The 72,089-nt window shown below is 44.2% G+C and overlaps 1 protein-coding gene across 1 annotated transcript; it reads left to right on the forward strand.

Moving 5' to 3' along the window:
- The first annotated feature begins 14,152 nt into the window (after positions 1-14,152).
- On the forward strand, positions 14,153-43,015 carry MEX3C (mex-3 RNA binding family member C). Its single transcript, XM_029579972.1, has 2 exons — positions 14,153-15,245; positions 40,153-43,015. Exons 1-2 carry the CDS (start codon positions 14,738-14,740, stop codon positions 41,358-41,360), a joined length of 1,716 nt encoding a protein of 571 aa, XP_029435832.1. The 5' UTR covers positions 14,153-14,737; the 3' UTR covers positions 41,361-43,015.
- The last annotated feature ends 29,074 nt before the right edge of the window (positions 43,016-72,089 follow it).

The following is a 72,089-nucleotide window of genomic DNA, read 5'->3' on the forward strand; positions in this document are numbered from 1 at the left end:
TAATTACAATGTATACATTTCATTTAACAAAGATTCCCTAGTAAACATATCCCTAGATTTTATAAATTATGTCCCGACAGAAAGCTCCTGTTTCACCCGTTGGTTTCTTCAGGGGATTTATTTTCAACGATTTTCATGTAACATCTTCTTAATTCCAAAACTCCCACTTCAAATTCATTTCCAATTCACAATGTATTAGGAAACCTTAAGTTAAAACACAAATCTCACATATATTAACATATACTCCACACATTAAATCTCTTAATCAAATTTAAATAACTTACACCAAATCTCTCCCTAGTCATTGTTATCCCACTCACCTATGTGCCAATCCTTACTCAATTTACTCCGTTTTCATCATTGCTTAAATGACTGTATATTTTCATTGATACCAACTCTCTTCCTGTGTATAAATCCAAATGCAAAGCAAAATTTATATGCTGCATGAACAATAACCATTATTCGACAAAGCTTTGTCGAAATGAGAAATAACTTTGGATTCAAAGAATGTGTGAATATGAACAGCTTGTGAGAAATATAAGCAGCATGTAGGATTGAATGACAAAGTTTGTCAGGTTGGTAAAGTTGATGGAACAATATAAAATAATGGTTATTGTTCATGCAGCATATAAATTTTGCTTTGCATTTGGATTTATACACAGGAAGAGAGTTGGTATCAATGAAAATATACAGTCATTTAAGCAATGATGAAAACGGAGTAAATTGAGTAAGGATTGGCGCATAGGTGAGTGGGATAACAATGACTAGGGAGAGATTTGGTGTAAGTTATTTAAATTTGATTAAGAGATTTAATGTGTGGAGTATATGTTAATATATGTGAGATTTGTGTTTTAACTTAAGGTTTCCTAATACATTGTGAATTGGAAATGAATTTGAAGTGGGAGTTTTGGAATTAAGAAGATGTTACATGAAAATCGTTGAAAATAAATCCCCTGAAGAAACCAACGGGTGAAACAGGAGCTTTCTGTCGGGACATAATTTATAAAATCTAGGGATATGTTTACTAGGGAATCTTTGTTAAATGAAATGTATACATTGTAATTAGGGATTGTTGCAATATTTGTGTAATTTGGGAGTTAAAATGTAACTGTTGTATTTTAACATTGTATGTTTAGATGAGTGAATGAGAGTGGTATGAATGGTTTTTGATGTAATAGGTATGCTTTATGTATTTTAAAAATGTTTAGAAATAAAAATTGAGTTATTTAATTATATACACGGGTATATGATTTTGTGTATCACTAGTGATAATACCTGTGGTAGACCCATAATTATCTTAATTTATATCGGACATTCTAAATGAAACATTATTTTCCTACAGAAGAGGTAAAAACATCAGGGACCAAGTAGTGCACGCAACAAACAAAGGGGGTCATTTATCAAAATGCGATAAGGCATTTTCGCATGCGAAAGCACGATGCAAATTCAGAAAATAGGAGGAGTTAGGGGCGGAGAGTGGGCTGGGTTAGCCTGTCTGCGAACAGCTAGTTTCATTGCCTTTTGCGCTGTCTCCCATAAGGCCTATTTGAGGTGAATTGAAGGAGAGAGAGAGAGAGAGAGAGAGAGAGAGAGAGAAAAAGAATAATGCTATCCCCATAGGTAGGTATTTGTATCCCTATGGTAGGCCCACCTAGTAACTCGAGGTGGGGTTTAGGTATGAGTGTCGGGGGTTAGGGGCCACTGACATTCTTTGTGACACATACGAACAGAACAGTGGTCTCTTGTGAAGACTTGATGACCTTCGGAGTGAGGAAACTCACTCCAAGATGAGATTTGGGCAATGTTCTCTCCACCTAGCTTGATGGAACATTGCCCAAATCTCATCTTGGAGTGAGTTTCCTCACTCCGAAGGTCATCAAGTCTTCACAAGAGACCACTGTTCTGTTCGTCTGTGTCACATAGAATGTCAAAGTGGCCCCTAACCCCCTACACTCTTACCTAAACCCCACCTTGAGTTACTAGGTGGGCCTACCATAGGGATACAAATACCTACCTATGGGGATAGCATTATGGCCAGTCTCTCTCTCTCAAATGGTCCACCCAGTGGTCATATGCAGGAAATACAACAGGTCTGACACCTATCGCAAATTCAGATAATGTTATCGCAATGTGCAGTAACTTAGCTCTTCGCATAGCTAATTAGCACAAATTGCGATAAACTGATTTTTTGTATAAACCACGCCCCTTTTGCTATCGCATGCGGTACTTACCGCATTTTGATAAATCCAGGCCAAAATGAGCTCTGAGCTTACAATGGGTTATCATGATTATCTGGTTATCATGTTTATCTGTCTCAGAACTTGGGGGAGGTAAACTTAGAGAAGCAGGAGAACCATTGCAGCCAGTGCCCAGTGTGGAGCTGATTTCTCATTGTGGCTAAGTATTCTTGCGTATTGTAGAAGGCTTCTGTGAATAATTCCTGTCTGTGTTTTCATTTCTTTATAATAAGATATTATTCTAGTAAATTAATTTGCTGTTTGGTTGCTCTGCTATAGAGTTAAGATGTAAAACAAAAACAAAGAACACTCCAGCTTTTAATCTGATAAAATCTATTTCTCATTTGGAGTTAGCTGGCACAAATAATCTGTTTAAATATTAATATTGGGGCATAAAGACTGTTTTAAAAAATTTACAAAAAAGGACAAACTTCTAGAAGTGACCTGTTCCAACTGGATTGGGTGTGGCTGTCTCAGAACTTGGGTGAGGTAAACTTAGAGAAGCAGGAGAACCATTGTGGCCAGTGCACAGTGTAGAGCCAGGGAGCACTAAATATTCTTGTGTCCAGCTAAGTAAAGGTTTAACTTACTTAAACTTACTAAGCCAATCAGGAGGAGGGTCATTAAAATCCATTGCAGATAGAGTCCTGAGAACATCCGTGACCAAGGGTTAACTGTTTAACTCCCTCCCACAGGTTTGCTTTTCTGACATAGTCTACCTAAATACATAATTGAGAACAGGATAAACTAGTAAATTGATATTCCTTAGGTGTTAACCATCAAATTACCAAAATGAGGACTATCCAATGCAACTATTGTGGAGCCTTTATTCAGAGGGAGATCTGGAAACTTAGGGCTTGCCCCATTTGTTCACAGCTCGCTTCCTTGAAAAAGGAGCTGGCTGAAGTTAAAGCTCAATTAGCTTAAATGAAGAAAGGCTCATCCTCTTTACAATATTCGGAAAGTAATTCCCCATTACCACAGAAAAACCAAAAGTCAAGGATAAAGAGATTTACAGTGGGCTCAAGCAGGACCTGTGACCCACTAGTGGGTTGCACAGATGTGCAACCCACTAGTCTAACCCCCCATTCACACAGGGCATTAAAGAACTCAATAAACAACAAGATCAGAGGGCTCTGGTAGAATTGAACCTCTGATGCAGAGACACACATTGTATCAAGTGCAACAAGTACAAAAAGCCTTCTCTGTATTAAATACTGAAGAAGCTCTAGAGAAAAAGTTTGAAGTGTTATCTGAAAAGAGAAGAAACCCAATGCATACAGGAATTCCAGATCAGTAACCAAAGGAAAAAGCTAATTGTGCTTGATGAATCTGTCACCAAAGGCACTAATCTTTCCTCTTGCACAAATGCAAAGGGAAAGGTGGATAACAAAACGCAAGTAAAGTCACAAAAGGAGTCCAGGAACAGCAGTAACCGGAACGTGGAAAGCTATGAGCACAAATGCTCGTAGTTTGGGCAATAAAATCCAAGATCTGCAAGCCCTAATGGTGGAGGCGGACTTGGACATTGTTGCTGTCACGGAGACATGGTTCACGGAATCTCACGATTGGGATACGGCAATACCAGGCTATAACTTGTTAAGGAAGGACAGAGTGGATAGAAAAGGGGGAGGCGTGGCTCTTTACATCAGAAACAATATCCAAGCATCTGAGTTGCAAGGAAGATGGGGCAATGAAGAAGCACTGGGGTAGATTTTTAAAAATTGTGTGATCGCGTACTTTTGTTTGCGCAGCAGGCGCAAACAAAAGTACGCTGGATTTTAGAAGATACGCGCGTAGCCGCGCGTATCTTCTAAAATCCTGGATCAGTGCGCGCAAGGCTGCCGATTTTGGGCAGCCGGCGCGCGCCGAGCCGCGCAGCCTGCCTCCGTTCCCTCCCCTCCCTTCCGCTACCTAACCCACCCCCCCCCGGTCCTATCTAAACTCCCCCCCCTACCTTTATCCATGGATTTACGCCTCCCAGAAGGAGACGTAAATCCACGTGCGCCAGCGGGCTGCTGGCGCGCCGAGACCGGACCCAGGGGCGGTTCCGGAGGGCGCGGCCACGCCCCCGGAACGCCCCGGCCCAAAACAACGCCCCCGGGCCCACCCCCGACACACCCCCTTCCGAAAAACCCAGGACCTACGCGCGTCCTGGGGTTCTGCGCGCGCCGGCGGCCTATGGAAAATAGGCGCGCAAGGCACTGCTCGCGTAAATCCAGGCGGATTTATGCGAGCAGGGATTTGAAAATCCGCCCGACTATGGGCCAACCTAAAAAAAGATGGGACATCCATTTTTATTGGAGTGGTTTAGAGGCCTCCAAACCAAAAGGAAGAGCTGGACAGAGATCTGGCTGAAGACATCCAAAAGATGGGAAAGAAGGGAGAAGTGGTGATTGTTGGAGACTTTAATTTGCCAGATGTAGACTGGAGAATCCCATCTGCAGAATCTAACAATAGTAGAGAAATAGTGGATGCTCTGCAAGGAGCTTTGTTCAAACAAATGGTAATGGAACCCACAAGAGAGGGAGCTATACTCGATTTAGTGCTCACTAATGCAGATAATGTCTCTGATGTGCAGGTGGGCACCCATCTCAGCACCAGTGACCAAACAGTATGGATTAATATCACAAAAAGGATATGAAAAAGAAACACACGAACCCGAGTTTTGCAGTTCAAAAACACGGACTTTGATAAAATGGGGAAGTACCTGGAGGAAGAAGTGGTAGGCTGGGAGAACGAGGGAGATGTGGAACAACAGAGGACCAAACTAAAAGAAGCAATTACCAAGGCAACTAATCTATATGTTAGAAAAGTAAAGAAAAGCAAAAGAAAAATGAAACCTATCTGGTTCTCCAAAGAGGTGGCTGACAAAATAAAGGCTAAAAGAACAGCATTCAAGAAATATAAAGGATCCCAAAAGGAGGAGCACAAAGAAGAATATCTGGTAGCACTGAGGGAGACAAAGAAAGTAATCAAGACGGCAAAAAGTCAAGCAGAAGAAAGGATTGCCAAAGAGATTAAGAGAGGTGACAAAACATTTTTCAGATACATCAGTGAAAAGAGAAAAGTTCAGAGTAGTATAGTGAAATTGAAAGGTGGAAAGGATCAATGTGCGGAGAGAGTCGAAGAAATGGCAGAAATATTAAACAAATACTTCAGTTCTGTGTTCACTAAAGAAGATCCTGGAGAAGGACCATTGCTAGTTAACAAACAAGAGGGGAATGGAGTAGATGTAACTCCATTTACAGTAGAGAATGTATGGGAAGAGTTGAGGAAACTGAAAGTGGACAAAGCCATGGGGCCTGATGAGGTTCATCCCAGGATACTGAGGGAGCTCAGAGATGTGCTGGCGGGTCCGCTGTGTGATCTGCTCAAAAGATCCCTAGAAACGGGAGTGGTGCCGAGTGACTGGAGAAGAGCAGTGGTGATCCCGCTTCACAAGAGCGGAAAAAGAGAAGAGGCTGGTAATTACAGACCGGTTAGCCTCACCTTGGTGGTGGGAAAAGTAATGGAGTCACTGTTAAAAGAAGGAATAGTGAGCTATCTACAGTCGGAAGAATTGCTGGACGAGAGGCAGCATGGATTCACCAGGGGAAGATCCTGTCAGACAAATCTGATAGAATTTTTTGACTGGGTAACTGTGACGCTTTCTCCAGTCCATACATCGTCTGCTTGCATCTGTTCCCAAGTCCAAACCTTGACCGAGCTTCCCTGGTCCCTTGGAAACTCAAATAGCAGTTTAAACGTACTTATCTTAAAAGTCCCCAGGTGGGATTTGAACCCTCACCACCTGGATGGAAGGCACATGCCTTCCCCACTGAGCCAGCAACTCACTTTCCACCCACTGGCTTCAGAAGTCCCTCTCAAAGTCCATAGTTCAAAAGTCCAGCCCCAATGGGCCTAACTGCCACCTCCCTCCGTACCTCTGGGACCTCAACCGTTCCCCAGAGGTGCAGCCACCCACTGGCAGTTCTCCAGGCAAAGTATCCTTGTCGTTCGTCCAACAACAGAAGTCCCCGCGCTCACCTTCCTTGTGATAGTTTCTGCAGTCCTTCACACGGTCAGGGAATGTCCAGCATCACAGTCTCCCAGAGCAGACAGGTAATCCAATCCTTCCTCCTCGGTCCCCAGCAGGAGACTGACACTGCTCTACTAGGGAGTCCTTTTTATCCTGTGGAAACTCCTCCTCCTCTGCCAGCTGATTGGCTCCAGGGAAGTCCCACCCTTAACCTCCCACACCTGTGGTTCTTCTGTCCTTGTAACATCCGGGGGAAGGAACCAAGGGACCTCTCTTGCCTGGTGTTGCTGTGTTTTCCTCCCCCCCCCCCCCTTTCCTTGAATCTTTGGTTCCTAGCTTTATTCCTCCTATCTAGTCTAGCATAGTGACCCCGTCACAGTAACCAAGGAATTTGATCAAGGAAGAGCGCTCGATGTCATCTACTTGGACTTCAGCAAAGCTTTTGATACGGTTCCGCACAAGAGATTGGTGAATAAAATAAGAAGCTTAGGAGTGAGCGCCAAGGTGGTGACCTGGATTGCAAACTGGTTGACGGACAGAAGACAATGTGTGATGGTAAATGGAACTTACTCTGAAGAGAGAGCGGTGTTGAGCGGAGTGCCGCAAGGGTCGGTGTTGGGACCGGTCCTGTTCAATATCTTTGTGAGCGACATTGCGGACGGGATAGAAGGTAAGGTTTGTCTTTTTGCGGATGACACTAAGATCTGCAACAAATTGAAGAATCTAAATATGTACACCCTGGAGGAAAGGAGGAGTAGGGGTTATATGATACAGACTTTCAGATACTTGAAAGGTTTTAATGATCCAAAGACAATGTCAAACCTTTTCCATTGCAAAAAAATCAGAAGAACCAGGGGTCACGATTTAAAACTCCAGGGAGGAAGACTCAGAACCAATGTCAGGAAGTATTTCTTCACGGAGAGGGTGGTGGATGCCTGGAACGCCCTTCCAGAGAAAGTGGTGAAGACCAAAACTGTGAAGGATTTCAAAGGGGCGTGGGATAAATACTGTGGATCCATAAAGTCTAGAGGATGTGAATGAAGAGAAGAGGCATGGGGGTGGCTTGAAGGAATGATGGCTACTACCTGGAGATGAATATCCTTATTCAATAATGCGACTCCAACATTGATCTATGTTTCAACGGCAAGAGGAAATGTGGAAAAAAGAATTTGCAACCACATAAAAGCAGGGGAGTAGCTGGCTTGTTACGGCGGTTACTACCCCAAACCAAAAAATACCTGATACTTCACTTTCAATGCAAATCCAGCATAACTCTCTGCTTCAACGGCAGGGGAGGAAGTTTAACACTTCACACATATCCAGCATAGCTCTCTGCTTCAACGGCAGGGGAGGAAATTTTGACAATTCACGCATATCCAGCATAGCCCTCTGCTTCAACGGCAGGGGAGCAAGTCTGATATTTCACTTCAATGCAAAGCCAGCATAGCTCTCTGCTTCAACGGCAGGGAGGAAGTTTGACACTTCACGCATATCCAACATAGTCCTCTGCTTCAACGGCAGGGGAGCAAGACTGATACTTCACTTTCAATACATAGCCAGCATGGCTCTCTGCTTCAACGACAGGGCAGAATGAAGAAAGGTTGATCTATATTCAGGCAACAATCAACAAGGACTGAATTACACAGTCTGAATAAACAGATAAGCATGGGTGTAGCTTGCTTATAGCGGTGGTTAATACCCCTAACTAAATTAAGCTATTTCATTTAGATGCAGTTCCAACACTGCTCTCTACATTAATGGTGGGGGTGGAAGGGAAATAGAATAAAAAAAGGTTACTAAGAGCCAAGAGAAACAGATAAGTATGTGAGAGAAAAAAAAAAAGTGTGAAAGCTTGCTGGGCAGACTGGATGGGCCGTTTGGTCTTCTTCTGCCGTCATTTCTATGTTTCTATATGATACGTGTGATGAATGTGACATGCGTGCACTTTCTGGCAACACCCAAGCACTGGAGTGCAATATAAGAAAAGAAGAATCACTGATTGTACATCAACAAATGTTGTTTATTTAATACAGTGTCCCTGTCCCTCCTTATACATAGGACGTACCAGCAGACAAGTTAAGGTCCGCTTAAGAGAACATAGAAGTAGGATCAATACACTTCATTTGGAAGCCTCGATGGTCAAACATTGTGTCGAACATTCTCACACATTTGAGCAATTGAAATGGACAATCCTAGACCAAATAGTTTGTTCAGATCGTGGAGGTGATTTATATTCACAGCTAAATTATTGCGAACAAAAATGGATATTCAAATTGTCATCGTATAGCCCTCTAGGTATGAATGACTCTGTCGATTGGTTAACGTTTATCTGACACAATCATTTTCAAGTTTTCCATTGGTGGATGAGTTCGTTGTTGTGAGATCTGTGATTGGCTGATGTTAACATCCCATGACAGGGTTTGAAAATGACCCGGGAAAAACAAGATGGAGGATTGCATCTGGGAAACACTGAAGCGGGTTTTTATCGAGCAGGACTTTTTGAGAAACTTTTGGAGCGTATGTATGGTGTTTTTTTCAGATTTATTGTCTTGTTACATGCAGAATATAGTAATTGGTCTGTTTTCATCATAGAAAAACCAAAGATATAGTGACTGCCCCTGATGAAGCAGCTGAAGAAACACGAGCCGTGTCAGGCAGCTCCTCTGGCGTTTATTCGCTCAGCCTTCAGCATGAAACGATAAGTGTCATTTTGCTAGTTATAGCGCTAAATCGCTCAGCAAATAAATATGAACAGTGCTTGTTAATCCAAGAAAAGAAAAAAAAATTTAACAAAACAGTGAGAAACAGAGAGCAGTGATTATAAAATGAAAGTGTGGTAACTTAGGGCCTCATTTTCTAAAGTATCGCAGGCCTGCAATACTTTAGGTAATGAGGAGCAGGGGGCCGAAACGGGGGGGCGGTCCTGCGCTAGCCAACAGCGATCGTACCACCACGGTGTGATCGCTGCCGGTTTCGCACCCAATAGCGCCACCATAGAAGGTGTAGCTATTGGGCGCAAAATAGGACGCGAAAAGACCCTTACCTTTTCGTCGTCCGCGGCATCTTCGTGGAGTTGGCCCCGGTGACGCCCCGACTCCTCCTCTTCCGGGGCCAACTCTGCCCCCATCTTGGTATCGCGTGCGATCCGTCTGGAAAATGACCCCCTTAATGTGCCAGTGAAATTGCGGGGTCCATTAAGTAGGAACCATTTTTCAAAAATAAGTGAGTGTGTATAACATTATAACTCTCTTTTATTATTTATGAGGTCTCTACTCAGTAAAGAAAAAATATATTTTAGTTACAGTTTTCATATATATGGTGTTGTTTTTGATACAATATTAAGTGACCTCATTTTGAGCATTGTGTGCAGTTCTGATTACTATATCTCAAAAAAGATATACTACAATTAGAAATCTGTTATCTGCTGCCTGCCCCGATCTCTGGCTCATCTGTTCTGCTGCCTGATGCCTGCCCCAACCTTTGGCCTGTTACCCATTCTGCTGTCTGCCATGACCTTTGCTCAGATTGGATTCTCGCTCAGGATAGCCGAAAGGACACACTTAAGTCCTGTAGGCCACCAGAATCCAAGGGCTCAACCTGTGGGAGGTGGCTGGTATAGGTGAAGCTCCAGCTGGCTTTTATGCCAGCTGCTGGCGTGGATCTAGCAAGCTTGCTCACTAGGAGGTGCCAACTTCACCGGATCCACTTTCTTGAAAGAGTTACACAAAATTATAGTTACACAATGCAAGGTTCCACATTAGGAGTCACCTCATTCGGGGAACCAAGATGGCTGCCGACTTGTCAAGACGCGTAAGCTGCAGCTCCCGGTTCTCGGAAGAAAATTTCGAGCTTATTTTCTTGAAAATATTACCTTGAAAGAACAAAATACCTCACACGAAGAGGATAGCTCGAGTAAGAGACTTTACCTCGACTCCGGAGCAAGATTCCCGACAACCGCGGATTGAAGCTGCTTTCGCGAGGATGCCGACGAACCACCCGGTAGAAGTCGCTAGGGTCAGCAAGGAGCAGCTGCTGAGCCCCCTGACGTTAGAGACCTCGCTAAGCCCGGGTGCACCAACTATTCCTGATCCACCGACGGGGCGGTCTGGCTATGTGAATAGCTCGCCAGACGAGAGTGGGAACTAGAGAAGAGAGGAGGAACTCTCTTCGGTGAACCCCGGGGAACCGGGTTCCAGGACCCATGTTCAAACTGCGCAACATCGCACGGAACATCGCAAGAGTGGAGAAGGCCTTATAGAGGAAGGAATGGCGAAGGAGAACAATATAACCCTATTTAGTCCTAGTCCAACCCTTGCTCTTTCTCTGGAAGAGATTAGAAATATATTATTGGCGATGCAGAAGTCCATAAACTCATTATCGGTAACTGTTCAAGAAGCGATAAAAAAAAACTCAGGTAGCGGAAGAAAAAATGATCAATATGGAGAAACAACTTGGAGTAATGGAAGTTGAGTAAAAGAAATTGTGAATGTGCAAATAAATTTAATAAAGTCAGAAAAAATGTTTGAAAATAAAATGAAAATTTTTGAAAACCAGGCTAAAAGGGCAAATTTGAGAATTTTAAATTTCCCTAAAACCAAATTAATGGCACTAATGGATTTATTTGAGTTATCTCTTAAATATATTAAAATTCAAATCTGAAGAAATTCCTGCGATATCAACGATGTATTATCTACCTCAGAGGCCATTGCAAGGAGATATGCCTAGAGTGGAAAATCATCAAGAAGAAAATTTGAACTTATCTGACTTTCTCGAAAAATCTTTTTTGAGATGGATATAAGTTTAAGAGCAACTTCATTACCAGAAGTTAAAGTTTTATGGTCATCCAATTCAAATCTTTCCGGATATGGCACGAATAACACAATCTAAGAGAAAAACATTTCTTGCTCTGAGGGGGGAGGGGACAAATAGGGGAGCTAAGTTTATTTTGCGATTTCCCTATCGTTGCATTTTGCTTTGTGGTGACACTAAATATGTATTTAACGATCCAATGCAACTTTGTGCTTACTTAGATTCTTCTTCGTGATCCAAAATAACCTCTTTAAGGAATGCTGTAATGTAGAATAGTCGAGTCACTGGTTACAAGTCTCACATGTTTGATTTAAACGAATTTCTTAAAATGTATCTGCTATATTTTCTCCTCTTGGTTTCTCATATTACCTTTGAAATAGTCAATGTGTGCATGACCAGATACCATCAATAGGAATATATCTTGGGAATTTTCTTTGTTTTAATTTTGTTATTTGGTTTTTCTGCAATCACATTGTATACATTCCTGTTAAAATGTTAAAAATGCAATAAAATATACATTAAAAAAAAAAAGAGTCACCTCATTCAGGAAAAGGGATCTAGGAATGATCATTACAATACATTGGAATCTTCTGCTCAGTGTGCAGCTGCTGCCAGCAAGTAGTATTCTAGTATCATAATGTCTCTGTATTGTTCCATGCTGTGACCTCATCTTGAGCATTGTGTGCAGTTCTGATTACTACATCTCAAAAAAGATATACTAGAATTATAAAAGATACAGAGAAGGGCAACCAGTATGATTAAGAGAATGGAACGATTCCCCTATAAGGAAAGGTCTTCAGTTTGGAGAAGAGACGGCTGAGGGGAGATATGACAGAGAGCTATAAAATAATGAGCGAGTGGAACGAGTAAACATTAATCGGTTGTTTACTCTTTCAGAGTACAAAGACTAGGGAACACAATAAAATTACTAGATACATTTAAAATTAATAAGAGAAAATTTTTTATTACTCAATGCATAATTAAGCTCTAGGATTCGTTGCCAGAGGATGCAGTAAAAGCTATTAGTATAGCTGCATTTAAAAAATGTTTGGACAAGTTCCTGGAGGAAAATTTTGTAAACCATTACTAAGGTAGCGTTACAGAAATTCACTTCTTACCCCTTGAATAAGTAACATGGAATCTACATATCCCATGGGATCCTGCCAGATACTTGAGACCTGGACTGGCCACTGTTGGTGACAGGATACAGGGCTTGATGGACCTTTGGTCTGACCCAGTATGGCAAATCTTGTTATTAGGGAAAAAGCACAGGATTGCTTCTGTGGCCTAGTCCAAAAGTAAAGCAAGTTTATAGTAACATATACATAGTAACATATGGGCTAATACAGTAAAAGTCGCAGGAGAGCCGGCGAGTTCCCGCTCTCCCGACGCACGCACAGGCCAGTGTCCTGGGCGCTCGATTCAGTATCGGCCCGTATGCAAATCAGAGCCCGCGGTAAAAGAAGGCGCTAGGGACACCGTGTCCCTAGCACCTCCTTTTTGACAGAAGTGGTGGTTGTCAGCGGGTTTGACAGCCGACGCTCAATTTTACCAGCGTCGGTTCTCGAACCCGCTGACAGCCACGGATTCGGAAAACAGACGCCAGCAAAACTGAGCGCCCGGTTTTCAACCCGCGAGCCGCGGGCTGCTTTTAAATTTTTTTATTTTTTACTTTTTTTAACTTTTGGGACCTCCGACTTAATATTGCCATAATATTTAAGTCGGAGGGTGCACAGAAAAGCAGTTTTTACTGCTTTTCTGTGCACTTCCCCGGCGCCGGCAGAAATTAACGCCTACCTTTGGGTAGGCGCTAATTTCTTAAAGTAAAATGTGCGGCTTGGCTGCACGTTTTACTTACTGTATCGCTCGGGAATGACTAATAGGGCCATCAACATGCATTTGCATGTTGTGGGCGCTATTAGTCTCGGGGGGGGGGGGGGGGGGGGTTGGACGTGTGTTTTCGACGCGCTATTACCCCTTACTGAATAAGGGGTAAAGCTAGCGCATCAAAAACGTGCATCCAAATGCCGGTTAACAGTGCGCTCAACCGGTGCGCACTGTACTGCATCGGCCTGTTAGGTAGTAACTGCCACTCTGTGCCAGTTTTTGTTAAAGGTGGTAACTACCATAAGAAACAGCTGGGCAGACTGGATGGACAATTTGGAATGTTTCTGCCTTCATTACTATATTATTATGTATGTTATATTACTACACTTAACAGAAAGTATGGAGATTTCTACCTTTAACCAATTAGCTTTCATGCTTTTGAGGCAACTTCAACATCGCTCTTTGCTTCGACGGGAGGGAAAAAGAGCAACTGGATTCAGACGACAGCCAACACTGGCCCTGACTTTTATGGTCCAGGGGGAAAAAACCACAGAACTGTTTTTATAGCCAAGTCCAAAACCAAAACACATTCAAGCAGCATTGTCTGATTTATCAAGAAGGCTGCTCACCTACTAAAACTGTTGCTAGCAATAATTTTGTAATGGATTTGACAGATGTTTATTTTTGATTGTAAATATTATTACCCTTACCATAAGACTCAGTGATAACCAACACGGAGCAGCAATTACTACCATTAGAAACCTGCTGGGCAGATTGGATAGACAATTTGGTCTTTTTCTGCCGTCATTACTATGTTATGTTACATTTTAATTCGATCTAGAGTCGGATTTAAGATTTAGACACCCCCTAAACAGATTACATGATCGAAAGCAAACAGACGTAAGCTGCTATTCGTCCGAGATATTCGTTGTCTTTAAAATTTGGCGCCCTAGGCAGTAGCCTATATTCTCTACACCTAAATCCGGGTTTGATTCACCCCCCCTACTTAAGAACATGCCACCAAAAGATGAAGACGTAACACAACAGCACAGCAAAATATCACAGCGCTGGAAACGCATTGTTTCTACACACCAATACAAAGCCAAACTAGAAAAGAAAAAATAGGGGAATGGGGGGCATGCGCACGCGCCCAGCGGCGTGAGATTTCCCCACGCTCGATTCTGACGTCACACAACTCTAGAAGCCTTACCTTTCCCCGCCCCTTTGTCCGCCTTAAAATAGACCTAATCCGGTTTCTCCCCACGACAATCCCAATTGGGCAGACAGAAAGCCGGGGAAGTGGGGCCGTGCTTGGCCAATTCTCGACCGATTCGCTAGTTGGACCAGGCCGATCGTAGGCAGCCAATAGGCGACAGACTCACGGACCCTGAAGGTGGACCCGTCGAATCCAAGGACCAATGAGAGTGTGCGAAAGCCTTGCATTGGGGCGTCGCCGCCTGCGGCTTGTAAAGGAAACAAAAGAAACTAAAAAAAAAAAAATAATTAATTAAAAAAAAAAAAGCTACCGCACGTTGGTTTAAAAAAAAAAAAAAAATCTGGCGCTGGCGCTTATTTTTTTTCTCCTCCGGTCCCCACTTTCTCCTTTCCTTCTTTTATCCGTGTGTATGAGCAGAATGTTTTAATTTAGCTATATTTTTGTAAAGATAAAAGTTTTATTTTTTTAACTTCAGATACGTATATTTTTAAAGCAATATGTTAAAGTATTACCACAGAAGATCGTCTGAGTAGAAAAGGGGGACGGAAAACAAAAGAAGCCTCAGCAGCAGGCCGCAGAGCGCCGGAGCCGAGCAGCAAGAGGCTTGGGAAAGGGGGAGCCGAGCCCATGCCGAGCAGCGCATCCGCCCTGACGGACCACGAGCATTGCCGGGAGCGCATGGCCGGGCTCGTCCTGGACGAGGACGGGCTGCACGATGACGGCGAGGCACGGCTTCGGCTCCCCACCCTGCATCCCACCGCCCGGCCCGGGGACGGAGAAGAGGGGGAGGAGGAAGAAGACGGCGAGCCGGCGGCGGAGGAGGAGGAAGAACAGCGTCATAGCGTTAGGGGCTCCCCCGTGCAGCTACTGCCGCCGCTGCTTCCCGGGCTGGGCTCGGTGCAGCTGCCGCCCCCCGTCGCGGTCTTTGAGGCGCACGAGACCGGCGTGGCGCTGCTGTGCGGAGCGGAAGCGGCGGACCCGCAGGCGGTGTTCGCCATGCTCTCGCAGGCCTATTGTGGCGGGGCGGCGGCTGCAGGGGAGCAGGCCGCGCTGCTCCGCAGGAAGAGCGTCAACACCAACGAGTTCGTCCCGGTGCCTAGCTCCGAGCACGTTGCTGAGATCGTGGGGCGGCAGGGTGAGTGATCCCGGGGGGGGGGGGGAGGTGAGAGACAGAAGCTGCGTGGGGACTTCTTATGGGGAGGGGGGGGGAAGCTGACGTGGAAGCGGTGGCGGGGTGAAGGTGTATAAAGGATGAGATGGAACGTTCATAATGTATAGATTTTTAAAGAGAATACACCCGAAATCGTGTGTATGTATATAGAAGGTGGGAGCTAATGAGGGAAGGTGGAATTTGAGAATAAATTACAGTGGAAGAGACGGAGTTGGGGGTATAGCAGGGTGAGGAGAGTATGGCGGGACCATGGAGGGTCCTTTTTAAAAAAAAAAAGAACTGAAGGGACAGCTCCATCGCCTGGGTTCCGTAGGAAGCCAATTAGGTAGTCGAGGTAGATGGGCCTTCACGTCCTTATCTGGCGTCACATTTTATGTTTCTGTGGACGTATTGGAAGCTGGGATTATATTTCTTGCTCTGTACTGTGAAATTTCTACATGTTTTCAAACCTACATATGAGATTTTTCTGCTAATTTTTGTGCTTTGTTCCCTTAAGAATGTAACATACAGTACTTGACACAGGAGTTTGTTTATAAGGCAAAGCTGCCCAAGTTGGCCTGGTAGCTTTCAGTATGTCCATAATTAATATGCATGAGGTACATTTACACATTGGAGACTCAGTATATGTATAATTTAACTCATGAATATTTGTTTTGGATATCTTGAAAACTTGGCTTGCTGTGGGGTTCCCAGGACAGGTTTAGGAAACCTTGTTGAAAAGTACTTTATTTTGTTCCCCTTCCTGTCACTTTCCCAATTCTGCCCTCCCCCCCCCCCCCCCCCTTCTCCCTTAGACGCCTAACCAGCTGTCAACCACTATTTCTCTACTTTCAAAAGAACATAAAACAAAATTTAACATAGTAAACAATTTGATCAGATTGTCTTGCGAAAATGTGTGGTGGTAAAGTTAACCAGAATGGGAGAAAATTCTAAAAATTTGGAATTTTTTCTCATTTTACCTTTCTCAATTTTCCTGTGTCATGTCCTATTTCTTTCTTTGTTACTAAATTCTATTTCTGTTTCTTCCTTCGTTATTTCATCTTTTCTTTCTTCATGATATATATTTGTGTTTATCTCACACATTGTTTGTTTTAGCCTGCCTATTCTTCCCCAGCCTCCTTCTTTCTCAGAAAGAGAACACATCTCAACATGGATGAATGAGTCAGTGTAACAGGGGGAACTTTAAACTTGGGGGTGGGAGTTGTTGAAGGCTTGGGGGGGGGGGGTCAGTTAAAGATACACTGTTACAGGTACGTACATCACAGTATGCACCTGTGACAATCTGGTGTTATTAGGAGTGCTGAAACTTGAAAAGTTAATTTGACTGTGTAGGTGATAAAACATTGGTGGGATGCGGTAACAGGAAAATTATCTTAACCATGCTCCTTTTCCTTATTGTGGGTATTAGGTCTGCAAAATTTATAGCAAATTGCTGAATCTAGGTCTTGTTTAGTTATTGTGGTTGCCAGAGCCCCTTCAGTGCTCCTGCCCAACACTCTTAAGTCACATGCAAGGCTGGAAAGAGTCGAAACTCAAAGGGAAAGATGAGGAGGAGCTGTGTGCACCAAAGTGGATCTGGCTTGCCATGCCATTAATTATCATGCCAGGGTTCGCGCTTTAGCTAGGAAAGAGAGACATATGTTCTCAGAAAGTACCTCCTCTGTGTTTTAAGAGCTACTACAGCTGACCTATTGCTGCAGTGTGCTGAGAGCAGAGTCCAAGTGCCTGATCTGAGCATCAGGCAGTGAAGAGTTTTTTTTTTTCTCTGGCATACTTGATCAGGTCTGTGCAGTGGCACACTGGTTGGGAAACACGGTCTTAGCTTCCTCTCTCTAGCACTCATGTTTTTTCTTCTGTGCAATCTTTGCCCTCAACTTTGCCTCCTGCAGCTGCTATTGTTCTTTCAACCTTCTCACTCAGTACTTAGTCACTTGTGCGGCCAGGAGCCTCTTCTCTAGCACGCAGAGTCATGCAAGTGCAAAATCTGTTATGGCAACTTATTACCCAGGATTTCACTGCTCTAGTTAGTTGTGTTGGTGACCCATCTTTCAGTAAGTGTCTTCATTTTCTTAATGTTCTCTTTGGTACATCTTTCATCCCACAGCTTAAACTTTCTCTTCATTAGTTCTTCTCTTCCATCTCATTTTGGATTCACCAGACACTGTTCCTATAAATTCATTTTGGCTTGATATCTGAAGTGAAAGAATCTTCCCAGGGCCAGGTTGGGGTCTGTAGTCTGAGATTAGAGATTGTGGTAGGAGAAGTTGATGTGTATAGCTTCTTTAGGGTGGGCTCGCAGGAAACAATGGCAGAGGTTATGATGGTTATAGAAAGAAGTAGAGCAGTATGTGGATATAGCAGGTGGTTGAAGTCTTGAGGCATAGGAACTTGGGGAAATGAAGCTGTGAAGAAAGATGGAGCTAAGCAAAAATAATCACACGTTTTGGAATCGGGTTGGGAGGGGCTTTCTTTCAGATGCAGAGCCAGTGGTCACCCTGTAGGGAAGAGTTTTTTTTTACCAGATGGAAGGAGTAGAGGAACAAAGGAGAGAGAATACCTTGTAGACAGAATTAGGAAATAAAATCATAGTAATGGCAGACAGGTCACCAGGATTCAACACAGATTTAATAGCACCTAACATCAGTGGAAGGGCAAGAAAAGGTTAGGTCTGCACAGTGCTTGACTAGTATCAGGTGTCCTATTGCTATAGGTAGGGTGGAGAGTGAGGGAAGTGGTGACAGATGTCTATATGTATAACGCCTGTATCTTTTGATTAAGAGACTTTTTATTTTTTTTCCAGCTGATGTGACAAAAGTGATCAAGGTTTACTCATAATATCACTTTGGGGTAATATTTGGGTGAGGTTCTACCTGTATTGTCTTGAAGTTGGATGTGTGTTGTATTAGCTTTGAGGAGGAGTAAAGTTTAAAATCAGGTGTTTGGAAAAGGGAGGAGAAATGAAATCCTGGAGTTACTGCAAGAGAAAGGAGAATCCTAGAAATGGAAGATAATGGACTTTGCAGCTCTTATCAACAATAGAGTGCCCAGTTCTGAGGCAGTACCACATTTTAAGTGTAACCCCTGGGTTGATTTTTAAGCTTCAAAACTCCTTTCCTTAATCTCCTCATTTGCTCTCCAGCTCTGCTGTACTGCAAATACTCACAAGCATGGGCATTGCTTTGACTTATTCCTTTCCTCCAATTGCTTTCTTGACTTCATCTCAGTTTTTCCTATCTCAGGCTATCATCTGATAGCTTTCACACTAAACCACTCTCCCCCACAGCCTTGTCTAGTCACCATTCACCTTTAGGAATCTCCAAGCTGTTGACCTTTGTATCCTCTCCACTACTGTTTCATCTCTCCTTTCTTCCACTGCATTGTCTGAGAAAGTTGACAAAACAGTTTCTTCTTACAGTATGCTCCCCTCTGCTTTAGACACTCACCCTTTCCCTTACCTGTAAGCTGCACCAAACTCCAGCCTTGGCTCACCCCTAGAATTCACTTCCTACATTTCTTTGCCCGCTCTGCAAAATGTCTCTGGATGAAATTCTATGCCGACTTCATTCATTTAAAATTCAATGTGACCTCCTTTCAGTCTATTGTCCTTGCCAAGTGAGATGATTGTCTGACAAAGTCCTGCATCAAACTCTCACCATCTCTTTGCCATACTCACTTCCCTCATCAAAGTTAATTCCTTCCCTTCTTCCCCCCCCCCCCCCCCCCCCCCCCCCCCACACACACACACACACACACACACACACACTCTGCCCAGGCTATGGCTGACTACGTCCATGCAAAATTCACAAAATTAGTCTTGTGTTCTCACCACTTCTTTAAGAACATAAGAAAATGCCATACTGGGTCAGACCAAGGGTCCATCAAGCCCAGCATCCTGTTTCCAACAGTGGCCAATCCAGGTCATAAGAACCTGGCAAGTACCCAAAAACTAAGTCTATTCCATGTTACTGTTGCTAATGGCAGTGGCTATTCTCTAAGTGAACTTAATAGCAGGTAATGGACTTCTCCAAGAACTTATCCAATCCTTTTTTAAACACAGCTATACTAACTGCACTGACCACATCCCCTGGTAACAAATTCCAGAGTTTAATTGTGCGTTGAGTAAAAAAGAACTTTCTCCGATTAGTTTTAAATGTGCCCCATGCTAACTTCATGGAGTGCCCCCTAGTCTTTCTACTATCCGAAAGAGTAAATAACCGATTCACATCTACCCGTTCTAGACCTCATGATTTTAAACACCTCTATCATATCCCCCCTCAGTCGTCTCTTCTCCAAGCTGAAAAGTCCTAACCTCTTTAGTCTTTCCTCGTAGGGAAGCTGTTCCATTCCCCTTATCATTTTGGTAGCCCTTCTCTGTACCTTCTCCATCGCAATTATATCTTTTTTGAGATGCGGCGACCAGAACTGTACACAGTATTCAAGGTGTGGTCTCACCATGGAGCGATACAGAGGCATTATGACATTTTCCGTTTTATTCACTATTCCCTTTCTAATAATTCCCAACATTCTGTTTGCTTTTTTGACTGCCGCAGCACACTGAACCGACGATTTCAATGTGTTATCCACTATGACACCTAGATCTTTCTTGGGTTGTAGCACCTAATATGGAACCTAACATTGTGTAATTATAGCATGGGTTATTTTTCCCTATATGCATTACCTTGCACTTATCCACATTAAATTTCATCTGCCATTTCGATGCCCAATTTTCCAGCCTCACAAGGTCTTCCTGCAATTTATCACAATCTGCTTGTGCTTTAACTACTCTGAACAATTTTGTGTCATCTGCAAATTTGATTATCTCACTCGTCGTATTTTTTTCCAGATCATTTATAAATATATTGAAAAGTAAGGGTCCCAATACAGATCCCTGAGGCACTCCACTGTCCACTCCCTTCCACTGAGAAAATTGTCCATTTAATCCTACTCTCTGTTTCCTGTCTTTTAGCCAGTTTGCAATCCACGAAAGGACATCGCCACCTATCCCATGACTTTTTACTTTTCCTAGAAGCCTCTCATGAGGAACTTTGTCAAACTCCTTCTGAAAATCCAAGTATACTATATCTACCGGTTCACCTTTATCCACATGTTTATTAACTCCTTCAAAAAAGTGAAGCAGATTTGTGAGGCAAGACTTGCCTTGGGTAAAGCCATGCTGACTTTGTTCCATTAAACCATGTCTTTCTATATGTTCTATGATTTTGATGTTTAGAACACTTTCCACTATTTTTCCTGGCACTGAAGTGAGGCTAACCGGTCTGTAATTTCCCGGATCACCCCTGGAGCCCTTTTTAAATATTGGGGTTACATTTGCTATTCTGCCCTTCCCCTGGCTTCCTCCATTCTCCTCCACAGTGGAGGAAAGTGCCCATCTTGTCTCCTCCAAATGCTCTACTTGTTCCTCTGACTCCCATTCCCACTCAGTTCCTGAGCTTTGTCTCCACTGCGGTCATACTTTTGAAGATGTAACAGATGGAATCTCACATTCCACTCTCACCATATCCTGAAACTCCGAGTGGCTGGGTGGGACCGGTTTGAGCACCCCTGCTCTAAATAAGCTTTCCCTCTCATCTTCCCAACAGTCCTATGTGTTCTTGAATTTTGTTTTACTGTTGTGGTCTTCCTTGGGAGGCTGTTCCATGTATCTACCACCCCTTTTCTGAAAAAAAAAATGTTGTTAGTAGTGGAAGGGTTTGTCAAAAAATGATGGGCAGAAAAGGCAGGCATAGACATGCATAGACTCTGTTCTCCAACCTTCCCTGCCCCGCAGGACTCCATTAACTCTTGGGATCATAGTGAATATGCACGTGCTTTTCCCAGTGGCAAAAAGGCGGTATGCTATCAAAGTGCACACAGCATGTGCACTTTTTATCCCTGGAAAGGCTGGTCTGTTCCGAAGCACATTTTACACACGTATTCATTTCATGCCTGTGAGGAAGCGCATAAAAGGCAAAACTTTATTTGTTTCTCCTTTATGGCTGGATTTACTTTGGTTATTTCCCTATTCTTGGGTAAAAAGCTTAGGGGTTGATATTCAAAAGATCTAGGTGCCTAACTCAAAAGGGTTAGGCATTTAGATCTGCTTAGATGAAAATTTCCCTCTGCTTAACGCCTAAATTTAGGTACCTAAAAAGTAGGCATGGCCAGGGCAGAAAAAGTAAATTAGGTGCTGATTTCCATCCTAGTTTTAGGTGCCTAAGTTTCCTGAATTTTCAGCCTAAAACGTAGGTGCCTGGATCAGATGTTTAACTTCTTTGAAAATCAGAGTGCACATAAATAAGGCCCTTAAAGGGGGCCTAAAGAACAATTTTTTGCATGGGCATGAAGAAGAGAGCTGAAGAACCAGCACTGAACATCAGATGGCCCGAAAGGCAGCACAGATATACATGTTGAGTGTCATAGATAGTAAGCAATACGCACAAGTGACACACTATATAGAGAGATGTCACTCCTCAGCCGACCTTCTTTGAATTTCATGTGATCATCTTGTTCTACAATGTCCTTTCCACTGAAGGCAGCAAATGGTTGCCAGTGAAGATCCTTAATCTCTTCTGTTCAGTAGGTAGCTTTCGCTCTCCTCCCTCAGTATGCTTTTAACTATCTTAAGCAGGACTGGAAAAAAACTTTTTTTTTTTTTTTTTAATTAAACCACAGCTCAAATTTTTAGGAGCCAAGGAAAAAAATGTACCCTGTATAAACTTATACATTTCCATTTTGTGCTTTTTTCATTTATTTTACTTTTTTTTTCTTTTCCTTCCCTTCAGCTGCTTTCTCCAGCTCACTTGGGTTCTGATTCCTTCTTATGGCCGGTAGCAGGAGACTGTCGTAGCCAACACCCCTTGGGGTGATTCCAGCTCCTCCATGCAGCCCAGCAGTTGCTTCATTTGGGGCAGAGTCTGAGGACCACTGGCAGCTCCTCTTGAGCCTGAGGCAATGCTAAGCATGCACCAAAGTTTAGGCAGCAGCACACAGGTGACAATACTTTTCCAGCCCTGGTCTTGCTAAAATGTACAAAATCAGGAAAGGGAAGAATGCTCAGTGCCACAAAAGGGAACATTGGGTTAGTGTTAGTGTGTCATCAAATCGCAGAATTTAATCCAAGGACAAGTCATAGCCACAGCTTCTTTTATAATAGGGTTTAAATAAGGCAGTAGGAGTTGACATCGTCATCTGTTCTAAAAAAGAACAAAACACTCTTCTACTTAGTTTTATATTAGCAGAATAGATTTTGGACATTTTAGCATAAGAAAATGCACAATAAACATAGGTAAAAGTCAGATGCAAAATTTCCATTTTCATCATAGATGAAGGCAAATCTGGTGTCCAGTTGCCCCTGTTTTTAAAATGTTACTGATTGAAGCATGGTGTTTCCATCAAGGTCACAGCCAAGCTGTGAAGTTTATATTCCATAATAATGATTTTATTTAGCAGAGTTTAAACATCTTGGGTTTTCCATTTGCAGAATTGGAGTATTTTCTTAAAATTCTTAAGCAGAAGGTTAACAAGCAGAAAAGCAAAAATGTCAGTGTAAAAATATCATTCAGTGATGATACTGGATAAAGTTGTATAGTTCCCGTGCTTGTCCACGTGGATAAGTCAAAATAAAGGTCTGTAAAGTTGTAGGTGTTGCTTTTATTGAACTAACTTAATTACATTTCTGACAGGCTGTTTTCATCAAAAATGAAAAAAGCAAAAATGAGTAGATTAGTGTAAAGGATAACATTGCCCAAACATAGGTAAATTACAGGTTGCATTACAATGGAAGTGTAAAGTGAAAGGGATATGATGTATGACACAAGACAGCTAACATCATAAAGAGGGGGAAATGATCTTATGCCTATGGGTGGAGGGACTTTTTTTGGGGGGGGGGGGGTGCAGATTAATCAGCAAACAAGGCAACCAGAACTATCCATAAATAAGAATCACAATTAAAATGTTCAAACACTTCAAAACATCCAGAAAAGTACTTAATACGGACATGGGTTTCCTCACCCATTTCCAGTCATAATCCTGCTGGGTCTATAAATCTTCTCACCAGTCTGACACATCATCCCCTCTTCTATCCTACCTTTTTACTTTACTCCATTAGGCAGCCTATTATTTGTAGGTTTGGTCAACATCACATCACGCTTTCTATTCTATTTCATCTGCTCACTTTAGCTTTGAACTGATGCAGAGAGTGTAACTCTGGATCACTTTGATTTACTTCAATATGGTAGTTAGTTGGAGACATTGTTTAAACTGCTTTTCCTAGCGTGTAGCAGATGGACTCAGGACCAATGGGTATAGTCTACTCCTGATAGCAGTTGGAGACGGATCAGATTTCAATCAGATTTCAATCTGACATATACCCCTGCAGGAAGTGCAGCTCCTCAGTATGTTCCGTCTCCATAGCAGTTAGGGACTCTATGCATGCTAGCATAGCGTTAGAGTAAAATTTACCAAAGGAATCCAAATTAAGAAGAAATTTTACCTATACAGACGAGCCCCTCTCTCCTGCGATGACACCCGTTGGGTCCCTCCCCCAGTTGAGATTCTCATGGTGATTCCCGTGATCCCTCTGAGGCGAGCCTCGGTCCGGCAGCCAACCCTCGGCGGGGACCTAGCCCCAGGCAGCGGGTACAACCTCGAGCGCGGCGGTAAAGGTATTTTCCCTCTCCCCCGCAGCCGGAGACTGCCCGGAACGAAACCGGGAAGCGCCGGGACTAGGAAAGGTAAAAATCTATTTAAAAGTCTCCGGTCTCCGAAGCTCGAGGAGACGCACAGGTCGCCAGCCGGGACCAGTGCCACCAGGTTGATCGGCCCTTCAGGTCCTTCAGGTCTAGCCCTAACAGGGCTAGACCTGAAGGACTTGGAAAGAGAAGTGATCTGAAACCATCTGTATCAGCGCTGAAGGTGTGGAAGAAAACCCAATATGTGTTGAAGCTATCCACTCCTTCGGTGCTGAAGCTTAAGGAAAGGCATAATGAATGAATCGGACCTTGCTCAGCAATGGGCTCTTGAGTGCTTGAACATCTGTTTCTCTGGGGAGTCATAAAGACATCCTGGATTGGCTTGGACTCTCAGAATATCCTACCAGACTCATATGGTCCAGCGCTTGTACTCTATCTTAGAAAAGGCAAATGTATTAGCTGCTTCGCTTCAGATGATCAAAGAGAATTCAGGTCATTTATGATTCAATGTACTGTTTGTGTAAAGCTGAATCAAAACAGTTTCTTGCATCACAGGTTCTAATCATCTAAATGCTGAAGAATGGAGATGGGCTTTATTTTCTCTCTTCATGAACTGATCTTAAATTTTTAAGATTGTTTACATATAAAAATTTCATAAAGAGTGGTTAATAATGTGCAGAATCCAAGCATTTTCTTAAGGGAGTAATTTTGTAACAGTCTACATAAAAAGTCATCAAATGCATGTTACACCAATTTTCAAAGCAAACTTAACATGTATGTGTGAAAATTGTCCCACCAAAACGAGTTCATAATCAATCTCATCCTGATTCCTCAGTTGAAATTTATAGGGACTCTGCTAGATGACTTAAGCTGCGATTTTACCTGCTAACACAATCTTGGGACTTAGTATTCACAGTGGATTAATCTGTGAAGAGACACTGGATATCAGCCTAGATTATGTGCAGGCATTAGGCCTGATGGCATAACCAGTATATATTATTAACATAGTGCATCTCCATATAAGACATGCCTAGTGGATACTAAAATCCCAGTGAAATCAAGCCACTCAGGGACTGCAAGACTTGCATTTGACTAATGGAGAAGCTCGGAGTCTCTTAATGGTTTTTCCATTGCAATCCTACCAAAAATATGCTCTTCCATTGTTAGAAACTTCCTCACTCAATGGTTCTGATCATGGATGCATCCAGCCTGGGCTGGGGAGCTCACTTACTTGGACTACACACCCAGAAATCATGATCTCTTGAAGAGAAAAGATTGCATAGCTACCTGCTGGCGCTAAAGGTAGTACGTTAACAGGTTTTTGCAAATCAGGTGGCCAGCCAAACTGTTCATTTGGAGGTAGGCTGCGCGGCTCGGCTATACAGAATCGGTAGCCTTGCGCGCGCCGATCCAGGATTTTAGCGGATACGTGCGGCTACGCGCGTATCTACTAAAATCCAGCGTACTTTTGTTTGCGCCTGATGCGCCAACAAAAGTACGCCAAATCGCGCTGTCTGAAAATCTACCCCTAAAAGTGCAATGGGAGTGGTAAGATAACAAAGACAAAACAAGAGTTCCGAAATCCAAGCAAAGACATAGTATCAAGGAGTAACTGATGATGACCAGTGTCAAAAGCAGCAGACAGGTCAAGGAAGATAGAATAAAGACCTTTGGCTTTAGCTATAAACAGGTGTTTGGAAACTTTGGCAAGGGCTGTTGCTTTTTGAATGTAGCAGGTGAAAACCAGACTGAAATGGGATCAAGAACAGCTTGAGATGTAAAAGTCAAGACAGCAGTGGTGAACAGCACGTTCAAATAGTTTGGAGGCAAAAGGGAGAAGGAATATGAGATGATAGTTGGCAGGACAGGTAGGATCCAGTAAGGGATTTTTAAGGAATGGTATGATTACAGCAGGCATAGTGGCAGTGGAGAGTGATAGATTGAGGATGTGACAGATAGAAGGGATGACTGCAGTGGAGATGGAGCTGAGGAATCAGGTGGGGACAGGGTCAGAGGAACAAGTAGTGAATTTGGAAGAAGACAGATAATGAGCAGTTTCCTCCACTGTGACTTCAAGAAAGGCGGAGAGCGTGGAGGCTAAGGGAGAGGCAGGTAAAGGTGAAATAGTTGAACTCGACTAATTTTGTGAATCTTGTCATGGAAGTAGTCAGCCATAGTCTGGGCAGAGAGAGAAGGGGAGTAGGGAGGCAAGGGAAGTTTGAGGAGGGAATTGAGTGACAGAGATGGCATGGGTTGGATGTAAGAGTTCGTCAGATGGACATAGTCTTGTTTGGCAAGTGTAATAGCATACGGGAAAGTGGTCAGCAAGAATTTGAAGTGTATGAAGTCTGCAAGGGCACAAGATTTTAGCCAGAGATGTTCTGCAGAGCGGGCGCAGGAATGTAGGTAGCAAATTGTAGGGGTGAGCCAAGGCTGAGGTTTAGTCACCTTACAGGACAGGTAAGAGGAGGGCCAAAAGTGTCTAAGGCTGAAGAGAGTATAGTGTTGTAAGCAGAAACTGCTTCATCAACAGATTCAGACAAAGTTGTAGAGGAAGGAGAAATGAAACAGCAGGGGAAAAGATGCAAATGTCAACAGCTTGGAGAATCCTAAAGGTGTAAGTGGTGACTGAATGAGTCTGTGGGAGAGGGTGGTTTAATGTGAAAGTTATCAGATGATGGTCTGAGATAGAAAGAACTGAGGTGGCAAAGTCTGAGAGACAGCAGTTGGAAGCAAAGACTAGGTTTAGGCAGTGGCCATGCTGGTGAGTAGAGGTGGAGGAGCAGATTTGGAGATCAAATGAAGTTAGAGAGTAGTTTGAGGCATAAGAGTTAGAGGGGTCAACTACATGGAGGTTAAAGGCACCAAGGATAAGGAACTAGAAATATGGGTCAACAAAGAAGGAAAGCCAGGAGTCAGTCAGTGAAAGTAGGAGGGAGATTCATCAGGGGGTTGATAGATGACAGCTACCGGGGAGAGGTAGTGGAGTGAATAGGTGGATGGAATGGGCTTCAAAGGAAGAAAGAGTGGGATTTAGATGGGAGAAGAGGTTGAAAACTGCAGGAGGGGGGGAGAGCAGTAGTCTAACACCACCACCACGGCCTACAAGGTGAGATGTGTAGGAGAAAAGAGAACCTCAATGATTCAGAGCAACAACTGAAGCAGTTAAGGCAAGGAGATGAAGAGAATGAGGTGCAAAAAAAGTAATGAATTAAAGGCAAGTTTCTTGGAGATGGAGTTTGCATTCCAAAGGGAGTGCAAGAAAGGAAGAGAAGAGGGAGGGAGACGGGGAATAGTGATAAGATTGGAGGGGTTAAGGCTTGATATGGGAAGATTGCCTTGAATGCCAGGATTTAGGTTGATATCCCCAGCTGAAAGTAAAAGGAGCAGGAGAATATGGAGACAAAAGACAGAGTTCTGCCGATAACGACAGCGATGAGATAGTGTCAAGATGAGTGGAAAAGGCAGAATGAGGGGAAGAAAAATTTGAATTTCAAGAGCAGTGGTCAGTGCAGAGGACAGAATGGCAGGTGAGAGAATGTAGGAATAGGGGAGGGTGAACTTGATGGTAGTTGTGGTTTGCAGCAGGGTATAAGATTAGCAACAGAAATAGAAAATATATTGGTGACGTGGGGAATAAGAAGAGTTCTCACAGAACAAGCAGGATGGTAGTCCTCGCATATGGGTGACATCAGAATAGAGCCCAATCACGGAACACTTTTGTCAGTTTCCAGAACTTTGATTGGCACTTACTGGGCATGCCCAGCATAGCATCAACCCTGCAGCCAGCAGGGGTCCTCCTTCAGTCTTCTTTTTCCATGCAGCAGTAGCCATGCGGGTTAAGGAGCTCTTCAGGGATTCTTGATAGGATTTTTCCTCACGGAACTTTTGTTAAAAAAAAAAAAAATTTCAAAAAATTTTACCCCACAGGGGTCCCCTTATCGATTTCTTTACTTTGCGGTCGAATGGTAAGTTTTTTGCCCGTTTGCAGTTGATTCCCGTCGAGTTTTTCCCTCACAGCCTATCGATCGCACTGCGACTAAATTTTGTTGAAGCCATGGCACCTGGTTTCTGTCCATGCCCCGACTGCACTCGAACAATGCCCATCACCGACCCTCACACTGTCTGTGTGATGTACTTGGGGGGCTGATCACGATGTCCTTACTTGCACCAAATGTGCCCAAATGACACCAAAAGGTCGCAAGGCTCGGCTCGATAAGATGGGTCTCCTCTTTCGGCCAAAAACCCTGACGCCATCGATAGCTTCGACATAGGCTCAACCAGTGCCGTCTATGTCGCGCCAGCACCGGGAATCTGCTGCTACCCGACCGGCCTCGACGATTCCACGGGTGTCGACTCCCTCTGTCGTCCCCCCCACCCCCCCTCAAGAAAAACATCGGGGTGAACATTGAGAAAAACATAGACACCGTCATCGTAAAGCTCAGGACATCGATACCGGTAAACCATTGACATCGTCTGAGCCTCCAACAAAGAAGCCCCGTACAGAAAAAGCTTCGTCCTCTTCGGTCTCTGGATCACTGAGGCATTACCCACCTGGACAGGTGCCGGGATCCGTGATTCCACCTTCACCAGTGGACCCTCCGGCTACGCCAGTGCTACCTCCTACTCCGGAACTGGGTATTCATGCCCCAGGTTTCCGTGAGGAATTGGATCTGATGATCCAAGAGGCCATCGGCAAAGCACTCCAGGGTTTCCAACTTCCATCGATGCCCGTTGATCTGTGCCTTTCCACCGGTGGATCCGAGGGACCAGACTCCTTCCTCGCCAATTCCCTTGTCATCGAAGGAAGCTGAAGAAACACAGCTCTTCATTCCACCTTCGGGAATGCCGCCCCTGACACATCCATCAATGTCACCGATCCCATCGGTGCCTCCGTCGTTGCCTCCATCGATGCCTTCGATTCCTCCTTCGGGACCATCGATACCCAGGCCAGGGCCTTCAGGAATAACTCAGTTACTTCCTTCTGGAAGAACATTTGGGAGTTGGTGATGACCCTTATAATCCTTGGACCGACAATTCGTCCCAGGATTCTGATCTACCTTCACAGCCCTCCCCTCCTGATGAAAGGAAGTGTTCTCCTCCAGAGGACCTGTCCTTTATTAATTTTGTAAAAGAGATATCTGAAAAGGTCCCATTCCAGCTTCAAACAGAAGAAGACTCTAGACACCAGATGCTAGAGCTTCTACAATTTCTCGATGCTCCAAAATAAATCATGTCCATTCCTATTCATAACATCCTTTTGGATCTTTTGAAGAGAAACTGGGAGCACCCTGGCTTGGTGGCACCTGTTAATCGAAAAGCAGATGCCACCTACTTAGTTCAGTCGGCCCCTGGCTTTCAAAGAACTCAGTTGGATCATCACTCGGTGGTTGAAATGTCCGCCCAAAAGAGGGCCAGACGCTCCAAACCTCATTCATCCATTCCCCCAGGGAAAGATCAGAAGTTCCTGGATGCATTTGGAAGACTGATATTCCATGGATCAATGCTCATCTCTCGCATTGCATCCTACGACCTTTACATGGCCCAATATAATAGGGCCTTGTTCACAAAGATTCAAGACTTTGCGGCCTTACCTCTGCAGTTCCAGGACCAGCTTCATGCCCTAGCACAAAAAGGATTAGATGCTGGCAAGCATGAAGTACGATCAGCGTATGACATCTTTGACACCGCTTCCAGGGTGTCAGCAGCTGGTACCAGTGCAAGGAAATTGGCCTGGCTGAAATCTTCAGACCTCAGACCAGAGGTACATGACAGATTGGCTGACCTGCCCTGTGTGGGGGATAATCTTTTCGGTTAAAAGATTCAAGAAGCAGTGGCACAGCTCAAGGACCACCAAGAGACTCTGCGCCAGCTCTTTACTGCTTTCTTTTTTTTATATATATATTTAATCTTTAAGTTTTATAATATTTAAAGACAGTATAAACATGTCATGGAATTTCCTGGGAAGGTCATTACAAATATTTTCTCCAATAAAGAACATCTTTAACAAAAGCAATATATGTGTGTTTAGCCTATCCCTGTAGTCACTATGCAAATAAGGGAGAACAAAAGGAAACTGGAGCAATCAAACTAAAAATATCTATTAAATCAGGAAAGAGAAAAATTGCAGTACTTATTACACATTGGCATTTCTAATGGATTCCTCCCCAATATTCCCACGTGATTTTAAGAATATCTGTAACTGATCAGGATCCATGAAGACATTATCATACATCATTCATTTTCATAATACACTTACTAGGAGATCTTATAGTTATTAAAGCTCCCAACTGGCGAGCTCTGGAACACAATGCCAAAAACTTTTTACGACACATTTGGGTGGATCTCACTATGTCGGGAAAGACCCAAATTTTTTCACCCAAATATGTTTTATTGTGATTTCTAAGAAACAATCTTATTGCACTGGCTCTCTGTAGGTGTCATAAATCTGACTGTTAAAGTCCCTCTTTTTTTCTACTTGTTCTTCTTGTGTAGTTTCGAGGAAACCAGATAGATCTCTTAATGGGGAATCAGTCTGTGGTAATTCCACTTGAGTATTCACATTCATACTGCCTCGTCTTTGATCATTGAGGAAAGATTTGCTATTCCTGCAGATGGATGTCTCCACACTTTCAGAGGTTCAGGATTCTTAAAACCGAGGAACTGTGTAAATCTCTCGAGTCACAGTAGGTCCTCAACCTGCAGTGCAGCCTTGTCTGCTTCACCAGGAAAGGAGTTGAGCAGGAGCTTTTCTAAAACCTCCCAGTCTGCTCAGGCCGCAGCCACAGGGTCAAGTTCCACTAGCTGCCAGGCATAGAAGGCAAAATGGCATCAATCGTTGAAACCATCACAGCCTGCGTTGAAGAAACACACAAGCATTCTAAGCGCAGTGCACCAGCACCATCAGCGTAGCCATCTCCACTGTCAGCGCCAACAGCATTGGTGATACACAATACGTCAACTCGTGAAACACAATTTCCTCTAATGCCAGTGGTACATGGCACATCGAGGCACTCAAAGCATGAAACACTGCATACAATGTTCTGGTGCACATTATGCACAGATGCCTAGCAAATCTGCAGCCTCCAAATATGATCCCACAATGCACAGTGCAAGAACTCATGGTGCAGCTCCAATGCCACCATGCAATATTAGCCTGCACCGGGACTCTTCAGCACACGTCTCTAAAGATCCATCCAAACATTCTACCCCATCAATACAGCCACCTCAGACTTTGATTTATCAAGCTGTTTTTTCCTCACAGCTGCCCATTCTAGATCAGTGGGAGAGAGGGTTAGGTTTCCCTTGCCACTAATCAATAACCAGATCACTTACTCTGCCTAGACTAGTGGCAAAGGGACTTCGTGTGCAGATTTACTGATTTCTGTAGTGCCACCAGTTTCTAACAGGCCGCTTATCTCATGCAGGAGCCTATCCTGGTTTCAGAAAAGGATGTTCTGCCACCTATGCTAGGCCAGGGAAATATCAGTCACTCAACCAAATTGCAGAATTTCTTTATTTCTCTGACCAAGGAGATTGAAGGAACATTCCAGCCTCTCCTCTCCACATTTGCTACAGTGATACCGTAGACCAGTGTGCTGATAGCACTCATAAGGGTATATTCATCATAAGAACCCTTACTCAGTTCTTCATTGTCTCTTGCATTGGATTCAAGCAAGTCAGAGGTGTCAGACACCCTCCTGGCTTACCACCTTCATCATTGGAATCCTGGGTAAGCAACCCTATACCTTTCGGCTCTGATAACTATTCTACTGGAATACCCTCCTATCCTCTTCCAGACCCTCCGGACCACACCTTACTTCCAGAGAAACTGACCTATTTTAAGTTTGTAGAAAAAATGGATACTGAACTGGGCATCCATGACTGCAGACAAAAGACCCCAATCTGAGCTCTTGGGGCTGCTTCAAATACTGGATCTTCAAGCTGAACCAAAAGCCCTTCCAATTCACAACATTCTCAGTGCTCTACAAATCAGAATGAGAGACTCCCATTTGTCATCCCAACCACTAGGAATTTAAACCTCAAATTCAGAGTCCAACAATCAGGCCATTAGTGTCATCCAGCTGCCTCACCAGTCTGTAGTAGTTGACTCTGCCATGAAGAAAACGAAAAATATTTGCATTCACTCAAATTCCTCTGCTGGAAAATACCACAAGCTTCTAGATAACTGACAGAAAAGGTTTTCTTGGGAGTTTTTTTTGTGCTTTTTTTTTTTTCTTTAAGTGCAGTGTTGCTGCTTGCATTACCATGTAGAACTGATGGATGGTACAGTACACACATGATTGCCTTCAGAAGTTGAAGCCTTTCCTACCTACCATAGAGCAAGGCAATTACTATCCACAACCAATTCTAGACATTGAAGAGAGCTTTTTCCATCTTAACCGATCAGTATCCGAATCCTTTGAATCAGTTTCATGTACTTCATCCACCTCTCTTGGGGTTAGATATATGGCAGACTTAGAGTGAGTGCCATCTGTAAGGACATCCGCAAAACTGGTGCACCTCCCCTGCTTAGGTAACTGTCTTTTCTGTGAAATGCTCTGTGAGACGGTCCTCAGATTAAGAACCAGAATGTAGCAGGGCAGTCCTGAACTGCCCTCTCTAGAGTGACGCCACTTCTATCCATTCATGCAACTATTCTTCCACAGAAGGTCATATTGGTCTTTCAACAATACCAACTACCACCCTTTCCAGCCCAGCAGCCACTTCTGACCAGGCTTCATCAAAGAGAACATTGGCAATAGAAACCTAACCAGGACTTAGTCTTTGATCTCCAAGAACAATCCATTTCTGACTCTCCCAGTAGGAGGAAGAAATCAACTTTTTATGGAGGAGTCGCATCAGATCAAGGGCACCTGGTCCTTCAAATTCTACAGTCTGGGTACTGGTTGCATTTCTCCCAGCCTCCATCCCTCCCACATTGTTTGGTACTCCATTAGGGTCCATCTTATTTGCCACACCTTCAACTAGAAGTGCAATCACTTCTCCAGCAATGAGCAATAGAACCAGTTCCATCATCTCAGTATGCCCTGGGATTCTATTCCCAGTAACTCCTTATCCCTCCCCCCCCCCCCCAAAAAAAAAGGGGGGGCTGCAGTCCATTCTCAATTTAAGATGCTTGAACAAACACATACATACTCCAAGAGAAATTAAAAGGATTATGCCAAGGGAGCTCATATCTTTTATACAGAAGAACGGATGGGTGTGTACCTTGGATCTGAAGGATGCCTATGCTCATATTCTCATCCACCCTTCCCATTGATGCTGTCTCCGCTTTCAGTTGGATTCTTCTCACTTCCAGTAAAAAGTACTTCTGTTTTGCCTCTCGTCAGCCCCGGGGAGTCTCTACGAAATGCCTCACAGTAATAACTGATCTCTATCACCAAGGAATACAAGTCTTCCTGTATCCGGATGATTGGTTTATCACAGCAAACTCAAGGGACAAAGTAGTTTTCTGAGCTCAACCATAGCTTTGTTACAATGCTTAGGTTTTCTGATCAAAGTCGAGAAATCAGTTGAGCCCACTCAGTCTCAAATTCATCGAAGCTTGCATAAATTCGATACAAGAGAGAACATTCCTGCCTCCCAAGCAAACACTGATGCCGCTTATTCGCAATCTGCTCTCTTACTCATCTACAAGGTGGCTCCTAGTGGTTCTTGGATATATGGCAGTGGTCTTACAAGTGGTTCTGACCTGTCTTCACATCTACTACCTCCAATGAGGTCTGCGTTCCCAATGGGATCAATTAACACAACCTCTCTCGTCTATGGTGTAGATCATAACTATGAAACAAAGAGTTTGCACTCCTCTATGAAGTAGCTCTTGCAACAGATGCTGCCACCAAACTGGGAGGAGAGTGCATACCAGAATTCTTCAGATGCAAGGCCTCTACTATTCAAGAAAACAGCTATCAGATCAGCTTTCTAAAGTTGAAAGCAATCTATCAGCCTTGGCAAAGCATCTTGATTCAACTGACAACCAGGTCGTCATATTTTAGGTCATCAAGCAAAAGAGGGGGATCATGGTACCTCTGTCAAGCCCTAAAATCTGGCATTGGACAAAGACAAATCAGGCTGCCCTTTAGGCCATGCATCTCCAACACACAAATCACTGAGCAGAATGTTTCAACCACTTAAGTGGTCTGTACAGCAGTCAGTGGCCAACAAACCTTAGCTTATGGGATCTACCAACAGTGTTGCTGTTCACCTCATAGCAAAAAACAAAACTCAATTTTGCCTAGTTGTCTCAACCTACCATGGTTAAAAGGGGAGGTGAGGGGAGCCTAAGAGGTGGTGAGAGGCTTCAAGTGAGCGTGAGTCCGGAGAGCCTTACTCTGTAACATCCTTCGAAACCCCTGGCAGAGCTCGAGAGACCTAGCCAGCCTGTGGAGAGGGAAGGAGGCGGGACCAGGCGACATGAGCGGCGTGAGGGAAGCCCGTGCCCTATAAGATCAAAGGGCAAGCGGCGCCCCGCCGTTGCGGCGCGCTGCCTAAGCCGCACGCTCCAAAGGGGCGCGCGGCTTTGACCGGCTTAGACCAGAGAAGGCCGGGAGGCAGCTCTCTACGCTCAATTGTCCCCTACACCACCCCAAGGAATTATGGAATAATTGCAGTTATTGTGTGGAATGTGCAGCTTGTTGGTGTACCAGATTGTTTAGTTTCTGATGCCGCACACGAAGCGTAAGGGCAAAGTTAGGCAAGAACCCTCAACCCTTGCCAGACCGAGCCCCAAACAAACAACGCTGACAACATTCTACCCAACTACGGAGACTTTGACCCCAGAGAATCCCGCTACAGATCCGGTAGGTGAGCAAACCTCAGTTCTGTTGGGAGAAGTGACTCTCAGTCCCGGGGCCCCAATTACACCTATATCACCTGCCAGTGCCACAAATGTCACTGCAACAGACTTGGTAGAGGAACGGTATTCGTTTCTTCAATCGAGTCCGATTGAGGGGGGCAGGGACATGAAAGTTCCGCTAGTAAGAGGGGAAAAGGAAACTCCCCCTTTGGAGCAGGAGGTATTTCATGTCTGAGGTAGATCCGTCAAGAGATCTGAAACACCTGGAGGAAGTCCCCAATCCATTTCGTGGACTGCATCCAACCAGAATTTGGCAAACCCCCAGGAATTAATATCTATACCAGTAATAGAAAAGGGTACAGTGACTATGGAAATGTTATGGCAATCGATTAATATGCTTCAAAATAATATAACGAAATTAAATGGGAATATCAAGGATATGCAAGATGTCCTGCTAAATATAAATCCATTGGTTACAAATTATGGGGTTACTTTAAAAAAAGTTGAAGATGAAATTAGTACTGTTAAGAAAGTGCAATCGTCTATTATTCAGGGCGAAATGTTAATTACAAAGAAAGTTGAAAATTTGGAAAACCAAATTAGATACTCTAACCTGAGAATGGTGAACTTCCCTAAATGTAAAATGGTCTCATTAAAAGAACAGCTGAAAAATTATTTTTCAGAGATATTACAAATATCCTCAGATAACTTTCCAGCAGTTCTAAATGTTTATTTCATAAATAAAGATAGAGTTAAAACATCCTCCCCAGATGTACAGGAAATAACATTGAATGTAACCGATCTGATTGAGACATCATATAGTTCCCAGGTAGAGGAAAGAGGGACTCTATTAGTAAAGTTTGCTTTATCATCAGATAGAGACAAAATACTTAAATTATTTGTTAAAAAGATCCTCCCTCTACCTGGGACAAAAAATATGGGTCTACCCTGATGTCTCAAAAGACACACAGCAGAGGTGCAAAAAGTTTATAACATTAGCAAATATGGCAAGAACATATAATATTCAAATAATGGTCAGATTTCCATGCAAATGTATCATGTATAAAGAGGGTAAAAAATGTTTATTACGACCCAGAACATTTGGAAAAATTTTTGGAGGAATGCAAGAAACCAAAGGAGGATAGTACTTCATAATGTTACTCCAGGTAAATTGGTAAATAAGAGAGATATACTCTGTAATCTGCAATTTATGTATTATTGATTATAGTTTATTACTCTTTTTGCTAAATTAGGCTCCTCAAATATTGTTTTGTAACAGGAAATAGGGTCAAACAAGATGTTTTCTTCTTTTTATTTTTATTTGAATATAAATTTACGTGAAGACCCTGATCCTATAAAATGTTCAATTAGAATATTGAATATATGTACGTTTTGAATTTTTGTTGCATGATTGTAAAAAATTCATAAATAAATAATAAAAAAAAAAAAGGGGGGGAGGTGAAAGAAGCTATTTTAGCCAAAAGATCTTCATTCAAAAATTGGAAGAAGGATCCAACAGAAGAAAATAGGATAAAGCATAAACATTGGCAAGTTAAATGTAAGACATTGATAAGACAGGCTAAGAGAGAATTTGAAAAGAAGTTGGCTGTAGAGGCAAAAACTCACAGTAAAAACTTTTTAAAATATATCCGAAGCAGAAAGCCTGTGAGGGAGTCAGTTGGACCGTTAGATGATCGAGGGGTTAAAGGTGCACTTAGAGAAGATAAGGCCATCGCGGAAAGATTAAATGATTTCTTTGCTTCGGTATTTACTGAAGAGGATGTTGGGAAGGTACCCGTAATGGAGAAGGTTTTCATGGGTAATGATTCAGATGGACTGAATCAAATCACGGTGAACCTAGAAGATGTGGTAGGCCTGATTGACAAACTGAAAAGTAGTAAATCACCTGGACCGGATGGTATACACCCCAGAGTTCTGAAGAAACTAAAAAATGAAATTTCAGACCTATTAGTAAAAATTTGTAACCTATCATTAAAATCATCCATTGTACCTGAAGACTGGAGGATAGCAAATGTAACCCCAATATTTAAAAAGGGCTCCAGGGGCCATCTGGGAAACTACAGACCGGTTAGCCTGACTTCAGTGCCAGGAAAAATAGTGGAAAGTGTTCTACACATCAAAATCACAGAACATATAGAAAGACATGGTTTAATGGAACAAAGTCAGCATGGCTTTACCCAGGGCAAGTCTTGCCTCACAAATCTGCTTCACTTTTTTGAAGGAGTTAATAAACATGTGGATAAAGGTGAACCGGTAGATATAGTATACTTGGATTTTCAGAAGGCGTTTGACAAAGTTCCTCATGAGAGGCTTCTAGGAAAAGTAAAAAGTCATGGGATAGGTGGCGATGTCCTTTCGTGGATTGCAAACTGGCTAAAAGACAGGAAACAGAGAGTAGGATTAAATGGGCAATTTTCTCAGTGGACGAGAGTGGACAGTAGAGTGCCTCAGGGATCTGTATTGGGACCCTTACTGTTCAATATATTTATAAATGATCTGGAAAGAAATACGAGTGAGATAATCAAATTTGCAGATGACACAAAATTGTTCAGAGTAGTTAAATCACAAGCAGATTGTGATAACTTGCAGGAAGACCTTGTGAGACTGGAAAATTGGGCATCCAAATAGCAGATGAAATTTAATGTGGATAAGTGCAAGGTGATGCATATAGGGAAAAATAACCCATGCTATAATTACACAATGTTGGGTTCCATATTAGGTGCTACAACCCAAGAAAGAGATCTAGGTGTCATAGTGGATAACACATTGAAATCGTCGGTGCAGTGTGCTGCGGCAGTCAAAAAAGCAAACAGAATGTTGGGAATTATTAGAAAAGGAATGGTGAATAAAACGGAAAATGTCATAATACCTCTGTATCGCTCCATGGTGAAGACCGCACCTTGAATACTGTGTACAATTCTGGTCGCCGCATCTCAAAAAAGATATAATTGCGATGGAGAAGGTACAGAGAAGGGCTACCAAAATGATAAGGGGAATGGAACAACTCCCCTATGAGGAAAGACTTAAGAGGTTAGGACTTTTCATCTTGGAGAAGAGACGACTGAGGGGGGATATGATAGAGGTGTTTAAAATCATGAGAGGTCTAGAACGGGTAGATGTGAATCTGTTTTTTACTCTTTCGGATAGTAGAAAGACTAGGGGGCACTCCATGAAGTTAGCATGGGGCACATTTAAAACTAATCAGAGAGTTCTTTTTTACTCAACGCACAATTAAACTCTGGAATTTGTTGCCAGAGAATGTGGTTAGTGCAGTTAGTATAGCTGTGTTTAAAAAAGGATTGGATAAGTTCTTGGAGAAGTCAGTTACCTGCTATTAATTGAATTGACTTAGAAAATAGCCACTGCTATTACTAGCAACGGTAAAATGGAATAGACTTAGTTTTTGGGCACTTGCCAGGTTCTTATGGCCTGGATTGGCCACTGTTGGAAACAGGATGCTGGGCTTGATGGACCCTTGGTCTGACCCAGTATGGCATGTTCTTATGTTCTTAATCGACTGCAAACCGGAAATCTGCGCTATCACAGAAACCTGGCTCAAGGATTCTGACATTGTCATTCTCAATCAGCTCCCCACGCACTCATACAATAATCTTCACCATGCCGAGACCCAAGAAAAGAGGCAGGGGCCTCCTCCTAGCAGTTAAAAGCATATAAAACTCATCATACCTGTGAACATTGACACACACACACCCCCCCTCCCCGATTTGTGATTGGTCTGTACATATCCCCTGGAACTACAAATCTGCCTTGTCTACTCCCCTCCTGGCCTTCTAGAATTCAACCCCTCCCCTCTCATTGAATTCATTTCTGATAACATCAACGTCTAAGCCCCAGCCATCAATTTGGGAGACTACAACCTCCATGTAGACTCCTTCCCCATTTCATCGTCCTGTGAAACCTTTCTTAACGCACTCCATGCCATAGGCTTTAAACAAATCATATCTTCCCCCATCCATAAAGCTGGGCACACCTTAGATCTTATTTTTATTAACTCCTGTATCCATATTTCTCTGCAGCCTTCGGTTCTGGCTTCCTTACCTGCTTCCCTCTCTCCTGTTTGTTCAGTAGAAGGTATTGCGGTGTTGGTCTGCTGCTGGCTCTTCATGGAGCCAGCAACCCTAACATGCTCTGCCATGTGGCTGCTGAACCTGTGGTCATTCCCCTCCACCCAAATCCTGTGCACTTTGAGCCAGACCTCACTGCCTGTGCATCGATCGCCATGATTCTTTCCTGCAGAACTTTTTTTTTTTATTATTAAATGCAGGCTAGCCCAGGCAGAACTCTAGGGCTTTCTCTGCCTGGGCTAGCCTGCATTTGGGGATATCTTGGGATGATTCCTATGGGTTCCTGGTGAGTGAACAGGTTTCCCCAAATCCAGTGAAAGGAATCCTGGCAGGTTGACCACTTGGAGGCCTCCATTTTGATTCAGGCTGGAAATTTATTCTGGGCCCGTAGCCATTTGTGAACTGGGTTGGCACTGTGAAGACTGTCACAAGGCCACCTCTTTTCCATTTTCTCCTGAGTTTATTAATGTATCAATCAGGCTTTCCAGAGCTGCTCAAGTGCTATTTTGAAGGTATGACAGTCTGCCCTTTCTTCCCAGGAATGTGATCCTTCATCAGAGAATCCAATCAACACCTCCATTAGAATACTAACTACTAGAGATGTGCATTCGTTTTTGCCGAATTGGAAAATTTCAACAAAATTGTCCAATTCGGCATGTTTTGGGGAGCCTGAAAAACGATCGGGATTTTCCCGTTTTTCGCAAAAAATCGTTTTTCAGGTTAGCGCACACTAACAAAGTAACAAAATCTAATGGCTTTTATTAGCGCATACTAACTCCCGTTAGTGCTCGCTAACCCGAAAAACTGATTTTTCGCAGAAGAAAAATCTCGAACCGCAAAAAACGACATTTCCAGCGGCAGCCGAAGAACAACACGAACAAAAAACGATTCACATTTCTAGTAACTACTAGGGAATACTTTCTCTGTCTAACCTTAGTATTTAAATAGCAATGGAGCTCTTTACATCTTGTCTTATCCAGAAATGAGTGCAGAAATCAAGTGCCTAATGGTCTGTGGCATCCATAAAAATTGATTTATCTACCAGTTTTCATTAAATGAAAAAACAAAACTCTCCAGACTTTAGAGAACTAGTCATAAAGCGGTACTGAAGAATTTTATTCTGTGTCATAGCAGTGCATTGTTGCTTGAGTCTGACTTACAAATGGTCGGTGGGGATGCAGAGAGAGGGTAGTTAATTCAATTTCACAATATTGTAAAAAGTTGACTTTTTTTTCTGCTTTCATATTTTTACATAGGTTGCAAAATCAAAGCACTAAGAGCCAAGACAAACACTTACATTAAGACACCTGTCCGTGGAGAAGAACCAGTTTTTGTCGTCACTGGACGGAAAGAGGATGTAGCCATGGCCAAACGAGAGATTCTGTCAGCTGCTGAACATTTCTCCATGATCAGAGCATCTCGCAACAAAAATGGTCCTACTCTTGGGAATACACCTTGCACACCCAACCTGCCGGGTCAGACCACTGTTCAGGTCAGGGTGCCTTACCGTGTGGTTGGACTAGTGGTTGGACCTAAGGGAGCTACCATCAAACGTATCCAGCAGCAGACACATACATACATAGTAACTCCTAGCAGAGACAAGGAACCAGTCTTTGAGGTGACAGGAATGCCTGAAAATGTAGATCGAGCTCGTGAAGAAATAGAAATGCATATCGCTATGCGCACTGGAAACTACATTGAGCTTAATGAAGAAAATGATTTCCATTACAATGGTACAGATGTAAGCTTCGAAGTTGGTAACCTTGCTTCTGTTTGGCTGAGCACTAATCCAACAGCTCCTGGTCGCACGAGAATGATTTCCAATTATCGAAATGATAGCTCTAGCTCTCTAGGAAGTGGTTCCACAGATTCTTTCTTTGGAAACAATAGATTGGCAGATTTCAGCCCAACAAGCCCATTTAGCACAGGAAACTTCTGGTTTGGAGACACAATGCAATCTTTAGGATCAGAAGATTTGGTGGTTGATCCCCCTGCCTTCGACTCCTTACCAGGACCTTCCCAAGCCATCTGGGCACCATTTGAACCAGCAAATCCACACTCTGGTTTTGGTGGCGATCCTGCAGCTAACGTGAAGTTTCAACGCAGAGGAAGTCTTTCACCAACGTTCCTTGAAAGTATGGAACATCCACTTGCCAGGAGGGTAAGAAGTGACCCACTTGGTATGAGCAATCAGGCTGGCCTTCCAATCTACATCCCTGCTTTTTCCAATGGTAGCAACAGCTACTCTTCTTCCAATGGCGGCTCCACCTCAAGTTCACCCCCAGAGTCGAGACGAAAGCATGACTGTGTCATATGTTTTGAAAATGAAGTCATTGCTGCCCTAGTTCCATGTGGCCACAACCTCTTCTGCATTGAATGTGCTAACGAGATCTGTGAAAGAGAAACACCAATGTGTCCTGTCTGCCAGACCGCTGTTACTCAGGCAATCCAAATCCATTCTTAGATCTGTGGACTCAAACTTTTAATGACATGGGTGTAATAGACCCCTCTTACTAAATTTCCTAACAAATTCTTATAACTGTTATTAGGCTTTCTTGGGATTAGGCTAAAGTTCATCCATTTATTTTCTAAAATGCTGCTACTATAACACTAAACCCTTGTTTTGGCCTCTGATCCACTTTGATTTGCTAAACACATCCAGTTTATAGTTTTGAGATTAAGGTTGAAAAAATTAATGCCTATAAACATAATTATGACTGTCATAAGAACTGCATTAGATGCTCTGTTAACGCTTTTATTGGAGACCTTGCTAGTTCTAACACAGAAAAATGTGTTGAGAAAGGGTTATGCCATTTTTGGTTTATCAAGATAACTTCCAGTGCTGCCTTGTTTCTGCTGCCAGTCCTGTAAAAGTTTATTTTCCTTTTTAACTTATAACAACTTTTGCCTAATTCTGCAGTATTTGTAGATTTCTTTCATTTAATTGTGTATGCTACCCACTGCTTTTCTTTAATGTAAGGGGGAAGAAATCTGCTAGCATGACTTCTCCTGTTTCAACAAGGGCATTGGGAAGTGTATATCTTTTGACTAATAAGGATGCTCACATTCCTTTCATTAGTCTAATGAAGCTACTCTTAAAATTTACTTTTTTTTTTTTTTTTTTTTTTTAGAACAAGTATGTATAGGACTTAATGTGAAGCAGTTTTTATGTTCAGTCCATCTTGCACATGAGAGAGAGAATTTATTTTAGCAATCATAGGGAAAGTGGGGACAGGGTAGCTGTGTGCCCTCCCAAAATTTTTCATAGCAGCTGTGACGACAGTCTGCAGTAACTTTTATTACATTTCAAAGCTTAAATGTCCGGTCACAAAGAATGATCTTTCTTCATCATGCTTCTTTTTTACTTTTGCAACCTGTGGGGATGCCTTTCTTGCTTTACTACATCTGGGCTCAGATCAAAAGTACAATAATGATTTCTTGATGGATTTTTTTCTACTAATTATTTTTTTGAAAACATTTTCCCGTGGCAAAAAAAAAACAGGTTTTTTTTGTCAGTATAACAACTTTAAATTCTATGTTTATTGAACCTAGTAAATATATAGAAATTTTATTTTTTATTTCCACTTGAAGAGTTACATTTCGTATAAAAGTTTACAAATAACGGTTTTTATTTTTTTTCAAGTATAAGAGTTGCCTTGATGGCATATTATGATGTAATGCATAACTTTAATGCTAATTGCTTGTAGAATAGTTAAATGTCAGTATTGAAACCTAATCTCTAGCTGCCGTCTTGTAGTATGAACGAATGTTCACAAAGCATGTATTTTGTATTGTATTGCATCGTACACTGCAACTAATAAGCCAAGGAATCGATTATACATTAGATGCGTGTACTATTTCTATAAACCACAAACTAAGAATGACAAACTATCAATATAGTTTAGTATTTGCTAATTTTACTACACTTTTGTTATGTATATGTAGAGAGGTCATAGGGATTATAAATTCAATTTGAGTAAAGTTTAAAAACCATATATTTTATGATAAAGGGCCTTTAACTTATGATGGCCAGAGCACTGATATATATTTGCTGTAAAGAGAATTATAAGAGTTTTATTTTTCTGATATTAAAAGTTCCTTAATAAAGACTTGTTTCCATTAACATGAATGTTTTCTGGTTGCTTTGTTTTAATGTTGGCCCTGACCCTTTGGGCCAGATGTAGTAGATTGCCCCCAACACACACAAAAATAGCAAAGTTTATTGTACATGATCTTTGGAGGGGGGGGGGGTATATATTTTTGTGTATATGTGGTGGAAGTTGAGTTGCCCTGTTAATTCTTTATTTTAGCCTATCCCCACACCTTAAGAAGTCAGATGAAAGAAAGCTGTACTATTCAGCATTTCGGAAGTACACACTGCAAGTAGTAATAGTTGTCCTGTATCAACCAAAATTACTGTTTATTATTATTGCTAATGTTCTTTCAAAGGTACATTCCATGCCTTAGAGAAGCCAATTTGGAGGCGTCACAAATTATATTGCAAACAATATCATCTGATTGCTTCATGTGACACATTAGTAAATGTGTGCTGCTTGAATCCACTGTGAGGTCATTTGTGACAGAGTAGAAAAACTGCTCCCAGGGAGCAAGATTAGAGAGACATAAGGGCAGTCACTTAAATCAGATTAAGTGATGCAGGCTGAGTTTTTTACTACTTTCTGCATGCACTTTTGAAGTACTATTGTACACAGAGGATGTACTTTTTCTTTTTAAATAGAATTGAAAATCAGTTTCTTAAATTCTAAGGGGCCAGTATAATAAGCAGCACTAAAGCTGCTGCGAGTTTCTGTCCGTGTTTTTCTCCATGCCAGCCTTAGGTAAGTAAGTATGTAATGTATTCAGTGTGGGAAAAGCGCTTGCAGAAACTCGCTTAGGATGCAGCTGGATTAGCTCTAATGCATGCAGATGAGGCAAATTAACTATTCACGGTAAGGTGCGCTTCGGTTAGTGTGGGGGGTTTTAGCACCTGGCTCAGGACAAGGAGTTAAGTTAAAGCGTGTGTCTGGAAACTGGTTTTGCTGGCATTTAGTGTGATTGTCCATGCAGCTCTGGGGTAATTATGGATTACCTACACTTTTTCCAGATGTTTCATTCTGTGAGTTGGCAGAAAAAAAAATCTCTGCTGTATTACCCGTGCCTACCGGCCTCCTCTGGAACAGCTGCCACGGTCTGAGAATACGAAGGGGGATGAAATTGCTCTACCCACCTTCATTTCCATTCTCTCAGACCACTAATTTCTTTAGTTTTACTGTAAGGGGGAGTGCTTCCCACCCCCCCGCGAATTATTCGCGGGTCAGCACGTTAATGGGGGGTTTCAACGCCCGTTGTGCGCAGCTTATTACACAGGGCCATGAGTACATGTTTGCGCACGCTTTTCCGCATGGGTTTCAAAATCGGCGCAGATTTTCTGCGGGCATCTCATTTAAACGTGCAGCCTTTGTTACACCCTGTGGAGGCATCTGCTTTGATTGCTCGCACTAAAAAAAAATATATATATATGCAGACAACTAGTGCGGATTTCACAGTGAGTCTTATTACATCGGTCCCTAAGAATGTTGTATTCAGCTGTCTTCCCATTCTGTTCTGTAAAAGGGCAACCATATAATGAGAGCAATTTTGAGTAGCCCACCTAAATTCAGGGTGTCCAGGCAGTTTTTGTATGTTACACCTTGTCATTTTCAGTGAAAACTACCCAGGTAGTTTCTTCCTTTGGAGATGCACTGTAGGGTATGCCTGCACAAAAGTGCCCATATACTTAACACCTGCTATTTCTGTAGACAGGAATGGGGATAAAACATGCATGTGTATTTGAAATGCGATTTCTGTGCAGTTTACTGTCTCAACCTAAGCCACACCTGGGAATGAATCTCTCTATGAAACTGTGGGCACTTTTTAGCCACTTTGAGCATTGTTTCCATCCTGAGGGATCTAGCTGGGTATATCATTAGTTATCCAGCTAGATCACTTTTGAAAACTCTTCTCAATATGTACAGAAATCCAGTGATTGCAGGATGTAGGATTTCTCCATAGATGTGTGTGGGGTGGGGAAAGTTTTTAATTTGTTTGCCTGTCCAGATCTCTGGGTGAAATGAAATGCTAATTACAATAAATGTAAAATGGCACCACGGGTTTTACAAAATATAAATCACAGTGAATATGTAATAAAAATTGCCAAGAGTTGTTAAAACACAGTAACAAAAACATTTCCAAGTTATTCTAGTAGTAAAAGGCACCTAATATACCCAATAATATAAAAATTTACCAAAGGCTTGTTGGGTCTATTACTCGGTTCACACACACACATCTGAACATCCTATATATCTTAAAAGGATATAAAAATGTCTATCCAAAAACATTTCAGGTCCTCTGGTCAGTTCATCCATACAACATCTGAACATCATAAAATAAGAGCCCATGGTTTTATAAATAAGCATGGAAACTGACTGCACTCCATTGCAATACAAACGGATGTCCTAAAAAAAAGAATCTGTTAAAGGCCTAAATTTATAGTAGTGATTTTACAATCTCAAACTTTCAGTGGTGAATTCCACATAGTTGCTGCAGCAGCCCCTGTAAATGCACAAGATCTTGTTATAATCAATCTGTATTCTCTAAAAGCAACGGTTCTCAAGCACACGCAGGTGTGTTGCCACACTTCCTGGTCCCCCACCGGTCCAGCAACGCCCCTTGCCCCCAGCAGGATGAGAGATCTTCCTCCGCCCAGGCATGCAATGCTAATATCCTGAGTGGAAGGCAGCAGGAAGAGCCGGAGGCGGTGGCACTCGCAGCTGTCTCTTCACCCTGCTCCCCCCCTGCGGCCCGGAAGAGGAAGTGGTGAGCAGCAGCCGCGTGCCCAGGAACAAGAGACCATGCTAGAGTGCAAGTGCTGCAGCATCGGCCCGCAGCAATGTCAGTCCCCGCGGCCGATTTGTCCTTTCTCCAGGCTGCGAGGGCTGGAAAAGGAGGAGGCTTTTGCTGCCACTAGTTGGGGGCGGGGGGCAAGCGAGCATATGTTTGTGTGTGTGTGAGATGTCATGTATATAAGTGACTGAGAGCCTGTATGTGTGATTGAGATCCTGTGTGTGTGTGTGTGTGTGTCTCAGCATGTATGTAAGTGACTGAGAACCCATGTATATGTATGATTAAGAGCCTGTGTATATAAATGAGAAAGCGTGTGTGATTGTGAGCCTATGTATGGAGTGCAGAGCATTTTTTTTTAATTATTGGGTCTTTGCTGTTTTGAAATATTTTATTGGTGTCTGGGAAATCTTTGACCTGAGTCTTTAATTCCATTCATCAGCTGTTTTGAAATCTCTTCTTTTTGTTAGTATGGTATTACTGCTATTCATTTTATATTGCTTGATTTGTTTTGAGGACTGGTGATTCTTTTTCCTTTGCACTGCATACAAAGTCTCTGGCTTGTGGTTTCCAGGTCAGTTTTAGTCTGCATGTTTCTGTTTATGCTTTATGGTCTCTCTATTCTTTGTTAGGTGAGAGTCTGCACATGTGACTCAGGAGGTATTCTACTGGCATGTGGTTTCTGTGTAGGGCTCTGTAGCAACTTGACTTGTTCAACTCTCCTAATAGGAGGAGTATTGGAGTTTTACGGCCTGGTGTAATATTTTCAGTGTTGCCTTTTCTTAGGTAAAGTGGTTACTGTTTTGAGTGCTGGAAGCTGGTGCTGTTCTGGTTTACTGTTTATGTAATTTCTGTTCAAAAAGAGCACTTTTCTTTCCCTTGTCATTCTTTACAAAAAAAAAAAAAAGGCCCAGTATTTTATTTTTGCCGTTGATTATAATGCAGTGTGCCACACGGGAGTATTGTCCATCAGGTGTATCACGATGGGAAAAAGGTTGAGAACCACTGCTCTAAAGGATAGTAGTTTGAGTAAGAAATCATCCTCTGATCATAAGTGCTGATCAGGAGCATATTTTACACTTTCCTAGCGTGTAGCAGGACCAATGGGTATAGTGTACTCCTGATAGCAGTTGGGAGATGGAGTCAGATTTCAATCTGACATCAGCCTACATGTACCTGTGCAGGGAGCTTAGCTCTTCAGTATTTCTAGCAGATACACTTAAAATGACGTCTTTAGAATAATGGGAGCTAATTTCTGAGCCTGTGAAAAGTGGTAGAGATGCTCTGGAAGGTATTTATGACTAATCTCATCTTTATTCATGTGTGTTGTCCTCCAAAAAAGACCCAGGATGGTTTATAAGATCAAAATACATATCTCAATCTCAAATATAGCAAAAGTATAATGTATTCCACATTTTGTAAATTTATTGTAACAAATATAACCCTATCCACCATCTCTCTTCACAAGAGGTAGACACCCAAAATTAGCAAACTGCCTACTTCCTAAACCACCCCAGACTGAGTAGTCTTCCCAACAAAAATTGCTTGCTCCCTAAGGGATGACACCCTTTGGGAGTGGCCCATCCCTCCACAGCAGATGTCTTTCAGTCGGTCCCTAGATGACGTCGGCAAAGATGCAGGGAAGGCCAGAGTCCTGAGCAAAGCAGACTGTCTCCCTCCTGCAGAGGGCCTCTTCTTGATTGTAAATAATGCAGATGTGTATCTATTCACATCTCAACAGGTGCATTTCACTGCTGTTCAGCACCATCCTTTGGACAACTGTGAGAACGATGCTCACATCATAAACCTATTAACCAGGTAGACTTCAGGAAAGTCACTGCTTATCCCTGGGTGTTAGCAGTATGGGATATATCTACTATTTGGAATTCAGTCAGGAACTTGTGACGTGGATTTGCTGCTGTTAGAAGTTAAGGTGCTGGCTGTAATGGACTCCCTCGCCCAGAGTAGCAATTCTTATGGTCTAGGGTTTTTCAAATTTTGAGCTTAAAAGGTGCTGTACCCTATTCTTAAAGAATAGGGAGAAACGGAGGAAACATTAAGGCCTGATGGAGGGACATGAATATATTATGTCAATCCCAACCGATCTTTTAGAATAGTGGTGTGGCTGTCCTCTCCTCCTCAGCTGGTGTGGGAGTCAGTTAACTTCTCTTATTGGGCCAACTGTGAGGTGTTACAGAGCTAGCAAGAGGCTACTCTTGCATCCTTTTCCTCTTTCTGGCCCAGTGGGAGGCTGTTTCCTCCTTCAGTCTAGATCAGAGTGAGACATCACCAGCTCCTACTCTTCTGGGCCTGACGGGACACCAACTTTATTCTCCCACGATGGGTCTGGAAGTGATGCTGCTGATGCTCTCCACCCTGTGGGTGGTGGAGGGGACAGGAGGTTGGGGATGCTGGGCAGGAAGAGGTGAGAGAGTGTGGGGGCTGTTAACCAGGAAGAAGTGGGAAAGAGTGGGTCAGGGGTAGCTGGGGAGGAACAGGATAGGGAGAGTCGAGTAGTGGAAAAGGGAGCACAGGGAAGAGGATGCATGTGGAGGTTAGGAATGCTGGGCAGAGGTGTGACTGAAAGGGAGTAATTGGGAGAAGTGAGGGATGATGGGGTGCCAGATCCATAATATGTAAGTTTTAGGAATATGTGTGTCTTATATTTTTGTTCTTTGCCTAGTGTAGGAGGAAATATATTTGTTTCTAGTTCTTCTTCAATTTTGCGCTACATGCAGAGTGGCTTTATAGAGTTTTCATTCCAGTTTGTGTCTCCACATTTGTGCTCTCTTCTGTATTTGGTGAAGGTCAGTTTGTGTGTTTGTTTGACAGAGGTAAGTTTTTTACTAACATGTAGGGGTTTGTGTCATTCTTAAATGTGTTTTCTCAATTGGATATGTATTGGTGCTACACTGCTGCCTTTTCATAGGTAGGGCTGTTGCTATTTTAGTCCTTGGCGTTAGTGCTGCTATGATATGGCGAGTTTGTTGCATGTTTTGTGTTTTGCCATGCACCTGGTGATAGAGGGTGTTTCTGTTGCAGTTACTAAGATGAAGCCAGAATTAGAATCTTTTTTTTGCATGGTGATTTGTACAGGGAAATATTCTAATTCTGCTCTGCACCCATTGTTGGGGGTCAAGGGGGTTCCTGTGGTTACCAGGGTATATGTTTATATCTAGTAGCATGATGGTCATGTGTTCGGTATGTCAATCATGTGAAGAATCACTGCTTTGAGAGCTTATGTAGCTCTCAAAGACGTGGCTCTTCCACCAAGCCTTCTCCGATCCACCAGACAATCACTAATGGCCTTCCACTTTCACCCGGCCTTTAGACACTTATCTCCATGAACTATGGACTCTGGCTCCTCCAGGTTAAAGCACCTTCAAGCTTTAACCCGCTCTCACTATCGTATTCATTTATTATTATTACTTACCTTCATCTTCCTTCCAGCTTATTATAAGCTTCCAAGTTCTCGATTCCAGTTGATTGTAACTTTGACTTATTCATATCTATTGTTATCTATTGTTTACCTGAATTGTTTCCTTCAGTTATATCCCCTGTTAAATGTAAACCGATCCGATATGGTTATTTACTATGAAGGTCGGTATAAAAAAACTGTTAAATAGTAACACGTATACATAATTTCAACATGTATATTCACTATGCCTTTAGCACATGGAACTTTCTTTTAAACTAATGTTCTTTATAAGTGTGTCAGATGTGTTGAAACTATGGAAACAATACTTTTACATGAAAACCACAGTTTAGAGATAGGTGTACATAGTCCATAGAGATCTTCAAAGGTGACTTCTGTTGTCAGGTATTACAAAATGCTTATCATAGCTACCACATAGCTGATTTTTAAGACCATGAAATATTTTACTACTACTGATTTCTAGAACACTATTGATCCTTGCTCGGTGGAATTTGCACTGTAGTTAATTTCACTTGGGCCAACTAAGTGATCTTCTCTGGAAGCTTCTGGGTATTTGTCCTTAGATACAATCAGTGCTGTATGACTATAAGGAATCTTGATGATATAATCATTAAGGCCAGTTTAATTATTTTAAAAAGATTTATGTTCTGCCAATCCAAAAAGCTTACACTGGGTAGATCAGTATTGTAGACAGACCACACAAAACAAAATCTATAAAATTACAATAATTGGAAGGTGTCTGGTAGCTATTTTGTTTCACTGAATGCTAACATTTGTTTAATCCTTTCAAGTACAAGACATGCTTATAAAACTTATGTGGATATCTGATTATATTTACCAATTTTGTGGTCAATTCTGGAGGCTGTGTATCCAAAAGGGATGTAAACAGAGTAGAGGTAGTTGAGAGAGCCACCAAAAGGGTGAAGTCTGTATCATAAGCCTGAAATTAAACTTAAAATACAAATATGTGTACAGTAAAATAGCAGAGATGAGAAGATGCATTCAAATAATTTAAAGGTATATATAATGCACAAAAAAGCATGCATCTTGCAGTGCAAAGGGAATAGATTCAGAAATAAGATGAAGGAATATTACTAAATAAAGTGTGGCGAATGGAATAATCTCCCACTGGAGGACAATGAATGATAGAATTTTAAGAAGGCATGGGATAATGAGCACAGGATGCAAGGACAAGAGGAAAAAGCCCAAGGTCAGGTATAGTGAATGACAGTAGTTTTCAACCTTTGGGATACACCTGACAGATTTTGCACACACATGATCCATAAACACATAAATATTAGTTTATTAACCTGCAACAAAAATGCTGATTTTTTTTTTTTAAAGTATTCAGATAGGTGGATCCAGAACCAATGGGTTATGCACTTCTACCAGCAGATTGAGCTGGAGCAAAGATGATGTCACAGTATATATGCCCCTGCATAGACGACATCCCACCAGTATTCTCTGTCTCCAGCAGATGGTAGACGTGCATCTCCCTACTGGGGATTGCCTTTAAAGCTTTTTATAGAAGGAGAAAGGAAAAAAGGTTTATTGCCCTGCTCTCCTGTGATGATACCTTATGGTCTCTCCCTCAGTTGAGTTTCCTGAGATTTCTTAAAATTCTTCCCTCAGATGAGTGCCTTGGTCTAGTAGCTGGTTTTTGCCGGCATGGACTTAGCTGTAAAAAATAAAATAAAGCTGAAAGGCAAGTGGGTACAGGAAACAGAGCATGGCGGTGAAGGTATTTGCCCTCTCTCCCCACAGCTGGAAACGGACTCTGAACTTGGCTGGGATGGGCTGAGCTCAGGTAAGAGTATTAAAAAAAAAAAAAAAAAGGCATAAAGAGTTGATTTTAGGGATTCTTCTCCCTTCTGGTCTCCATGCTCAGCACACCGATCCAATGTTCCTGCCTCCGGGGGAGCTTGGAGGACTCGAGCAGCCTTCTGGGCTAGGCCTGTCTTTTTGCCACGTGGTAGGACGCGGTAACATTCACGTGCCTTTGCTCTGCACGTAAGGCTGCCCTCTTAAGGTACGTTGGCTCGTGTTGCACAACAGACTGCCTAGCTGGGTGCTCAGTTGGGCGCATGAGGACACCTAGTTGGACGCACAATGGTGCACTTTAGGGCGCCTAGTTGGACACCTAACTGAATACTACATTAGTTGCCTAATTTTGGGGTGCCTAATTTTTACGAGTGCCAATTTCGACCATAGCTGGGTGTACACTTTTCAGATGTCTGTTTAGAGCATGCTATTAAGTGACTGTGGTGCTGATAGCAAAGAAGCCTAAGCGCCTTACCATTTGTGCTGCTTGCTATATTCGGGCATTCCCTCTAACCTGTGTCAGCACTGTTTTGGAGGCTCGAGGAGACTTGTCTCTGCATGATTTTGCTAAGCCTGGCCCTTTCCAGCATGATGCGGGAATAGAAAAAGTTGCCAGAGGTTTTGCCTGGAATTGGAGCTCCTCCAACTGGTTCTTCAGTGGGAGAAGATATTCAGTGGGTGCAGACCTGGCGCCCCCTGGTTTGGGCATGGACCCCTCTGCCTTTTCTTGCGTGGAATTTTTTCAAGGGCTGCAGTCCTTTCTTCATGTGCAGTCGGCCCCAGTCAATCGCATACTGCAGATTCCCACCCACCTACTACTGCGGATAAGCATCGGAGTAATTCTAGACCTGCTATGGGTCATAGGGACCCGGATGGCATGGATGATGAAGCCGATCCTTACTCCCTGGAGGATGGGGAAATTCCTCCTGGGCTGGAGCCGTATAGAACTACGTTGCATTTCTTTCATAGAGATGAGTTACCAGCTGATTTCCTAGACAGTGAAGATGCTGGGTGTACCGGGGGCTGATTCCATGTCTGAGCCAAAGAAAGATCCCATTTTGATTTCTTTATGTAAAGCATCATGTTTCTTCCCTATTATGTAGACTATTCAAGAATTGATTGATCTTGAATCGGGTGCCCCAGAAGCTAATTTTAAAGGAGGACAAACCTTAGAAGGGCTATAACCCCTGGATCCGACTGTGAGAGAGCAGTTGTGTTTTCTGAAAATGCATGCGCTTGTGTATGCCATCACCAAGCGGATGACTATGCCTATAGAAGGGGGAGCAACAATGAAGGATGCACAAGATAGAAGAATTGAGGCCATCCTTAAGCAGGCCTTTGAAGCGATGGCAATGAATTTGCAGATAGCATCTTGTTGCTCCCTGGTGGCTCGCTCTTGTTTACTTTTCTTACTCAGGAAGTCAATGAATCTGGCATGAATTCCAGAGCAGTGATGGAACAGGCAGCTGCCTTGTTGGTGGATGCGGGCTGCGACCTCATCCGCACTTCAGCCAGAGGGTGGCTATGGTAATAATGGCCAGATATCAGTTATGGCTCAGGAATTGGTTGGCTGATACAATTTCAAAGTCTAATCTTATGAAATTGCCCTTTAAGGGATCATTCTTGTTTGGGAGTGAGCTGGAAAAAGTAGCCAGTAAGTGTGGTGAGGCCCAGGTTCCTCTGTTACCAGAGGATAAGAAGCAGACACCGTGCTCCTTCAGCAAGAGAAGTTGTGCCAGGGATTTCGGACGCTTTTGACCCTACAGAAGAGCTCAAAAGGCAGAGTCAAAAGAAGACTGCCTTTTGGGTAGGTCCTTTCATCCTAAGCAGCCCAGAAGGGATGCAGGCTCGGGTAGTGGTGGGTCAAGATCATGTCAGACCAATGGGTTCTGGAGGTGATAAGAGATGGTTACTCTCTGGAGTTTTTCAGTCTTCCTCAGGACTTTTTCATGGTATCTCCTTGCAGTACTCTGCAGAAGAGCAAGCAGTGGAGTGTACATTGTCAATACTCTTCAGTCTGCAGGCTGTAATTCCGGTGCCCAGATCTCAAGAAAATATGGGCCAATATTCCATTATTTTGTTGTGCCCAAGAAGGGCTCGTTTTGCCCCATCCTAGATCTCAAGGGAGTCAACCGTCACTTGCAGGTGACTCATTTTCTCATGGAAAACTTACGCTCAGTAATAATGGCAGTACTATTGGGAGTCTCTGATGTTCCTGGGTTTGTCAGAGGCATACTTTCATATTCCCATCCATCTGGAGCATCAACATTTTCTGCATTTCACTATTTTGGGGCAACATCAGTTTCAAGCATTGCCTTTGGGGTTGGCCACTGCGCCCAGAACCTCTACAAGGTTATGGTGGTGGTTGCGGCAGTATTGAGAGAGGTTGGCATTCTGGTTCACCCATACTTAACGGATTCACGCCAAGAGTCTTGAAGAGAGCCTTCAAGTCTCATGCAAGTTGATCTCCTTACTACAGGAACTAGAATGGGTGGTGAACTTGGCCAAGAGCAATCTACAGTAGGGATGTGAATCGTTTTTCAACGATTAAAATTATCGTCCGATAATTTTAATATCGTCTTAAATCGTTATAGAACACAATACAATAGAAATTCTAACGATTTATCATTAAAAATCGTTAAATCGTGTTAGTGCGCACTAACGGGAGTTAGTGCGCACTAACGGGAGTTAGTGCGCACTAACAGAAAATGATACAAATTGACACTTTCCAGGTCAGTAAAGGTCAGTTAAGAATGAATATGTATTCCTATTGGCTGGCTGCCCTCTTATCTATTGATGTTACCAAGGTTCCCACTGAGGTGATGGTTGGGGGGATGGGAAATGGAAACTGTTGGTAGTTGACAAAAAAAAGTAATGTGATCAGTCAATATGACTAGAACTTGTGCCCTATTCCTGATACCAGGGGTGTTGTGATCTTCCTGTACTCAGTGCCCTATCCCTGATACCAGGGGTGTTGTGATCTTCCTGCACACAGTGCCCTATCCCTATTAATACCAGGAGTGTTGTGATCTTCCTGCACACAGTGCCCTAACCCTATTAATACCAGGAGTGTTGTGATCTTCCTGCACACAGTGCCCTATCCCTATTAATACCAGGAGTGTTGTGATCTTCCTGCACACAGTGCCCTATCCCTATTAATACCAGGAGTGTTGTGATCTTCCTGCACACAGTGCCCTAACCCTGATACCAGGGGTGTTGTGATCTTCCTGCACGCAGTGCCCTATCCCTCCCTGCATTACTAGTGAGAGGCTGGCTTCACAGACGGGGGGAGCTTCCTGACCCTCACTCCTCCCCTCCCCCATGTCCCAGCCAGTGAATGGTGTGTGGGTGAGGGGGGGGGGAGGATGGTGAAGGCTGAGACAGCTCCCTCCCTGCATTACTAGTGAGAGGCTGGCTTCACAGACAGGGGGGAGCTGCCTGACCCTCACTCCTCCGGGGTGTTGTGATCTTCCTGTACACAGTGCCCTATCCCTGATACCAGGGGTGTTGTGATCTTCCTGCATGCAGTGCCCTATCCCTATTAATACCAGGAGTGTTGTGATCTTCCTGCACACAGTGCCCTATCCCTAATACCAGGGGTGTTGTGATCTTCCTGCACACAGTGCCCTATTCCTGATACCAGGAGTGTTGTGATCTTCCTGCACGCAGTGCCCTATCCCTGATACCGGGATGTGTGCAAGAAGATCACAACACCTCCGGTAGTTAGTGCGCACTAATCGGAAAAAACGATTTTTTAACTAAAAAATCGTGCCAAACACTATTTTCTTCTCCTGCCAGACGATTTCAATCGTTAAGACGATAGGGCACACGATTCACATCCCTAATCTACAGCCATCCCAGACACTGGAGTACCTCTGTGTTCGGTTCAACACAAAGCAAGGCAAGGTGATCCTGCTGGAGGGCCGTCTTCAGAAGCTGACTGCAGAGTTGCGACTTTTGACAGAAACAATACACCAACTGTGTTGTCTTATCTACGGGTACTCGATGGCAGCCACCCTAGAGGTAGTTCCATGGGCAAGGGCACATATGTGCCATCTTCAGCACACTCTGCTGGCTCATTGGAGTCCACAGTCTGAAGACTATTCGATATAGCTTTACCTGCAAATGGAGAGCTGCATACAGCTGCAGTGATGGTTGCAAGTGGACCATCTAAGGAAGGGGTTTCCCTATGATTACCGGCCTGGCTAGTACTCATGAAGGATGCGAACCTTCTGGGTTGGGGGGGCTCACTGTCAAACGATGGTGCCAAGGATGCTAGAGTACAGAAGTCTGTCTAGAACATCAATTGGCTGGAAACCCGGGACATCGGGTTGGCTTGCTTAGGATTTGTTGATCAATTGCAGGGTTAAGTGATCCAGATAATGTCAGACAATGCAATGACAGTGGCTTACATTAATCGCCAGGGAGGAACCAAGAGCCAGCAAGTGTAGCAGGAAATAGCCCAACTCATGGAATGGGTGGAAATGCATCTTCAGGACATAGCCTCCCACACTGTAGGAAAAGACAATGTAAGAGCAGACTTTCTCAGCAGAATCTGGACCCAGGAGAATGGGAATTGACAAACGAGGCATTCTGGCTCATAGTGGACCGTTGGGGCCTAACGTTTCTAGACCTGCTGGCAACATCTCCCAACATGAAGATTCCTTGCTTCAGTCACAGGAAAGATCAAAAGTCCTTGGACATCGATGCCCTAGTGCAGGTGTGGCCAGTGAGCAAGCTCCTATATGCCTTTCCCCTGTGGCCCATGTTGGGCAGAATGATTCGGAGGATCGAGAGTCACACAGGGTGGTGCTTCTGGTGGCACCAGATTGCATACCACAACCTCCTGGGCCAGTTTTGTGAAAGCTCCTGGTGGACCTGCCTATCCAATTACCAGTTCACAGGGATCTGCTGCGGCAGGGGCCTTTTCTTCACGAAGTTCCGACTCTATTTTGTCTTGGCACTTGAAAGGGCTCAGATGCTGAATCGGGGATATTCCTGAACCACCTTGCTATAAGCGAGAAAGTTCTCCATTTCCGTAGCCTATGTGCAGGTTTGGCGAGTGTTTGAGGCTTGGTGTAAGGATTGAAGTATTCTCCCTCATTCAGTTAAGGTCCCACTCATTTTGGAATTTTTGCAGAATGGGTTGCGAAAAGGGTTGGCCCTTAAGTCATTTAAGGTATAGGTGGCGGCTCTTGTCTGTTTCCAAGGTCAGGTGAATGGTGGACCCTTGTAAGCTCATCCAAATGTGGCTCATTTCTTAAACTGTCCTCTCCTGCGATTGCCAGTACCCTTGTGGAGTCTTAATCTGGCTTTGAATTTCCTGGTGGGTCCCATCTTTTGACCATTGCGCAGCCTTTATTTGAGGTTACTTAATGTTGAAAATGGTGTTTCTTGTGGTAATTTGCTCTGCACGTAGTCTTTGAACTACAGGCATTGTCTTGCTGGGAACAGTTTCTGCAAGTGACTTTTGGGGGTGATACAATTGCCTACTGTTCTGTCTTTTTTTTTTACCAAAAGTGGTCTCAGATTTTCATTTGAATCGAACAATTTCCCTGCCGACTCTGGACAGAGAGAGTGATGTGGAGGAATACCGCGTGTTACAATCCTTGGATGTAGAGAGGCATATCTTGAGGTATTTGGAGGTGTCTGAGCCTCTTAGGAAAACAAACTGGCTATTTATAGTCCATGGTGGGTGTAAACAGGGTGATCCGGTATCACGAGCTACAATAGTCTGCTGATTAAGGGGGTAGTCATGGCCATGTGTGTGAATGCTGAGCAGCTGCTGCCTAGTTAGGTTAGGGCTTATTTCACTAGGGCTCAGACAATGTCATGGGCAGAGATTAGATTGCTGTCTCCCATCGAGATTTGCCAAGCTGTGATGTGGTCATCCTTACATACCTTTTCCAGACACTACCACCTGGACGTGTAGGCCTGAGAGGACGAAGCCTTCCACCCTGTTTGGGAGTAGCTTTGGTACATCCCACTGGTTCTGGGTCCACCTGTCTGAATGCTAAGAGAGGAGAAATGACTACTTACCTGCTTTCCTTTTCTTTAATATGGATAGGTGGATCTACCTTCCCACCTTCGGCTGCCAGAGGTTTGCTATTTTCCTTCTGAGTGGTTGCGTGTTCCAGGGATTACTGATGTCAATCCACTCCCTAGACTAGTGTTGTTACTCATTGTCTGAGCTCACGGTTTCCTGTTATCTGAGGGTTTGAGTGGTTGTCTGTTAATCAAGTTTTTGTTAGTTTGTCCACAGTTGGCTTTTGCAGAGAATACTAGTGGGCTGATATCTGTGCAGGGGTATATACACAATGACATCAGCTTTGCTCTGTCTCCATCTGCTGGTAGCGGTGTATGATTCACTGGTTCAGGATCCACCTATCCGTATTAAAGAAAAGGGAATTATCAGGTAAGTAGCAATTTCTCCTTGCTATGTTTCTATAGAATGCATTTCTATGACGGCAGAAGAAGACCAAACGGCCAATCCAGTCTGCCCAGCAAGCCACGCAGTTCATCCATTTATTTATTTATTTATTTATTTATTCATTCCCACCCTTTTTCTCCCTCCACCCTTTTTCTCCCTCCCACCCATCACTATTGGCTTCCAGCACCCTCCGGCCCCAACTCCCTTCCACCCCTCCACCATGCAGAGAGCTTCCAGCACCCTCCGGCCCCAACTCCCTTCCACCCATCCGCCATGCAGAGAGCAGCACTGTATCTGCATCCCAGTGAACATCCAGCTCAAACAGGAGTAGCAACCGCTGCAACAAGCAGGCCACACCCCTGCCCCATACTCCTACCCACCCCTGCTTTGTTTGTTTGTTTCTTGTTTTAGTTTTATTTGGAGATGGCAGCCCTCTGTGAAGGCGGAACACTGGCCACTGGCATCCCGCTCCGTGAATGCCTCTGTGGCTACTGCCGCTCCGTGCAGTGTTTTGCTGCCTGAAGGTGGAACACCAACTACTGGCCACTGGCATCCCACTCCGTGAATGCCTCTGTGGCTACTGCCACTCCGTGATTCTACTAGAATCAGTGCAACAACAAAATTATATAAATATTCAGGAACTGTCATTAATGGCCCATTGTGATGAATTTGAGCTTAGATGTTATAGTATCTTGAACACAGTCTATTTCCAAATCATATTCCTGCAGCAGGGGACTTCATGGAAACATCACCAGTCTTTATGAAAACCATTCTTAGAAATGTAATCTTTAAAGTGCTGAAAGGTAGAATATAAATTAAATAGAAGAGAAAAACAGCCTGACTTATGACAGCATTATGGCTCTGCACCTTACTCCCCATCCATGCCCCATTTTCTCCTCACTTCTTACAACTACACAACTGTTTCCTTTCAATCATCCCTTCACATGCTCATATCTCTACCCAGCATTCCTAACCCCATCTTCTTTCATGTGCTACCTCTCTTCTTTACTCAACTGTCCATGAGCCCTTCCTCCCATGCTGTCCTGTACAGCATCCACCTGCTCCACCCACCCAGTAGCCCCTCGTCCCCATCTTTCTCTCCTCTGCACAGCAGCCTCTGCTCTACCTCTCCCTGCCTGGCAGCCCCAAATGTCAGTACGTAGAATGCTGCTATAAACATAAATTGAAGGCACTTATTTTGGTTAAAAGAAGGCAGAAGTCCATCCCATTCAACCTTCTTCAAGCTACCCACATAATGCAATTATCTTTCTATCCATTTGATATTCCTAGTAAAGGCACAAGGCCCATTATACACTATATAACTCGTATCTTTCTTTGTATGTGGGGGGAGGAGGAGAAACAAAGAACTTAAACTGGGAACTGAGTAATGCAAAACTGTACAGGTTAAAATATGATTTACATTGATTGCATAGTATAGGAAGGGTACCAAGCAATAAGAGTATCACTGTGGGTGCAGCAGACCCATGCTTTGAAGATGGAACTTGTACAGAAATCAGTCCTAGGTAGGGCTCCAAAGCCTCAGCATGAGGATAGACAGGACAGACACTCTACCTCCCAGAGTGTCTCGCAGTGGGGCGCAGCCTAATCTCAATCCCACATGTCTACGGGGAGGGCTGCCTGCCCACTGGGGCACCAGCCTCCAGAAACCAGAACCATCACAAATCAGATGTTGAGCATGGTGCAGAAGGTGCCACGAAGAGCTCCTAAGCAGCTCAAGAGGTCCTCTCCAGAGCCATTTCTTCCCACCCCCCACCCCCCCCCCCCCCCCCCCCACTGATTAAGAAGGTAGGGCTACCAGCATAGAGTACCACTGCGATAGCCAGAAGAGCATCTTCAGCCATTTCAATGCAGAAGCCATCTTTCCTTGTCTGGAAAATCTCCATGGTGACAGGTATCTTGTTCTTCCTGGATACTCCAAGCCCACTGCCATTTAAGGCACCCAGGGACAAAAGGACAAGCACATTCAGGTGTCTGAGGAGGATATGCCCTCACCCCCTCCAGGACAGAAGGTGGTTCCCCAAGGGGAGCTCAGCTGTCAGACACTGCGGAATTTCTTTGCCTCCTTAGGTCCAGAAGACCAGAGAGGGAGGTTTGAAGTTCCTCTTGTCCAAGATAGGGGATGTTTGCCCATTCCGTGGAGACCAGGAAATTCTGTGGGATATCCCAATTGTCCATTTGGGGAATGTTGCCAGTGGGATTGAGTCCATTGATTGGCATGACTGGTTTACCTCCCCCTTGGGGAGTCCATATATATCTCAAAGAGATGGACTCTGCCTATTCTGAGTTCCTAATAGTCCTCTTGCCTTTGGACCATCAGAGGTTGCCGCCTCTACTATCGCTCTCTATTTATTTGGAAAAAATAGTTACCCACCCTTCCATAGTTCAGGTGTGAGAAAATGTATCAGAAAATGTTTCTGTGTAGTCATGCATGTATAGTGTAGCCAGTGAAATCAAGTTAGTATGGAAGCATAAGCAATGCTTTTTTACACTCCCTGTACTTTTCCACTAAGATAAGGGCTTAAACTGGGGTGCCTTCCAACTTCAGACACCTGTGTCCTGGGGGGGGGGGGGAAATAGTTAACGGTTCTTGATTAGAAGCACAGACTAGCCCCCACTTGGCTATTCTGTCTATTTAAACCCCTGATAAGGACAGTACAAGAGAGAGGAGCAAGATAAACTCTCTGACCACAAGAGAGACATCAAAGGGCTAATCGCTTCATGATATTGGTATGCATCTGATTATAGGTTTTTTTCCTGCATAAGACAGCCCTAGCTAGTATAATTAACCTTAGCTAGTATTAGCAAGGCATGTACTAGAAAGAACTTATTTTACAAGAAAAAAGACTTTAGTAGATATTTATCTGATTGCTATAATTTCAGTAACTATTGTTATCATACTTCTACTTATAGCTATATACTGTTTGATCAAGATAAGATTTGAAAAATGTAATGCTTCTCAAGCTAATCACATGCCTTAAAAGATTATAACTTTTATCTGTTACTTTCATACATCCAGACTGAATTATTTGTTTTAAACAACTCTATTGGGGAACCCTCATCTCTATATAAAAAAAAATAATAATAATAATAAACTACTTCCCTAAGGGCAAGACTGCACTGGTCACGATGTGGCAGGACCCCCGCTGCCACCCCCCACACCCCCCAGGAAAAAAGGTGATTTGCAATGCAGAGACAACACTATCCATCCATTGCATGATTATGCATGAACTTTAGGCATCAGCTGGTGAGTATAGAAAGAGCTGACTACACAGAGGAGGAGGACTTGGGAGTGTTTGGGAGACTGGTAAGACAGAAGCCCTGTCTTGGTACCTGGGAGCCTACCACAAAGTCTGTTTGAGCCAGGAGTGGAGAGATGCCCTTCACCCCGCCAGTACCAGAAACAAGGAAGCAAGCCTTCCCCTCGAGGGTAAACAGAGGTGAATCATCTGAACTTGGAGGGTGTTAGTAAATTAGCTACCACTATTAATACTTTATGCAGCTAAGGTTTATGGCATGCACTAAAGTATACACTTTATACTATGCTTAGTATACACTAAGCATAGTATAAACTGATGCTTAGTAGTAAGGATGTTAGAGAGATGCGCTGTTTATTTTCATCTAACTGCTAATCTTGCAGAGTCTAACATGTCCAATTCTGTGGATACACTCATTGGGGGGGTACATTTTAAAAGACAGCAGGCTCCTACTGCTACTAGATCAATAAAGGAATCTTTGCTTCTACCGATCTTTGTTTCCTGGTTGCTACTGTGCTACTTATACAGTATATATTATATAAATTCTAATTAATAAGATAAGGCTTGTTGAAATAGCTCAGTAGATAAAACACTTATCTCTTCCCATGGAAGCTTTAGATTTAAATCCCCTGTATTGGGTGCTGATTTACTACTGAGCAAAAAGACTAAAAGTGGACTCTAGTCAGTTTTACAGACCCTAGATGGGGAAGGGGTATATGAAACTCCGTTTACTGAAGAGAATGTATGGGAAGAGCTAGGAAAACTGAAAGTGAACAAGGCCATAGGGCCAGATGAGGTTCATTCCAAGATACTGAGGAGCTCAGAGATATGTTAGTGGGTTTGCTGAATGACCTGTTCAATAGATTCCTGGAAATGGGAGTAGTGCCATGTGATTGGAGAAGAGCGGTGGTCATCCTGCTTCTCAAGAGTGGTAGCAGAGAGGAAGCTGGAAACTACAGGCCAGTTAGCCTCACCTCTGTGGTGGGAAAATTAATGGAGATTCTGCTGAACCTGAGGCAGCATGGGTTCACCAGGGGGAAGTCCTGTTGACAAATCTGATTGATTTTTTTTATTGGATGACTAAAGAATTGGATTGAGGAAGTGTGCTTGATGTGATCTACTTGGATTTCAGCAAAGTTTCGATACAGTCCCACATAGGAGGCTTCTAATAAAATGAGAAGCTTGGGAGTGAGCGCCAAGGTTATGGTGTTGATTACAAACTGGTTGGCGGATAAAAGACAGCGTATAATGGTAAATGGAACCTACTCTGAAGGGAGAACAGTGTTAAGTGGAGTGCCACTAGGATTGGTGTTGGGACCAATTCTGTTCAATATCTTTATGAGTGATATTGCAGAAGGCATAGAATGTAAAGTTTATCTATTTGCGGATGATACTAAGACCTGCAACATAATGGACATGCCAGAAGGACTCAAGAGAATGAAATGCGATTTAAGAAAGCTTGAACAGTGGACAAAGAGATGGCAGCTAGGATTTAATGCCAAGAAGTGCAGAGTCAAGCACCTGGGGTGCAGTAATCCTAAAGAGTTGTATGTGATGGGGGGGTGAAAGACTGTTCTGCACAGACCAAGATAAGGACTTTGGGACACTCTACCTGGGTAACATCAAGCTAGTTTGAGAGAATATTGCATAAATCTTATCTTTGTGTGAGTTTCCTCACTCTGAAGGTCATCAAATCTTCACAAGAGAGCACTGTTCTGTTCGTACGTCTCACTTTGAATGGCAAAGTGGCCCCTAACCCCTACACTAATATCTAAACCTCACCTCGAGTGACTAGGTAGGCCTCATATAGAGGTATAAATACCTACCTAGTATAAATACCATATAAATACCTAGCACCTCCTTATTGGCGGAAGCAGCAGCTGTCAGAGGGTTTGACAGCCGACGCGAAAGGAGGCTGATGCTAAGGAGTGGCCTGAAGCAGCTTGTCGTGCTTTTGAGGAATTAAAACAAGCCTTCTTGCTAGACACTTGTTTATACCACCCGGATCCGCGATGCCCTTTCATTGTGGAAGTGGACGCCTCCAGCATCGTGGTAGGAGTGATACTCAGCCAACCCTCTGACACTGGCAAACTGCTCCCATGCTCCTATTTCTCCAAGAAGTTCTCGCCGGCCGAGTGTAATTACAGTATAGGAGACAAGGAACTCTTGGCAATTAAGTTGGCCTTTGAAGAGTGGAGGCAATGGCTGGAAGGAGCATCTCACCCTACCACAGTCTACACCGATCATAAAAACTAGAGTTCCTGTGTCAAGCACAACGGCTGAACCCTAGACAAGCACGGTGGTATCTTTTCTTCAATCGTTTTGATTTTACACTTCGCTACTGTCCAGCATCCAAGAATATCCGTGCGGATGCCTTGTCCCGAACTGCAGAGCTAGAGGAGGAGGAGGAGCGTCCCCATTACATCTTGGACCCCGCCAAGATCAACTTAGCTGCCGTGACCGTGAGTTCTCTGGGGAGGACAGTAGTTCCAAAGCATCTCCGAAAGAGGGTCTTAATATGGGCTCACGATTTCCTGTCTGGTGGCCATGCTGGCCGAGACAGGACGTTGGACTTGTTGAACCGCTATTACTGGATGGCCAAACATGAGACAAGATGTACGCACTTATGTGAGTTCTTGTCCCACCTGCGCCAGGCAAAAACCTCGAATAGGTCAACCTTGGGGGTTATTGCAACCATTGCCTGAACCTACTGAGCCTTGGACTCATATAGCCATGGACTTTGTAGTGGATTTGCCTTCATCCGAGGGGAAAACAGTCATTTGGGTAACTGTGGACTGTTTTTCCAAGATGGCTCATTTTGTTCCACTTCCCAAATTCCCATCTGCAGCGGAGCTGGCACAACTTTTCACTCAGCACATCTTTCGAATTCATGGACTCCCACAAGATATCGGATCGGATCGAGGACCTCAGTTCACAGCCCGATACTGGAAGGCGTTATGCAAAATGTTTGGGGTGCAACTTAGTTTTTCCACAGCTTTTCATCCCCAAAGTAATTGCCAGACTGAACATATGAACTGCTCGCTAAAGACATTCCTTCGTGCCTTTGCTACTGATAGGCAGGACAACTGGGTAACGTTACTGCTGTGGGCTGAATTTTCTTATAACCATACTCACTCAGTCACGGGGAAGTCACCCTTCCACATTGTGTATGGTAAACAACTCAAACCACCATTACCCTTGCCAATATCCATTCCTTCACCAGCAGCTCAATTGTCCGTTCAACAACTGCAAGACCTTTGGAGTTCCATTCAAGTTCAGCTCGCTAAGGCGGTAAGCAAAGCTAAGTTTTGTACGGATCGCCATCGTCAACCAGCACCTGTATTCCTACCAGGTGATAAGCTTTGGCTAAGTACTAAGAACATTCACCTTCGTCTTCCTTCTCAGAAGCTAGCTCCTAAGTACTGTGGACCTTTTCGAGTTGCTGAACGTGTGGGGCTTGTGTCATACCGGCTTCGTCTCCCCACTACTCTACGCATCCATAATGTGTTCCACGTTTCACTACTTAAACCAGTGATTCTTTCCCGATATCATCATAGATCACCTGGAGTCCACCAACCCACCTGCTCAAGATGATCCAACTTATCTCGTTCGGGAGGTCCTGGACGTTCGATTTCACCGTCGGCGTTGGGAATATCTGCTCGCCAGGGAAGGATGCGGTTCTGAGGAGAACACCTGGGAACCTGCTCGTAACATCCTTGACAAATCGCTCCTGAGGCAATTTCATGCTGATCATCCCGGTAAACCTGGTCCTCTGAAGAGGGGGCGTAAGAGGGGGGCTACTGTTGCAGCCCTGTCACGAGGTTCGTGACCGGGTTCCTACCTCTCTCCCCCGCGGGCTCTCTGCGGCAATCTCCAGTGTTTCTCAAGCCTGGGCAGGCCGCTCCGCGGCAGAGTCCCTACAAGGGAGACGCTGCCAAGCTCCGTTTCTTGACTCCTCCCCTTCTAGGCATGCGTGTGCAAGGGGGGGAGTTTTTAAAGGGCCAGTGGCGGGAAACCACAGTCCGCCCTTGGGAGTGACGTCAGACGCCGGCGGGGATTTAAACCCGGCGTCTGACTAGCTTTCTTGCCTTGCAACGAGGTTCACTCTCAGGAGTCACTAGTTGCTGCGTTCCTGTTCCTGATCCTGGTCCTGCTGATCCTGTTCCTGATCCTGCTGTTCCTGATTCCGCTCCGGTTCCGGATTCCTCTCGGTCTGTTTCTCTGGTTCCTGACTTCGGCTCTGCTTCTGATACTCCGTGTCTGCCGCCTGCCCCGACTTCTGGTCAGTCTTCTTGTCTAGTCTCGCTGCCGTCGCCTAACTCCCAGCGGTCCGGATCCTCACGGGCTCCTCCCAGGGGGATCTCGGGCTTCCACGGTGAAGACCCCCATCTTCTCTTCCATCTTGGTGCTGCCTCCAGCCTGTTATATCTCCGCAGAGTTCTCTTATTCATCCGTCAACCTCCACCAGGCTGGCCCAAGGGTCCACCGTTCTGTCTGTAACAGTATCTTTGTAGAACTAAGTACTGAAAAATGTGCCTCCCAAGGCTGAGCTTTCTCCCAGCAAAGAGTCGGGTATTTAAAGCAGACAAAGGAGCAGAGGCCACGAACAGCAATGTGTGCCCATTTTTTCCTGGTGATGGTTCCCTTTTGTCAGCAGGACCATACGCTTGCAGCTTTTTGTTGATGTGCTTAGTGTCAGAAGGTAGCAAAGTGGTTAACTAATGTGAGGCTGCTTGCAAATGTGCCACAAGATCTGAAAAACTGAACCACTGTGAACTGGAAAACAAATTCATTTCAAAGTTTCTCCAAATCTATATCTGATAGGCCCCGTAGGGGATTAAGAAGCAACTGAGTGCATTCTAGGCAGAAGAAAGAAACCTCTGAAATTTTAGTTGTTCTCTTTCATTTCCCTCTGCTGTTGTACTGTGCTACATTTGAGCTTTCCCACAGATACCATTTCATCTTATTCAATTTTTTGAGTCAGTCAAGATGAAATACCTCTTCAAATAAAAGAAAAAAGCATCTGATGATCATATCCTCACAAACACTGTGAATGTTGTTATAATTCAACCTTTCATTCTAATATTATAGAAATCATCATTTGGCATTTAGTAGCTTAAATAATGAATGTCATTGCTGCCTGTAGGATGGGTAGACCCTCATTATCTTCCATGTCTGTGGGCTCAGTAGTTTAAAAATATTCCTTAAGTAAGCAATCTTCCTCTTTCCACTGATTCATAACTTACATGAAACATTGTTGACTTCCCTATGATGAGGTTTGCATTACTAATCCTTTTTTCCTCCTCATGGTTGCCTTTTAGATTACTTCTGAGGTTTCTGAGCTGTCCATCTCAGTATTTTTAGTCTAGAAACAACTTACACTTCCCATGCATTACTGATCTTAAACAGCTGCAGAGCAATGACTTGTTTGTGAAAGCTTCAGGTCTAGCAGAACATAATAATCATTCAGCTTGCAGTTAACATAATGAAGTGGAAAGGGAATATCCTGATAAGACTACTCAAAATAAAATGCTTAAAGAAAATAAACCAACAGTTTGGCAGGGATGGTATTTTTATAAGAGGACAATTTTCGTAGTGATTTAAGTAGCAGGTGTGGTGGCTAAGTATAGTCACATTAAGTAATGCCACTGTAAAAGGAGGCATTCCCAGAGGTGTCTTTGGGTAGGGGGGTGAGGGGAAGTACATGAATGGAAATTTTCAATTTTATGCTCATCATTCCTTCCCTGGAACCCCGGCCACACTAACAGCATAGGCAAAGCAGTTTCTCTTTGAAATGAGGCTGAAGTACCCAGGTACAAAATTACCTGCATGCCTTGCTGTTGTACAACTTATTGAAAATTGTCCTCAAAAGGCTTTTAAATGTTTAATATGCAAGCTCTGGGAGCTACTAAAGTTCCTTTAATCTTTCTCATTTTTTTTTTATTCCCTTCCTGAGGAGGTATTAGTGTTTGAAGCATCTCCCTTTCCTGCCAGGAACCTCTGTTACTTAAAAGATAAAGAAAAAGTAACTGGGCTCTCCAGACACCCGTGGGCTCCAATCTCACCCACCCCAGCCTCGCTGAGCTCCCCAAATACACAAAAGGAAAATGCGACACCCCATTTGGATGCAAAGGCCGCAGCCATTTATTAGAATCCCTAACATGGGAGTCTAATCAAGCGCCTAGCCTGTTTACAAAATTGCAGCCAGGCAGGTGCTGGTTCACTAACATCCGCCCAAGCAAGCCTCCAGGACAGGAGTCCTGACTGCTAGGAACCGGATGGGATCACATTTCAGACCGCCACAAAGCAAGTCCGCTGCCGTATCCCATCCATTGGAAGGGATCCCAGCCCGGCCACCACAAAGCAAACCTTTCCGGAGTCCCTCCCCACGTATCAGCTTCGATCTGTCGAGGCCCCAAGCACAGGCCTGACAACGATCATCTGTGGCAAACTGGTGAGGGCCCCTAGACCTCTCAAGTACATATCGGTACCTCCTAGCTTTCTTCTAATGCATCTGCATTTATAAAGGCACTCCTGGTCTTGGTCACTGCTGCCACAGGGGCTCAACAAGTGGGGGCGCAGAAGCATCTTCCCGCCCGTGTTATGCTTAGGCTTGTGAACCCTTGGCCGACGGGAGGATGGTATACCTTTCGGAAGATCCATAGGTTCTCTCGTCGGGTGGCGAGGCAGAGCGGAAGACGGGACCAGCTGACCCTCAGCACTGGAGACTGAGGCGACTGCAGAGGCGGATGAAGAAACAAGAAGAGGAGCTGTGTCTTCACCACTGGAAGTCTGTGGTCCCCCCCAGGAGGAGCCCGTAGGGACCCAGACCGCTGGGGCTTAGGTGGACCTTTGAGAAGTCAAGGTATCGGTGCAAGGGCTGACTGGAACTTCGCCCTGGAAGCCCATGGTCCCCCCCGGGAGGAGCCCGTAGGGACCTGGACCGCTGGGACTTAGGCTGGCCCTTGAAGACTGTAGTCTAGAAGGAGTCCTGGGTTGAGTGCCAGAGGGTCGTCGCTCACCAGTCCGAGGTCACACACCGAGGGATCACCACTTGCCAGTCCAAAGTCACACACCAGAGAATCACTGCTTACCAATCCGAAGTCGCACACCAGAGAATCACCATAAGCCAATCCGAAGTCAGGAACCGGGAACACCAAGACGAAACAGGAACAGGATCCAAAGCTCAAGGAACTCTCCGAAGCAAGCAGACTAGACAGCGCTGGAGGACATTGCCAAGTCACTGAATGAGCAGAGGAAGCTTTCCTATATACTTCCCCTGCTCAGGCTGATCAAGAACAGGTGAAGCTAGTTAAAGGGATTAGGTCCCTTTAAATCTGTAAAGGAGGCGCGGCCTCGCGCCTAAGAATGGCGGTGGCCATCTTTGATTTTCCCCCGTGGAGGAGAGACGCCGCTGGATGCCGTGAGGGGGGAGCAGGATGGCTCCCCCTGCAGCGAGCAGCACAGGGAGCCAAGCAGGAGCAATGGCCTGAGTCAGAGCCCTCCCCCGGGGCTCCTGTGGCGAAGGAACGCTGCAGACAAGGTAGGGGGCTGCAGTCATGGTCTGCCATAGCCGTGGAACACAACAGTACCCCCCTCTTTAGGGCGCCTCCCCAGAGGTCTGGGTTTAGCTGGGTGGTCTTTGTGGAACTGCTCCAACAAATTCTGGTCCAGGATATTGGCCAATGGCTCCCAGGAGTTTTCCTCGGGGCCGAAACCCTCCCACGCAATTAGGTACTCCCACTTCTTCCTGTGTTTCCTCGCATCTAAGACCTCTCGGACTTGATAGGTGAGGTCATCTTCGGAGGCCACAGGTTGCGGGGTCGGAGGCATGCTGGAAGGCCACGATAATCCCAGAGGCTTCAGGAGGGAGATGTGGAACGTGTTGTGAATCTTGAGAAGACTGGGGGAGACTAAGTTGATATGAGACAGCACCCACCTGCCGGATGATGGAAAACGGTCCGATGAATCACGGGGCCAGTCGCGATGAGGGCAGCTTCAAGCGGATGTACTGCGTGCTCAACCAAACCTTTTGGCCCGGCTTGAGAGGCAGGTATGGTCTTCTGTGCTGGTCCGCATATCTTTTAGCTGCCTGGCCGGCCTTGATCAGGGCACGTTGCGTGGATATCCACAGGTGGTGCAACTCATCAGCAGAGAGTTGCGCTATTGGAGACGCAACTGTGATGGGAACAGGCAGTGGCAGACTTGGCTGTCTCCCATAAACTATCTGAAACGGGGAGGATCCCGTAGCTGCGGAGATATGAGAATTTAGCGCAAATTCGGCCCAGGGTAGCAGGCTAGCCCAGTCATCTTGTTTCTCATTGACATACAGACGAAGGAATTGTTTCAAAGTTTGGTTTGTTTTCTCTGCGAGACCGTTGGTCTGTGGATGGTAAGCGGACGTGTAATCTAGGGTGACGTCGAACTTCTGGCAAAGAGCCCTCCAGAATTTGGTGGTAAATTGAGGCCCTCCATCTGACAGGATGCCTTTAGGTAGACCATGAAGCCTGAAGATGTGCTGGACGAACAGCTGGGCCAGCTGTGGTGCGGACGGCAACCCTGGCAAAGGCACGAACTGCGCCATCTTGCTAAAGTGGTCGACAGCCACCCATATTACCGTGTTGCCATTGGATAGTGGCAGGTCCACCACAAAGTCAGTTGCCACATGGGTCCACGGTTCAGAAGGCGCGGGTAATGGTTGAAGTAACCCTGGGGTCGAACCGGAGATCCTCTTGTGGCGAGCACAGGTCTGGCAGGACTCCACATATGCCCAGACATCCTTATGTACCTTTGGCCACCAGTAGTACCCGCAGGGTCTGCAGCGTGCGGGATTGCCCTGGGTGGCCGGAACAGCGGGTATCATGAGCCTATGCCAGCACTTGTTTCCACAAGCGTGGTGGGACTAGAGTTTTTCCAGGCGGGATAGTTGTGGTAGCTGACAGGAAGATATGGGATGACTCAATGATGTACTATGGTTCCTCAGAACCTTCCGTTGAATCAAATACCCGTGAGCCTTAATATTCTTCCCAGCCGGTCTGTATCTGAGAATAAAATTGAAACGGGTGAAGAACAGGGCCCACCGGGCTTGTCGTGGGTTGAGCTGTTGTGCCCGGTGCAAGTATTTTAAATTTTTATGGTCTGTGAAGACCGTAAACTGGTGTTGTGCCCCTTCCAGCCATGGGCGCCACTCTTCTAAGGCCACCTTGATGGCCAAGAGCTCCTTGTCGCCAATGGCATAGTTCCACTCTGCTGGCGAGAACTGGCGGGAGAGGAAGGCACATGGACGTAGCTTATGGCCCTCAGAGGCCTGGCTCAGGACAGTCCTTACTCCCTCTGAAGATGTGTCCACCTCGATAAAAATTGGTCGTTGCGGATCCGGATGCCGAAGGCATGGTTGTTGCATGAATGCCTCCTTGAGGCGGTGAAAAGTGGCCTCTGCTCCCGGAGGCCACTTTTTGGGATCCGCGCCTTTCCGGGTCAGGGCTGTCATCAGGGCAACAATGGACTCATAACGAGGGATAAAAGACCAGTAATAGCTTGCGAAGCCCAGAAACCTTTGGAGTGCCTTGAGCCCGGACGGCTGTGGCCATTCCCGAATGGCACTTAGCTTTTGCGGGTCCATACTGAATCCCTGACTGGAGACTAAATATCCCAGGAAGAGAAGAGACTCCTGCTCAAACAGGCACTTTTCGAGCTTCGCATACAGTTTGTTCCCTGAGGCATTGTAATACTTGGACGATGTGCCGACGGTGGGCGGCCAAAGTATCAGAGAAAATCAAGATATCGTCCAAATATACCACCACGCATTGGTACAGGAGGTCGCGGAGTATTTCATTCATGGTATTCTGGAATACTGCGGGGGCATTACAAAGCCCGAACAGCATTACTAAGTACTCATATTGGCCGTCTCGGGTATTGAAGACAGTTTTCCATTCATCACTTTCCTTAATTCGAATGAGGTTGTAAGCCCCCCGGAGGTCCAACTTAGAAAAGATCCTCACAGCTTGTAGCCGGTCAAAGAGTTCAGAGATGAGAGGCAAGGGATAACGGACCTTGACCGTTATACCATTCAAGCCCCGGTAGTCAATGCAGGGGCGGAGCGTCCCATCCTTCTTCCCAATGAAGAATAATCCAGCCCCTGCGGGGACTTTGACTTCCGAATGAAGCCCCTCTCCAGGTTTTCTCTGATATACTCATTCATGGCCTGCGTCTCTGCAGGTGAAAGGGCATAAGTGCGACCTCGAGGAGGCTCAGTGCCAGGGAGGAGATTGATGGCGCAATTGAAGGATCGATGAGGCGGAAGAATCTCGGCCTTTTGCTTCGAGAACACATCCGTGTATAAGGCATAGGGGGCCGGCAGGCCTGGAAGACTGGTGGAGGCCACAGAGCAGGAGACTGGGATTACTGATTGAAGGCATTTACCATGACAGCTCGGACCCCAACAGGTCAGCTGTAAAGTCTTCCAGTCAAACTGGGGGCCGTGTTCTTGGAGCCATGGAAGGCCCAAGACTACTGGGTGTATCGAGTGTTCCAGAACGTGGAATGTCATCTCTTCGCGATGAAGGAGCCTAACCCTTACCTGGGTGGATTCTGTAATGTGGGTCACACGACCTGGGAGGGGTCTCCCTTGAATGGAAGAGATGACCAGAGGAGCTGGGATACGGGCCAGTGGAATTTTCAGGTGCTCCACCAATTTCTGCATTATGAAATTGCCGCCGGTGCCTGAGTCGACCAGGGCTAACGTATGAAGGCATTTACCCTCTCTAAAGACAGCCCGCCTTTCCTTCGCCCATGACCGTGCCCTCTCAATTGCAGCCCTTCCCTCTGGAACTCCATGCCCCTCACCCTGCGCCTCGAACCCTGTCTTATTAAGTTTAAAAAGAAATTGAAAACTTGGCTATTCAAATGAGCCTACCCAGAATAGACCATGTTACCTAGCTATGCACCTAACTCATGAACCCCTAACTCTGTGATACCCCTTGATTATCATCTTAGGCTTCTTATGTATCTAATGTTACTAATGCTGTAAATGCTTGTTTAATGTTTTATCGGCTTGTTCACTATCCTTCTATGCTTCGCTATTTTTCTCCCCTACCAAGTTCCCTCGCCTTGTTATAATGTAATTTCTGATCTGCTGTTAATATGTGAACCGGTGTGATGTCCCCACTAATGCCGGTATATAAAAGTTTTAAAATAAATAAATAAAATAAATAAATGAAACTCACCCACTGGTGACGTTAGCGCCACTGGTACAGTTAGTGGAGGTGCAGATGAAGTTGAGCCTAGGAAGAGACCTCCCCCAGGTTCTAGGCACGGGAGTTTTCTGATCGCGCAGGGCATACGGCTATCCGG

This window comes from Rhinatrema bivittatum, chromosome 1 (genome assembly GCF_901001135.1).
Source record: "Rhinatrema bivittatum chromosome 1, aRhiBiv1.1, whole genome shotgun sequence".
Classification (NCBI taxonomy): domain Eukaryota; kingdom Metazoa; phylum Chordata; class Amphibia; order Gymnophiona; family Rhinatrematidae; genus Rhinatrema; species Rhinatrema bivittatum.

Bases quoted from the DNA above. Each gene is read 5' to 3' on its own strand.
- MEX3C (XM_029579972.1), top strand. From the start codon at position 14,738: ATGCCGAGCAGCGCATCCGCCCTGACGGACCACGAGCATTGCCGGGAG. The intron at 15,246-40,152 runs GTGAGTGATCCC...ATTTTTACATAG, and splicing joins TGAGATCGTGGGGCGGCAGG to GTTGCAAAATCAAAGCACTA.